Source organism: Hyaena hyaena, unplaced genomic scaffold, assembly GCF_003009895.1.
Source record: "Hyaena hyaena isolate Hyena2069 unplaced genomic scaffold, ASM300989v1 scaffold_978, whole genome shotgun sequence".
Taxonomy (NCBI): domain Eukaryota; kingdom Metazoa; phylum Chordata; class Mammalia; order Carnivora; family Hyaenidae; genus Hyaena; species Hyaena hyaena.
In genome coordinates, this window is record NW_024081612.1 from 613,013 (window position 1) to 684,610 (window position 71,598).

General features: G+C 39.2%; 2 protein-coding genes across 5 annotated transcripts; one reads left to right on the forward strand and one right to left on the reverse strand.

Annotated features, from left to right (window-relative positions):
* The first annotated feature begins 6,305 nt into the window (after window positions 1-6,305).
* Window positions 6,306-50,487, forward strand: KIF3A (kinesin family member 3A). Of its 4 annotated transcripts, XM_039221377.1 has the most exons (19): window positions 6,306-6,519; window positions 9,705-9,978; window positions 18,910-19,054; window positions 19,203-19,287; window positions 26,093-26,198; window positions 30,996-31,135; window positions 31,770-31,967; window positions 32,259-32,433; window positions 36,427-36,525; window positions 38,651-38,722; window positions 40,869-40,877; window positions 43,970-44,126; window positions 44,508-44,688; window positions 45,325-45,435; window positions 46,285-46,410; window positions 47,571-47,624; window positions 47,977-48,045; window positions 48,614-48,738; window positions 50,395-50,487. In XM_039221377.1, the coding sequence occupies exons 1-19, from the start codon at window positions 6,514-6,516 to the stop codon at window positions 50,441-50,443; spliced, it is 2,181 nt and encodes a 726-aa protein (XP_039077308.1). In that variant the 5' UTR covers window positions 6,306-6,513; the 3' UTR covers window positions 50,444-50,487. The 4 variants fall into 4 exon arrangements, with proteins under 4 accessions (XP_039077308.1, XP_039077305.1, XP_039077306.1 ...); XM_039221374.1 differs by lacking the exon at window positions 38,651-38,722 and having other exon boundaries at window positions 6,307-6,519; XM_039221376.1 differs by lacking the exons at window positions 6,306-6,519; window positions 38,651-38,722 and adding an exon at window positions 6,705-7,012.
* Window positions 50,488-60,764: 10,277 nt separating this feature from the next.
* On the reverse strand, window positions 60,765-69,353 carry IL4 (interleukin 4). Its single transcript, XM_039221385.1, has 4 exons — window positions 69,191-69,353; window positions 68,869-68,916; window positions 63,186-63,311; window positions 60,765-60,949 (listed from the first exon to the last, which is right to left on the reverse strand). The coding sequence occupies exons 1-4, from the start codon at window positions 69,323-69,325 to the stop codon at window positions 60,857-60,859; spliced, it is 402 nt and encodes a 133-aa protein (XP_039077316.1). The 5' UTR covers window positions 69,326-69,353; the 3' UTR covers window positions 60,765-60,856.
* Between the last annotated feature and the right edge of the window lie 2,245 nt (window positions 69,354-71,598).

The window sequence follows — 71,598 nt, forward strand, 5'->3', positions numbered from 1 at the left end:
AGCCAGATAGGCAGGGTCATGGGATGTAACCCTCAGTTTATGAGCCTCTGAGCATCTGGGACAGCGCACCTCTCAGACAGCAATCGGGAGCAGAGGTCAGTTTCCTCTCCCACCCTCTGTTACCATCCCCAGAGGTCCCCTACCTTTACTGAAACCAGTAGGCGGCTGAAGGTAGTGAGAGCCAGGTTAAAAGTAGTTTGGGAGAAGTTAAAAATGTTCTGAAGCCCCAGGAGGGAGAAGTTAAAAATGTTCTGAAGCCCCAGGAGCGAAGACACGACTTCCTGGACCCTGTGGCAGATCTCAGCCTGTTGGAAAGAGGGGATAGGGGAGGGCAGGGAAGGTCGTTGGTGGGCAGTGTCGGTCCGCCTGGGTGGGCACAAACCTCCTGAAGGTCACGAGAGGGGATGTGAGAAGCCCCTGCACCTTAAACCGCGATGGGACTAAGTGCCTGTTGCTCAGTGGCTCACGGATTGAGATGGTCCTCGCGCCCGTGTTGGTCCCAGGAGGTTTTCCAACTCAGGCCCTCTTTCGAAGCACCTACCAGAGAGGCGCACTCTCTGCGAGAGGGGCTCCGCGACTGCCGCCTCGTGCCTCGTGCATGGCACGCACCTGGTGAAGGTCCCCGCCTCCAGGGTGCTGCTCACCTGGGTGCGGGCGCAGGTGGAACCCGGCCGCGTCCCGTGCGCGCGCGCGGGGAAGTGGGTGAACGTGGTCCCGGGAGGCCCCGGCTGTGGGGCCCGCTACCTGGGGTTGGCCGCCACGCCAGAGGCGCGCCTCGCGGCCCAGAGCCAGCTGCAGGTGGGCGACCAGCCGGCGCTCATCCAAAGGGCCTCTCCAGTCGCACGGCACCCGCGGGGTTGAGGCCTGGAGGGGTGGCCGCGGGAGCTGCGGACCTGGCGCGGCGCCGAGAGAGGGACAGGCAGCTCGGGGTCCTCCCGGTGACGGCCCGGAGAGCCACGGGTTCCACCAAGGTTGCGGGAGAGGAACGCCGAGGGCCGCTTCGCCCAAACGCGGCTCTGATCTCACCCCTGGAGCCGAGGGTTGGGAGGGGAGCCGCCCGCCGGAGGCCATGGCGAGCGCCGACTCCTGGGTCTGAGTCCAGGCATAGCCGGCCTTTTATAAGCCGGCGCGGGGGCTTGCAGCTGGGGCCCCGCGGGGGCTGGGCGGGCTGGGCGGGCCCACCACCAGCCCGGGCGTGCAGCAGCTCCTGGCACGCCCAGCCCGCTGGGCTGTCACACTCGCTCCCACCGCGTGCAGGTGTGTGAGGGATCCTCTCTCCTCTCACTCCCCCCTTCCCCGCCCCCCCCAACTCCGGCTGAGCGCTTCTTTCCCCACCCGAAACCTCAGGACCGGAGTCCCGAACCCAGGATGGGGCAGCTGGTGAGCATGCTGGCCCTGGAGAAGTGCACCGGACCGCAGACCCTGCGTCTTATCTCACAGGAGGGCTTTGGAGCACACAAGACGACGTTGAGAAGCGTCCAGAGCGCTCCTCAGTCAGACAAGCTTGAGATGGAATTCTGACTCTGTGTGATCTCGTATATGGGACTTGGGCTTTCAGTCCTGTTTACTTGTCTAGTAAAAAAGGGCAAAATCTGCCTCACAGAGTAGTTCCCTCATGCATACATTTTTCCGATCAGCAGTTATTCAGTGAAGGCCTACAATGTGTTAGGACATAACAGTGACTAACAGCAGACATGGAATTTACATTCTGGCCAAGAAAGAGATAATAAACATGAACAGAATATACAGAAGTCCCAGCGATTTCACTTTTAAGTATATGCTCAACAGAAATTCATACATGTGCACTAAAAAGACACATAATGTTTACGGTCAGCAGTATTTGTAATAGCTTCAAATGTCCATCAGCAATTGAATGCAATAAACACATTTTTGTATGTTCACACTACGGAATACTACACCACTTGAAAAAGAATGGACTAACGCTACACCCATCAGGAAAAAAAATGTCACAAACATAATACTGAATGTCGAGGGACAGAGACAAAAGACGTCATACTGTATAATTCCATTAATGTAAAGTATAAGAACAAGAAAAACGAAATCTGTAACGTTGAGAGTTAATATAGTGGTTATTGTTAGAGGGCAGTGGATAGTGACTGGGAAGGAACACAAGGAATTTCCAGGGAGCGGGTAATGTTCTGTTTCTTGATTTAAATGCTGATTACACAGATGTGTTGGCCCTGTGAAAACTGATCAAGCCATGCATTTTTGATTTGTGCACTTTTCTTTATGTGAGATATATTTTTTATTAAAGTTTACATTACAATAATTTACATTAAAATATATGGGAATGTCAGAAGGAGAAGAAAGAAAAAGGAATAGGAGAAATATTTGAAGTGATGATGACTTAAACTTTCCTTAGGTAATATGAGACACCAAACCACGGAAGCAGGAATCTCAAAGAAGAGCAGGCAGGATAAATGCCCCCCAAGTATAGGCATATCATTTGAAAGAAGCTGGGGGGAGAGTGGGGAGATACTTACTATAAAAGAGCAAAGATGTAAGAATTACATTGCAGTTCTCTTCAGAGCTTGGCAAGCAAGAAGTGGACCGAAATATTTAAAGTGTTGAGAGAAGAATGCTACAAACTTCGAATTGTGTGTCTAATGAAATTATCTTTCAGATGAAGAAATAAAGATCTTTTATATAGAAGATCCTAAGGAATCCACTAAAAAATTATTAGAAGTGAAAAGTTCGTGAAAATTCAGAGTACAAGGTCAGTGTACTAGAAAGAAAATCAATTTTTTATACACTATCAATGAACAATCTAAAAATAAAATTAAGAAAATAATTCCAGGGACACCTGGATGGCTCAGTCAGTTAAGATTCCAACTCTTGATTTTGGCTCAGGACATGATCTTATAGTTGGTTGGATAAAGCCCCGCAATGGGCTCTAGTCTAACAGCATGGAGCCTGCTTGAGATTCTCCCTCTTTCTCTACCCCTCCCCTGCTCACACTCTCTGTCTCTCTCAAAATAAATAAACTTAAAAAAAAAAAAAAGAAAATCCATTTTCAATAGCATAAAAAAGAATATACATTGAAAACTATAAAATATCACTGAAAGAAATTAAAGAAGACCTAACTAAATGGAAAGGCATTCCATGTTCATAGATTAAAAGACTTGCATCATTAAAATGGCAATACTGCCCAAATAATTAATCGGTAGATTGAGTGTAATCCCTGTTAAGTTTCCAGGTGCCTTTTTGCAGAAATTTACAAGGTGTTTCTAAAGTGTCTATGGAAATGGAAGGGATTCAGAATAGCCAAAACAATCCTGATAAAGCAGAACGAAGATGGAGGGAGGTCTCATACTACATGACTTCAAAACCTACTACAAACCTATAGCAATCAAGGTGTATCAGCACTTAGCCATATAGATCAATGGAATTGAATGGAGAGTCTGGAAATCAACTGTCACATTCATGATGAATTGATTTTTGGCAAGGGTGCTACAAGTAAGTAGTTCAGTGGAGGGAAGAATAGTTTTTTCAGCAAATGGTGATAGGACAGCTGGATATTCATATGCAAACAATGAGGCTGTATCCCTGTATCATACCATATACAAAAATAATTCAAAATACAGCATAGATCTAAATGTATGAGCTAAAACTATAAAATTCTTAGAAGAGTAAGTCTGCATGACCTTGGGTTAGGAAATGGTTTGTTAGATATGTCACACAAGTACAATGAAAGAAACAGCAAAATAAAAAATATATAAATTGCATTTGATCTCAATTAAAAACTTTAGAGCAACCCACAGAGAAAAAATTATGCATATTGTGTATCCCAAAAGGGACTTCTCTTTACGATGTAGAAGGAATTCTTCCAACCTTATAATGAAAAGAAAAATAAAATGGGCAAAGGGTTTGCATGGATGTTTCTGCAAAGAAGACATTGAATGGTCAATAAGCAGGTGAAAAGAGGTGCATCATTAGTTATCGAGGAATTGTAAATCAAAACCGCAATAGGGTCCTATTTTACACCAGTAGTATGGCTATTAAAACACACACACACACACACACACACACACACACACACACACACACAAAACAAAACAAGAAAGTAGCAAGTGCTGGTGAGGATGTGGTGGAATTGTAAACCTCATACATTGCTGGTGAGAATGTAAAATTGCTGGTGGTGTGGCCACTGTAGAGAACTGTTCAGTAGTTCCTCAAAATGTTAAGCGGTACAGTTACTGAATGACTCAGCAATTCCACTTGTAGGCATATTAGATATAAGAGAAATGAATCATGTTCACACAGAAACTTGTAGCGGCAATATTCGTAATGTCCAAAACGTAGAAATATCCCAAATGTCCATCAACTGACACATGTATAAAAATGTGGTATATCCACACAATGGAATATTACTCAGCTTTAAAAGTAAAGAATTACTGATATATGCCATAACAGGGCTGAAGCTTGAAAACATTAAGTGATAGAAGTCATTCACAAAAGGGCACATATTAAATAATTCAATTTATATGAAATGTCCCAAATAGGCAAATCTATAGAGACAGAAAGTAGATTGGTGATTGCCTAGGGCTGGGATGTTGGCAAGGTTGGAAGTCTCTTTTTGGGGTGATGAAAATGTTTAAAATTGATTATGGTTATGGTCTGTGTATATAATAGAAACCATTTAAGTTCACGATTTAAATTGGTGACTTGTATGATATGTGATTTTATCTCAAGAAAGCTATGTATATGTATTTACATAATACATATTATATATACAGTATATCAGATGGTGATAAGTACTACAGAGAAATATGAAATAGGGAGAAGAGATAAGAAGATGGGTGTGAAAGCGGAAGTTTTAAGTAGAACGATCATGGTAGGGGTCATTGAGAAGGTGATATGTGAACAAAGACATTCTGAAATTGGTGATGAAGTCACGAGGATATTTAGGGGGAGAGCTTTCGAGGGCTTAGGCTTGGATATGAGCTTTGTCACTGCCCATACGTTTGACCTTGGACAGGTTACTTAATGGCTCTGTGCCTGAGTTTCTTTATCTGTAAAATAGTTGTTCCTATTTTCTATTAAAATGACTAATAGTACCTATTTCAAAAGGTTTTCCTATAGATTAAATTAATAATAAAAAAGAAAGTAAAGCACTTAGAATAGTACACTGGCACTAAGTAAAATGCCTTATAGATGTTTTTATTATCTCTTACTGCAAGTGCAAAAGCTCTTTCGTTCTAAGATGGAACCATGCCCGGAATGTCCACTGAACCAAGGAGGCCAAGTGTGGCTAGTGCAGAATAATGAACAAGAGGGAAGATTGTAGGAAATGGGGAGAGGGCCTGTGACTTTCAGTTTGTGAGACAGGAAATCATTGGCAGGTATTGAATAGAGAAAAGACATTATCTGATTCATGTTTAAACACCATCTTTCTGGCTCCTGTACTGAAAATATACTAAAAGAGGACAAGGATGCACTCAAGGAAACCACTTTTGAGCTGTTGTAGTAATACAGATGACAGGTGATGATGGTAATGAGAAGGGGTTAGATTATGGTTTTGCTTTGAAGACAGTAACACAAGCTCTACCGAAAGATTGGATGTTGGATATGAGAGAAAGAGACTGGTTTGACCTGAGCAATTGTCAGGATTCAGTTTAGATTTATTATACGGAGGCAAGTCTGAGAGGGCACCTTTTTTTTTTTTTTTTTTTTTAACCTTTAGCTAAGGGTTTGGGGTGGGGATGGGCAGTAGTAGCGTGTGTGTGGGCAGGGGCGGGAATCAATCTTTCAATTCTGGAGAATGATGATCTTGAAAAGCCTATCGCATATCCAAGTGCAGTAGTTGGTGTTCAGAGCAGAGTTTCGGACTGGAAAGAAGATAGATCAAGATAGATCATTCGTTCTTTCACAAATAGTTATTGAAAACCTACTCTGTGCCAGATCCTATTTTAAGTCCTATTCTAGGCTCTGGAGACATTTGTGAAAATACCTACAAAGCCACTCCTGTCCTCATCTGTAAGAGAGACAGGTGATAAACAAGTCAGCAATCATGAGTGCGAAGTCTTTAGCTCTCCAGATGGACACAGTGTACAACTGCTTTTTTTTTCTTCTTAGGTTGTTTTTAATATTGGGAATATTGCAAAAGCCAGAAAGGTAGTCGGGGGATTTAGGAGCTCCTCCTCCTCCTTACTGGTAGCAGTCAGGTACCCCCTTCCCTATGCGGGCCAGAATTCCAGCGCAACCAAATGGTAGCATTGCGCAGGCGCAGACTGATTCCGGCGTCCTAGGAGACGGACTCGGAAAGCCTCTGCGCAGGCGTAATTCAGGAGGCCGAGGGAGCTTGAGGCCCGGGGATGGGGCGGGGCGATCCCACAGTGCGCTTGCGCACAGCCTGTCCTCGCTCGAGGAGCCGCAGTCTCGAGAGCGCCAAGGCGGTATTTCGGTAATCTCTGACAGACCTCTCCCGCGAACCCGGCGCCGTTGGACTGCGCCCAGGGCGGGGACGTCGGCCGGGCACAGGAGGCAGACACGATGCCGGTGAGGAGACTCGCTCGGCCGCTGGGATTCCTCATCCCAGCGGCCTGGCTCGGGGGCGCGGCTGTTGCCATGGAGGCGCGGAACAGGCAGGCGGCTGGGGTGGGGCGGGGCAGGGTCCGGCTCCGCGGGCCCGAGCGGTTGGGGAGCCAGGCGGTGGGCTCCGGGCCCGAGAGGCTGTTGCCGGTCCTGGGAGGGGCCCCGGGCAGGCCCTGCAGCCTTCGCGTGCGCTGCATCCCGCAGGGCCTGCGCTGCTTGACATAAAGGCACAGCGCCTGAGGATGCGCTCTCGCTCCCAGCCCTGCAAAACTGAGTAGGGCGCCTGGGAGCGGCCGCGGGGGGTCGGCTTTGGATGCTCCACACCTGGTGGGCTCTGGACGCCTAGGAGCCCAGCTCAGGAAGGGAGCGAAACGAGAGCTGCCTGCTCTTACTCCAGCCCTTGACTCGAGCTGTCAACCCTGTCGTCGTGCTTTAGCTTACAGTCCAGAATGTAACCGTAGGTGTCTTTGTGTGTGAGGCCGAGGGTGGGTTGTGGTATGTTTGTCTTGTAGGATTTCACAGAAGGTTATCGTACATTAAATAGGGGGCGTCCTAAGTCCAATATAGGGTCGGGGAGAACACATACAGCTTTGGTTGCTTTTCTTCTGGTTTCGAGGCCTCGGACAATTACTTAATATTTCTGGGTTTTAATTACGACATAATTAAACTTTTCCTCATGGGGTTTTAGCAGGATGAAATGAGGTGATGCACAACGGAATTGAAGGACAGTGCTTGACATTTAGCATTAAATGCTCATTATTTGTTCCGTGGTGTTGCTTTCAAGTTACTTATCAGTTCATTCAGTAAATACTGGGTATCAATCACATGTTAGGCACTGGAGGTAAAATATTGAGCAAAACCCGCCAGGTTCTTGAGCTTGGGAAGATAGAAGCTTGCCTTAATGGGCAGAGGTGAAAATCATGTTGGTAGAGACAAGACGCTTAACAATAATGAAGCGTCTTCATTATTAATGGGTGGCATATAATAGAAAGTAGCTTCTGGTGAATTGTCCAGTGTTCCCATGTAGAAACGCTGGCCTAAAGATGTCAGATCACCTTTTTTTCTTTAAAAAAATTTTTAAAAACGTTTGTTTATTTTTGAGAAAGAAAGAGGAAAAGAGCAGGAGCCGGGGAGAAGCAGAGAGAGAGGGAGACACAGAATCCAAAGCAGGCTCCAGGCTCCGAGCTGTCAGCTCCGAGCAGGTCGCAGGGCTCAAACCCAGGAACCACGATATCATGACCTGAGTCAAAGTCGAAAACTTAACTGACTGAGCCACCCAAATCATCTTTTTTTTTTTCCCCCCAAGAGAATCTAGAAATTGTTCCTTTTGTGAAATTTCTCCATTTTTGAATTTTAGCAACTAATTAAAAAATATCTTTAAATGCTGAGCCAAACAAAAAGTATTTGTGGGCTGAATTTAGTCCCTTGAGTCCCAGTTTGCAACCTCTGGTGTAGACAAACAGGACAATCAAACATGAAGCAAAGCAAAGCAGAGTTGAAACTGGTTGTAGAAGAGGGAGAGAGTAGGGTGCTCTCAGGGCCTGTACCAGGATTTGACCTAGTTAGGGAAGTCTTTCCAAGTGAAGTGGCTGTTTTGCTGAGATCGGAGACTAAGTGGAGGTGAGAGTGAGGAATGTTCTAGGCAGAAGGAACAGCACATGGAAACGTTTGTGGTAAGAAGGAGCGTGGTGACAGAAAAGGCTTAAAAAAAACCCAGCGTGTGGCTGTGGTTAAGAAAGCCAAGCAGGGTAACTTGTGAAAAGAGTCTAGACCAGTAGACACGGGCCAGAGCCATGGCTTACAGATCTTACAGGCCACCTTAAGGATTGTAATTTTCATGCTGATGTCGGTGGGAACCATTGCAGAGTTTTCACTAAGGGAGTGACGTGATTAACTTTGTGTTGAAGCTGACTGCCCTGTAGGGAACAGACTGTAGGAGAACCTCACTAGATGCAGGTGTACGGTTTTGGAGCCTTATAATGCAGGGTAGGATACTGGTGACCTAGACTAACGAGGTGAAAGTGGAGAAGGGGAGAAGTATATTGCCTTGATACTGTTCAACTAAACGATTGAACTTTACTTTTTCTAATTGAAGAATAAATGACATAGAATAATTTCACCTCTACCACATGATTTACTATTTGTTTCCTTGTGAAATAATCCCCCCAGTAAGTGTAGTTACCACCCATTGCTGTATAGAGTTACATTTTTTTTCCTTAGGAGACATGTCAAGATACAGTCTTTTAGCAACTTTCAAATGTGTATTTTCAAATATGTATTATTGACTATTGTCACCATGCCATATATTATTTATGCATGACTCATGTATTTTATAACTGAAAGTTTGTACCTTTTGATCCCTTTTACCATTTTGTCCACCTCAGTCTGTACCCTGCTCCCCTCTGGCAATTACTATTTTCCGTATCTGTGAGTTTTGTTTTGTTTGTTCATTTGTTTTGATTTGTTTTTCTTAGATTCCATGTATAAGTGAAATCATACAATATTTGTCTATGTTAAGGATTATATTTTAACATAGAGTCTTAATCATAAAAGTTCAAAAATTGGAACTTTACAGGTACAGATGTTCATAAGGTCAGAGGCATACTAAAACATTTCTCTGCCATTGGATTTTCTTTTTTGTGTTTTATTTAATGTTTTCTTCTATAGAGAAGATAGACTACATATAGTCACATGATGAAAAAAATTTTTTACTAATGCATTGTAGAAAATAAAAGTGTCAGGGGAACACGGAACCTACTACTATACTCTTGATTAAAGTTGTTAACCAGGTTCACATGTATTTTCCTACAGGCAGGAAACTCAGAGGAAGTCAGGGACTTTTATGGAGAAAGACAGTCCATAATATACTGGTTCATTTTCTGCTTGAATAGCATTTTTTTACTATAAATGTTAATTAGATTTTCTCTCCCTTCATTTGTATTGTAAAAAAAGATTTGTCTTTTATATTTTTTAATAAGTTTTTTCTTTATATCTGTAAGGTCTTTAGTTGCATTTAACACATACTTGTGGAGTGCTTGATATGTGGAAGGTACTAAGATGCCAAGTAGCCTTTTTAAAATTTTAAATTTAATTTGCTGAAGGTAAAGGTAAATATTCATTTCATTATTTGTGAATATTTTCTCTACTAGATCAATAAATCAGAGAAGCCTGAAAGCTGTGATAATGTGAAGGTGGTGGTTAGGTGCCGGCCCCTCAACGAGAGAGAGAAATCAATGTGCTATAAACAAGCTGTCAGTGTGGATGAGATGAGGGGAACTATTACTGTACATAAGACTGATTCTTCCAATGAACCTCCAAAGACATTTACTTTTGATACTGTGTTTGGACCAGAGAGTAAACAACTCGATGTTTATAACTTAACTGCAAGACCTATTATTGATTCTGTTCTTGAAGGCTACAATGGTGAGTATAGAGTTTACTTTTTTTTGAACAACTTTATTGACATATTAATACCCTATAAATCCACCCCTTGTAATCCTACAGTTTGATGAGTTACAGTAAATACATACCGTTGTGAAACTATCACCACAATCCAGTTTTATGTCCCCCCCAAATTTCCTCATGTGCCTTTGCAGTTTCCCCTCCAGGCAGCCATTCACCTGCTTTTGTCTATAGTTCTGTCCTTCCTTGAAATTTCATACAAATCAAATCATACACTATCTCACCTTTATTATCTGTTTTCTTTCACTTGTATAGTGTTGTATATATCAGTACTTTGTTCCTTTTCAGTGCTGAATTGTATTCCATTTTATGAACGTACCTCCTTATATGATCTTTGACGGAAACCTGGATTGTTCCAGTGTTTTGGCTATTATAAATAGTCCTGCTATGAACGTTGTTTATTAAGTCTTTGTGCAGACAAATTTTAAAATTTCTCTTGGGTGGATACCTTGAAGTGGAATTTCTGGGTCACATGGTTAATGTATATTTGTTTTTGAAGAAATTGCCAAACTGTGTTCCAGAGTAGTGACTATTAATTTTTTTTTCCTCATGAGCATGGTATGAGGGTTCTAGTTTCTTCACAATCTCACCAACATTTAGATTATCAGTCTTTTTAATTATAGCTGTTGTAGAGAATCTGTGGTGGTATCTCATTGTTTTAACTTGTATTTCTCTGTAACTAACAGTGTTGAGCATCTATTCATATACTTATTTTTTAAATGTTTATTTTTGAGGGGGTGGAGCAGAGGGAGAGGGGGAATCCCAAGCAAGCTCCATGCTGTCAGTGCTGGGCTGGATCTCATGAACCGTGGGATCATGACCTGAGTTGAAATCAAGAGTCAGATGCTTAACTGACTGAGTCACCCGGGGAACCCTGTGGGAAGGTTTTTAATGATTATGTAATAATATATGCATATTCAAGTTACCTATTTTCTTGTAGTGAGCTCTGGTAGTTTATCTTTCGTAGAATTTGTTGGCAACAAGTTGTTTATGGCAATCCTCTATTCTTTTTTTAAATGTTTTTTTATTTCTGAGAGAGAGAAATAGCATGAGCAGGGGAGGAGCAGAGAGAGAGGGAGACACAGAATCTGAAAGTCTCCACGCTTTCGGCTAGCTGTCAGCACAGAGCCTGATGTGGGGCTCCAACCCACAAACCGTGAGATCATGACCTGAGCTGATGTCGGACGCTTAACTGACTGAGCCACCCAGGCACCCCACTCTATTATTCTTATGTTAGAATGTGGTGTGATCTTTGTCATAAGTGATATTTGTATATGGTATATGATACATTGTAATTTGTGTCTTCTCTTTTTCCTGTGATTAGTCTGGGGGGAGGTTTAACAATTTTATTGATTTTATCAAAGAACTGGCTTTTGGTTTTATTAATTTTCCTTTATTTTTTTTTACATTTTCTATCTTGTGAATTTCTGCTTTGATCTTTATTTTTTTCTCCTACTTTATTCCTTTTTTCTGCTTCGTTATGGTGGAAGTTAAGGTCATTGTTTTGAGACCTGTGTTCATTTCTAATATAGAGGATTAAATGCTATGAATTACCCCCTAACTACTGCTTTATTAGCTTTGTATATATTTTGACAAACTGTGTTTTCATTTTCATGCAGTGCAAGAACTTTCTTCCTTCCCTTTGATTTCTTCTTTGATCCTTGGGTTATTTAGAAATGTGTTAAGGGGCGCCTGGGTGGCTCAGTCGGTTAAGTGTCTGACTTCGGCTCAGGGCATGATCTCATGGTTCATGGGTTCGAGCCCCATGTTGGTCTCTGTTCTGCCAACTGGGAGCCTGGAGCCTTTGAACTCTGTGTCTCCCTCTCTCTCTCTGTCCTACCCTGTTTGTGCTCTGTCTCTGTCTCTCAAAAATAAATAAATATTAAAAATACTTTAAAAAGTTAAAAAATGTTAATTTCCAGATATTTTGAGATTTTCCAGAGATCTGTTACTGGTGTCTAGTTTGATTCCATTTTAGTCAGAGAACATACTATGTAAAACTTGAATCTTTTGAAATTAGAGACATGTAGTATAACCCTGAATGAAGTTTATTATTAAATGTTCGTATAGTCTTGAAAAGAATGTGTATTTTGCTGCTGTTGGGTGGAGTATTCTATAAATGTTCATTTCATTACATCTGTTTGTTTGATAGTGTCATTCAGATTTTCTATATACATAATTATTTTCTACTTGGTGTGTCAGTTATTGAGAGAGAGGTATCGAATTCTCTTACTTTGTTTTTGTATTTACCTTTTCCTTTGAGTTCTGTCACTTTTTACTTAATGAATTTTGAAACGCTCTGAGTAGGTGCATATATGCTTAGGAACTTTACATTCTTGTGGTGAATTAATCTCTTTTTCATGATGAAATTACTCTTTTTATCCCTGGTAATATTCCTTACTCTGAAACCTACTTTGTCTGATATTGATATAGACCTTCTAATTTTCTTTTGATACTGTGTTAACATAGTATATCTTCTTTCATTCTGCTTTTAACCTATTTGTATTTTTTTATTGAAAGTACATTTCTAGTAGGTAGCTATACTGGAAGTCACTAAGATTACAACATGTTTGCAGATTGCTAGGAGAAGTCAAGGGACTCAGCATATGGTTGTACTTACAGCTTTAGCTTATTAGAGCAAAACAGACACACATACGTGAGAAAGAAGGAAACAAAAGGAAAGGAAAAAAGGAAGAAAGAAAAGAAAGTAAGGAAGAAAGAAAGCAAAAAAACAGCAAAGGGAAAAGGTGTCTGGGTTGATGTATGGAAGAAACCAGGTACAGACTTCCAAGAGTCCTCTCCTAATAGGCACACAAGATGTGCTTAATTGTTCTACCATTGAATGTGACAGTACTTGTGAAGTGTTGCCTGTCAGGAAAGCTCTGTAAGAGACACAGTGCCCAAAGTTTGTATTGGAGCCTACTCATGTGGGCACCCTCAGCCAAGCACTTGCCAAGCTCCCAGGCTCTGAGGAGAAGGAAAGCAGGTGTTTAGCACAAACCACCTTGTTTATACAAACAGGTTAGGCACAGTGAGCTACTCTTACCAGATGAGGTGATGAGAACCCTTCTTAAATCCAAATTCCCCAATTCCCAGAGGCCAACGTTGAAAGCAGGCCTCTCAAAGGATAGCAGTCCCAGATCTGTTGTTAGTCTTTTCTGCCCAGCACGTATAGTTGGTAGTGTTTGTTTTTTTGTTTGTTTTTTTAAACTCAGTCTTCCTAACTCTCCTTCTTCATTGGGGGTATTGAGACCATTTATATCTTTTTGTTTTCTCTTTGTACTCTTTTCATTTGTTAATACATTCCTTTGTATTATTTTTATTATTCCATTCTTCTCTTTTGGCATATAGCAATACGTCTTTGCTTTATTTTAGTGGTTGCATTAAACTTTATAGTATAAATCTTTAATATATCCCACTTTACCTTCAAGTGATATTATGCTACTTTATAGTAAGAAATTTTGTAGCACTGTACTTCCAGTTGTCTCCCAAGTATTGTGCTCTTGTTTACTTCTACATGTTATACACTCCAAACCACCTTATTATTTTTGCCTAAACCATCAGTTATTTTTTTAAAGAGATTTAAATAATAGGAAAAAAATGTATATTTATTTATGTAGTTACTATTTTTGGTACTCTTTATTCCTTTAGGTAGCCCTATATTTCCATCTAGTCATTCTTTCTGCATTGAAAAACTTCCTTAAATATTTCTTAGAGTGCAAGTCTACTGGTGATGAATACTTTCAGATTTTGTAGTCTAAAAAGTATTTATTTTGCCTTTGTTTTTGAAAGAAATTTTCACTGAGTATAGGATTCTAGGTTGATAGTTTCTTCTTTTAATGCTTGAAAAATACTCCTCTCCCTGTCCTCTCTTTTGCATTTTTACCTCCTGGAATTCTGCTTTCCTTCTTATCTTGGTTCTTCTTTACGTAACATGTTTCTCTGGGTGCTTTTAAGATCTTCTCTATCATTGATTTTGAGGAATTTGATTATAATGTGCCTTGTTGTATTTTTCTTTATGTTCCTGTGCTTACTACTCATCAAGCTTTTTGGATCTGTGAATTTGTAGTTTTTGTCAAATTTGGAAAAATTTCAGTCATTGTTTCTAAAAATATTTTTCTTGTCCCCACCCTCTTCTTCAGGGTCTGCAGTGACATGTATATAAGGCTGCTTGAAATTGTCCCATAGCTCAATGATGCTGGTTTTCTTTTTTCTGTTTTTTTTCCCTCTTTGTTATATTTTTTATGGTTTCTGTTGATAAGTCTTCAGGTTTTATTCTGCAGTGTTGAATCTACTGTTAACCTTATCTCTTGCATTTTGCATCTCACACGTTGTAGTTTTCATTTCTAGAAGTTTGATTTGGGTCTTTGTTGTATCTTTGATCCATGTTCTTTCAAATTTCCATCCAAGATTTCCACCTAACTTTTTAACATATAGGATATAGCGTTGACTGATTGATGGATTTCTTCATTATGGGTTGTATCTTTTTTGCAAGCTTGGCAAATTTTGGTTGGATGCCAGGATACTGCGAGTTTTACCTTGACTCTTGAATGTTTTTATTTTTATAAATATTGATGAGCTTTGTTCTGAGTTGTAGTTATTTGAAAATGGTTTGATTGTTTCAGATCTTTTAAGATCTTTAGTTAGGCCTGGAACAGCGCTCAGTCTAAGATTATTTGTCTAAGAGTGAGGCAAGACCTTTTTGTACCTAATGTCCTGTGAATCACGAAGCGTTCCTGTCTGGCTGGTGTAAACAGGTACTGTTTCTGGCCTGTGTAAATGCCAGGGACTCTTCCTTCCAAATGATTTCTCATCCCCCACATTTCGATAGTTTCCTCATGCTCAGCTGAGTACTTAAGGAAGACCTGCAGACACCTGGAATCTGCAGTTTTGTGTGCAGTGTTGTCCTGTCTGCCACTGAGTCCTACAGACTATAGCTGTGTTGGGCTCTCTTGACTCTGGGTCCTTCTGGACTCAGGGAATCTGCTCATCACTTCTTGGGTTCCCCGTCCTGGTCTGTGGCTCTGATTCTCTCACAAGGCAGGAAGCTGGGCAGTCATAGGGCCCACCTTACCTGTTTGTCAGTTTTCAGGGGTCACGGCCTTTTCTTGACCGAGGTCCATTGTCTTGAAAACTGTTGTTTTGTATATTTTGTCTGCTTTTTGTTTCAGTTGGGAGGATGAATCTGGTCCTTCTTACTCTGTCTTTGTTGGAAGCCGAAGTGTCACAAGTTTAATTTTGAAAAAATAGAACTGTGTGTTTTAAAAAAATAAACTTTGTATTTTTTGTAGTCTGTAAATGTCAGGGGACTTTTCACCAGTTTTTCACCTATAATGATGCTGACTGAAAATTGTTGATAGTAACATAGAAAAACATTTGGAAGAAGGACCAAAATCAGGAATGCTGTAACATAGAATGTTACATTATTCAAATGTGGAAAGGTAAATACATAATTTCGACCATTTAAAACTTTAAAAAAATTAATAAACTTTGTTTTTTAAACAATTTTAGTTTAAAGCAAAATTGAAAAAGAGTACAGAGATTTCCCATATATTCTTTGTCCTCAAACGTATACAAAGTCCCCCACTCTCAACATCCTACACTACAGCGGTACATTTGTTACAGTTGATGAACATACACTGACTCGTCATTGTCATTTAAAGTCCATAGTTTATGGGGCGCCTGGGTGGCTTAGTCGGTTAAGCGTCCGACTTTCGCTTAGGTCATGATCTCGCGGTTCGTGGGTTCGAGCCCCGCGTCGGGCTCTGTGCTGACTGCCAGCTCAGAGCCTGGAGCCTGTTTCAGAGTCTGTGTCTCCCTCTCTCTCTGACCCTCCCCTGCTCACGCTGTCTCTCTCTCTCTCTCCTAGAAATAAATTAAAAATTTAAAAAAAAATAAAGTCCATAGTTTACATTAGGGTTCACTCTTGTTGTACATTGTTTGGGCTTTGACAAAAATATAATGACATGTGCCTGCTATTATAATATCATAAATCATAGTTTCATTCTGTGCTCTGCTTGTTTATCCTTCCTTCCCCTACTAAGCCTGGCAAACACTAATCTTTTCACTGTCTCCTTTTAGTTTCACCTTTTCTAAAACGTCATATGGTTAGAGTCATGTAGTATGTAACCTTTCAGTTTGGCTTCTTTCACTTAGTTAATAGGCTCTGAAGTTTTGCCCAGGTCTTTCCATGGCTTGATGGCTTATATCTTTTTTTGTGCTGGTAATAGATAATACTCTGTTGTGTGGATGTACCACATTTTATTTATCTCCTCACCTACCTACTGAGGGACATCTTAGTTGCGTCCCAGTTTTTGCCAGTTAGGATTATGCACGGATATAAACATCCATGTGCAGATTTTTTGTAGGCCTTCTGTTTTTAAGATGTAGTCAGGAAATAGGGAGATTAGGTAAAATTTCAGGTCATTTTTAGTTTTTAAAAAGTAGGGTTTTAAGAGAAGTTCATATGAAGGAAATGCTAGCATTAGGTTTCTTAAGTTGGGTATAAAAAACTAGGAATTTGCAGTCTCTCCTCTGAAAATGAGATGTGACTCTTTTATTCTAAGGCATTTCTGGTCCTCCTTTGTCAGCTCTAAAATTATAGATTAATATCCTTTTTAAATTAGTAATCTTCATATATTTAATGCATTCACAGAAGTTGCATTAGGAATTAATTTTGAATTCAAAACATTTCTGGCCCTTACATACTTCTTAAAAATATGAGTTCTGGAGCCAAATGGACTGTGTTCAGATCTTCTTTCTGCCACTTACTATGACATTGAACAAATAATTCAACCTCTGTAAGCCTTTGATTCCTCGACTAAAGCGTGGGAATAGAAACAGTGCCCAGCTTTTAGGATTGGGGGAAAATTCAGTAAGGATGCATGTAAAGTCCATGCTGAGCTCGTAGCAGATGATCTGTAAATGATAACAGTTGTGTCAGTTATCAAGTGCAGTTTGTAAGTTCATAATATTTTTAGCTTTTTTGAATGCAATAATGCATTCTTTATGGCAGAGTTTGCAATATTCAGTGAGTTAGAAAAAATTAAGACTTTTCTGATGTGTAAAAGATGGCTTCTGTTGTGATTAATTATTACGATCATTGTCACAGAAAGTCTGGAAATGATGATGACATAAGAGGTTAACTGCATAAAGTGGTAGTTGAAAAGCCTTTGTCATTTAGGCTGTGACTTCAAGTGCTGTGTTCTCACACTGAGCTGTCTACTGTGGAAATCGCACACATTCCTAGGGCTTCACTGAGCAAATACATCTCATCCCTCCACTTTCCTGCTTGACATATGCATTTATTTGGGTGTGTCACGGGCACTTAAAGCTCAGTGTGCCCCGAAATGAATTCATGGTCTTTCCATTCAAACTGTCATTTTTTCTAGTGGTGTTTACTATCTCAGTGTACATCATAGCCATACATTCCTTTGTTCAAGCCAGAAATTTGAAAGTTGTCCTGGCTTCCTTGCCTGGTTAGTTACTTCCCAGGTGCTCTTGATTCTGTTACATGTCTGTGAAATCCTTCCACCTTTCTCATTCCCTCCTGTCATCAGCTCCAGCTCTCTGGTTTCTTCACAAATCTCCCTTTGCCTTCTTCCAATTCTGTGTACACGGTGTAGCTGTAGTGATCCTGATTCACTCCTAATTGCAAAATCGTTCTTAGGCTTCACCTTGGTTTTATGCTCCATTTTAATATCCTTAGTATAGTCTTTGTGGCCCTATGTGATTAGTCTCCTGCTGATGCCTTTAGCTCTGTCTACATCCGTCTTCATTTTCCATCACTGTTTCCTTCATTTTAATCTCATTTCATTTCCTCAAAACCTCTCTTTTCTTTCTTGCCTCTCCCTATCCACTGTGTTGCTGTCTCTTACTCCTATTTCACATTGCATCTTCAACCTTAGATTTTCTGGAATGCCTTTCCTGACCCCCCATCTCCCCACATTTCCTCTTGCATCAGTTCTCCTGCCTACACTGTGTCCCTTTACTCTCATCTAGAGTTCTGTTTCTCAGTCCTAGCACTCATCCTCCTATAAATATTTGACCAAAATCTCCTTCCCAAGATTATATACACTGTAAGATGAAGGATTGTGTTTGTCAATGTGTCCCTGGTGCCTAGCACAATACCACACTCTGGTGTGTGGTGAGTAGTTGTTGAATGAATGAATTTAGGTGTTTAGAAAGTTTAAATTGTATCTATAATTACCTATAGTAATTGTATTGTCACCTTTTTTTTTGGCTGCCCTATTCCTTACAGCTTTTACTTAAAAAATACATATTTTTAAAGTAATGAATTTACTTTAGGATTAAGAAGAAAGAAAATACCATTTACTTTTACTCTGCCAGACATCATGCTGGTTTCTTGGAGTAGATTGTTTCATTTGGTTCTTACTATTAATGTCAGGGGTAATTATCCTCGTTTTACCAATGAGGAGACAGTCTCTTGGTAGATTGCTGTGTAAGGTCAGATGGCTACCCACTGGCAGATAGGCGAATTCACACTAAGGTCTCTCCATTCTAGAACCTGTATTCTTTTGTTCCTGCAATTGTACTGCCTTCTCCAACTTAATGTTTACATTAAGTAATTAACGTACACATTATAATAAATTTCTTATGCTTAGCCATGATGTAAGATTTCACATGTAGGGTTTGAAATACTTTTTATTAATAATTAGGAATATATCTTTGACTTTAGGGCTGTAACAGTGCTTGGCTTCTGTGGCTCAGAGTACATATTGTAATTGTTGATGATAAAAGTGAAATTTGTACTTGAGTAAATTTTAAATCCAAGGAAGAAATTGCATCACAGTGTCAAAGGAATTATTTTTAAGAGCTATTTTTCTGTAGCATTAGACTCTAAAAGTGATTGATTCTCTTCATCATTTTCAGGGACTATTTTTGCATATGGACAAACGGGAACAGGCAAAACTTTTACCATGGAAGGCGTTCGAGCTGTTCCTGAACTTAGAGGAATCATTCCAAATTCATTTGCTCACATATTTGGTCATATTGCAAAAGCAGAGGGTGATACAAGGTAAAAGAGAATTCTTTTATTTTCTAATATTCGGAAGTACAAACACAGGAAAGGCATATAGGCACATATCTTATAAACACATATGAAAACAGTTCTTAGAAATATTTTCCTGTTTTTTATGTTTTTTAAAATGATGTTTTATTTATAGATTTTTGGTTCGAGTGTCTTACTTGGAAATATATAATGAAGAAGTTCGTGACCTTTTGGGCAAGGACCAGACACAGAGGTTAGAGGTAAGGATAACTGGAATTGAAGTGCTTTCTAAAGCAGTAGATTGTTTACTAAATTAAAATTCCTTTTGTACAAAAGATACTTTTAATAGTTTACTTATTTTTTGACCTGGTAATATCACAATTCAAAATTTTAAATGTTGTGAAAATTTACGGATTGAAAATTTGTTGCTACTCCATTTTCTCCCCACCCTAAGATAACCACTGTCAGTATTTCTTCATTGTTCCTTTATGTAAATGCAAACACAGTTTTACTTCTGCTCTGTAAGTACCTCTACCCATGCATTGATCTGCACTTTTTTTTTAAAAATAAAAATCCTTATTCAGGTAAGTGTAGAGTCACATGCGTTTTTAAGAAGGAATATGGAAAGATTACCCATTACTTAGAAGTACCTTTCACACCGTTTTCCACAGTGGTCATATTTTACAGAGCTGTAGTACGGTTTCACAGCCATGATATTCACGTTGCTACAATCTACAGATTTTACTCAAGTGCTCCAGTTTTTCTTGTACTCATTTGTACTTTGTATTATTTTATCACATGTTTATGTGATCTATCCACTACCACTGTCAAGGTACTAAGTAGTTGTATCATAAAGATGCCCTCATATTGCCCTTTTATGACCATATCCACTTCTCTCCTGACTACATTCCTCTGTCCCCTTCCCTAACCCCTGACAATCCCTAATCTGCTTTCCAATTCTAAAATTTTATCTTTTCAAAAATGTTATATAAATAGAGCCATGTAATATGTAACTTTTGTGTTTGGCGTTTTTCACTTGGCATAACTCCTCTAAGGTTTATCCAAGTTGTTTCATGTATTGATAGTTTATTACTTTTTATGGCTGAGTAGTAATGTACAATGTATATATGTAAAGTTTAGCCATTCACCTGTTGAAGAACATCTAGGCAGTTTATAGTTTCTGGCTGTTATTAATAAAGCATCGATGAACATTTGTACACAGATTTTTTTAAGTTTATTTATTTTGAGAAAAGAGAATATGTGTGTGAGCATGGGAGAGGCAGAGAGAGAGCGAGAGAGAGAGAATCCTAAACAGGCCCTGAGCCATTAGCCTAGAGCCCAATGTGAAGTTCAGATCCACATACTGCGAGATCATGACCTGAGCCTAAACCAAGAGTTGGATGCTTAACTTCCTAGGCCACCCAGGTGCCCCTTCACACAGATTTTTATGTGAATGTAAGTTTTCATTTTCTGGTATGAATGCTAAGAGTACTTCACAATTTACTTTAAGTCAGAAATTTTTAAAGTGTCAAAAAAGAAGAAAAAGAAGGAGCACTTGGGTGGCTTAGTTGGTTTGAATGTCCGACTCTTGATTTCAGCTCAGGTCGTGATCTCACAGTTTGTGAGATCAAGCCCTGTGTCTGGGTATGTGCTGAGAACATGGAGCCTGTTTGAGAGTCTCTCTCTCCCCCTCTCTTTGCCCCTCCTTTGCTCGCCCTCTCTGTCTCTCTGTTTGTCTCAATAAAAATAAATGAACCTAAAAAGGAAAAAAAGGTCAACAGTAATGTGACTTTAAAAAAAAGGAAAAAGGAAAGAATAGAGGGGAAGGGAGGGAAAGAATAAAGTATTAAAAGTGTCAAAAATAAAGATATTAATTGTAGATGTAATAAAAAAAGTACTAGTAGTTTTAAGTGTTTCTTTTACCTAAAGGAAAAAGTAAAATATCTGATTGAGACCTAGTTTGTGCATGTTGGGATAATAGATTGTCATGAAAGACTATGTTCATGATGAATTTCAGAAAAGGGAAGTGTGAAATTACATGCATAAATATTAGAGAATCACAAAATTTGTGAATAGGTACATAATAAGGTTCTTAAGAGTTTAGCTGGTTCATATTCATTGTTTTTTTTTAGTGGAGATATAATTCAAAGAGGATAATATTCACCCTTTTAAATGATACATTTTAGCAGTTCTTAGGATATTCACAAAATTAAACAACACTCATTACCTAATTGTGGAACGTTTTCCTTACCCCCAAAAGAAATGCCGTACCTCTTAGATGTCACTCCCAATCCCCTCCCCAATTCCCTGTCCCAGGCACCCACTAATCTACTTTCTGTCTCTATAGATTTGCTTGTGCAGGATATATAATATAAAAGAATAATACAATATGTGGTCTTTTGTGACTAGCTTCTTTCATTCAGAATCATTTTTCATGGTTCATCCATGTTGTAGCATGTGTCAGTACTTAATTTTTTTGTCTTTGCTGAATAGCACTCCATTGTATGGATATACTGCATTTTGTTGACCTCTTCATCAGTTGATCATTTGGGTTGTTTCTACTTTTGTCTATGATGAATAATGCTGTTATAAACATATCTACACTTGTACAAGTTTTTGTGTGAATATGTGTTTTAGGTTCTCTTGGCTGTGTACCTTTGAGTACAGTTGCTGGGTCCTGTGGTAACTGTATCTTTAACCATCTGAGGAACTGCCAGACTGTTATCCACAGTGGCTGTACTATTTTACATTCTCACCACCAGTGGGTGAAGCTTCTAATCTGTCCGTATCCTTGTCAGTGCTTGTCTCTTCATTTAGCCATCTTAGTGGGTATAAAGTGGTATCTCCTGTGGGCATGATTTCTATGTCTGTGGTGGCCAGTGATGTTGAACATCTTTTCCCATGCTTATTAGCCATTTGAGTACCTTCTTTGGAGAAATGTCTGTTCATGTCCTTTGCCTGCTTTTAATTGGGTTATTTGTCCTTTGTTATTCGGTTATAATATTTCTTCATATATTCTAGATAGAAGTCCCTTAACAGTATATGATTTATACAACTTCCCCCCCATTTATGGGTCATCTTTTCATTTTCTTGATGGTTTCCTTTGAAACGTATAAATTTTTAATTTTGATCATATTTTGATTTATCCATATTTAGTTTTGTTGCTTGTACTTTTGATATTATATCTAAGAAGCCATTGTTTTATCCAAGGTCATGAAGATGTATGCCTTTGTTTTCTTCTAAGAGTTGTATAGTTGTAGCTCTTATATTTAGGTCTTTGATCCATTTTCAGTTAATTTTTGTATATGGTGTGAGGAAGAGGGCCAACTTCATTACTGTGCATGTGGACAGCCACTTGTTGCGACACTGTTTATTGAAAAGCCTATTTTTATTCCTCATTGCATTTTGTATTGACTGAACCAATGGATTGTGACAGTCTTTGCATATCAGTACAGGAAAGCCTCCTTATTCTTCTTTTTTCTTTTGTCCTTTTTAAAAGCTGCATACTATTCTTTTTCTTTTCTTCTTTTTTCTTTTGTCCTTTTTAAAAGCTGCATACTATTCTTTTTCTTTTCTTTTTTCTTTTGTCCCTTTATTTTTATTTTTTTAAATAAAATTTTTTTAAATTTATTTCTGAGAGAGAGAGGCAGTGTGAGCACAGGAGGGTCAGAGAGAGAGGGAGATACAGCATCTGAAACAGGCTCCAGGCTCTGAGCTGGCTGTCATCGCAGAGCCCAACATGGGGCTCGAACCCATGAGCCGTGAGATCATGACCTGAGCGAAGTCGGACACTTAACCCACTTTAAGTGGTTAACCATCCAGGCACCCCTCTTTTATCCATTTATCTGTTGATAAATGCCCAGTTATAATATAAATGAGAATAAAAGTACTGAAATAATAAAATGATAATATTTCATTATATAAATGCTTAGATGTGACCACACTCAATAACATAATGAAATAGAGGCATACGTAAACGTCATGAATGCAATCGCTACAAATGCACACTGTTATAAGCATGTTATATTGGTGACCTAAACACCTTGATGGGAGGGCCTTGGTGGTTCCATCAGTTAAGTGTCCAACTCTTGATCTCAGCTCCGGTCTTGATATCAGGGTCATGAGTTCAGGTCCTTTGTCAGGCCCTGTGTCGGACTCCCACTGAGTGTGAAGCCTTCTAAAAACAACAACAACAACGGGGCGCCTGGGTGGCTTAGTCAGTTAAGCGTCCGACTTTCGCTTAGGTCATGATCTCGCGGTTTGTGGGTTCGAGCCCCGCGTCGGGCTCTGTGCTGACTGCCAGCTCAGAGCCTGGAGTCTGTTTCAGTCTGTGACTCCCTCTCTCTCTGACCCTCCCCTGCTCACGCTGTCTCTCTCTCTTCTCTCCTAGAAATAAATAAAACATTAAAAAAATTAAAAAAAAAATAAAATAAAAAAATAAAAACAACAACAACAAACAAGAACAAAAATCAACAGGGATGTCTGGGTGGCTCAGTTGGTTAAGTGTCCTTAGTGTCTGACTCTTGTAAGATCAGATCCTGATCTTACAGTTTGTGGGATTGAGCCCCACATTGGGCTCTGCACTGACTGTGGAACCTGTTTGGGATTCCTTTTCTCTCTGTCTCTGTCTCCCAAAATAAAAAAACTTAAAAAAAATTTTTTTAACTCCCCCTCCAAGTAACAAAAACATGTGTCTCTATGTCACATTTTGGTAATTACTACAATATCTCAGAGCTTTTCATTATTATCATATTTGTTATGATAACCTTTGATCAGTGATTTTTGAATTTACTATTATAATTCTTTTGGTGTGCCATGAACCATGCCCACATAAAACAGCAAACTGAATAAATGTTGTATGTGTTCTGACTCCTCCACTGGCCATTCCCCATCTCTTTTCCTCTCCTTCTGGGCTCTCTATTCTCTGACACATACCAGTATTGAAATTAGGCTAAGTTACCGTATAGCAGCCTTTTAAGTGTTCAGGTGAAAGGAAGAGTCACACATCTCTTTAAATCAAAAGCTAGAAATGATTAAGCTTAGTGAGGAAAATCTGTCGAAAGCCAAGATGAGGTGGAGAATCAGGCTTCCTGAGCCGAACAGCAAATTTCGTCTGTAAAAAGAAAGTTCTTGAAGGAAGTCAAAGTGCTACTCTGGTGAACACATGAATAAGAAAGCACACAGCCTTATTGCTGAAGTTTTAGTGGTTTGGATACAAGATCATAGTAGCCATATCATTCTCTTAAACCAAAGCCTAATCTGGGGAAAGCCCTAACTTTCTTTAATTCTTTGAAGGCTGAGAGAGGTCAGGAGGCTGTAGAAGAAGTCTGAAGATAGCAGAGAGAGCAGAAGTTGGTTTGTGAGGTTTAAGGAAGGAAGCCATTTCCATAACATGAAAGTGCTAGCTGAAGTAGCATGTGCTAATAGAGAAGCTATAGCAGGTTATCCAGGAGACTTTGCTAAGATAATTCATGAAGGTGGCTACCATAAACAACAGATTTCAGTGTAGATGACAACTTCTGTTTGAAGAAGAGGCTATCTAGGACTTTCATAGATAGAGAGGTGAAGTCAGTGCCTGGTATCAAAGCTTCGAAAGACACACTGACTCTCTTGTTAGGGGCTAATGCAACTGATACTCTTAAGTTGAAGCCACTGCTCATTTAAAATTCTGAAGACTCCTAGGGCCCTGAAGAATTATGCTAAATATACTCTATCTTTCCTTTATAAACAGAATGACAAGGCCTGGATGACAGCATGTCTGTTTTATAACATGATTTACTGAATATATCTTTTTTAAATGTTTATTTTGCAAGATGGAGAGTATGAGTGGGGGTGGGAGCAGAGGGGGAGAGAGAGAGAGAGAAAGAATATATCCCAAGTAGGCTCCATGCTGTCCATGCAGAGCCTGACATGGGGCTTGATCTCACAAACTTTAAGATCATGACGTGAGCTGAAATCTAGAGTCGGATGCTCAACCAACTGAGCCACCTAGTTGCCCCAGTTTACTGAATATTTTAAGTCCACTGTTGAGACATGCTGAGAAACCTCAGCATCATGACCTCAGCTGAGAGTTGGACTAACTAATGTTCAACCAACTGAGCCACCCAGGCATCCCATGAAATTTTTCTTAATTAAGGTTTATACACACTTTTTTTAGGCATAATGTTATTGCACACTTAATAAATTATAGTATAAATATAATTTTATATATACTAGGAAACCAAAAAATTCATTTGACCTGGTTTGTTTCAGTATTGGCTTTATTGTGGTCTGCAGCCCAACCCGTAGTAGCTGTGAAGTGTGCCTGTGTTTTGTTCACTTGCGGAGGTCACTTCTAGGGCCTAACAAAGTGAGTTTCAGCTTTCTAACGCTGTATTTTAGGTAAACCTGTCCTAAAAAGGCCTTCAGATTTGATGAAAGTTCTCATAAGATTACTCATAGAAAGGTAATGTTTTTATATAGATGCTATAGATCTGATTATTTCACTCCATTGTTTGCAATCCTCCAGTGGCTTCAAGTTGCTGTTAAGATAAAGACCAATAATTGTGCTCTGTCTTATCTCCGCCTACTTCTGTAGCCAGGTATCCCGCCTGTTTCTCCCCGGCTTCCTACTCTTTTCAGCCAGTCTGGCTTTTTTGTTTTTCTTACTTATCCTGAGTGCTTACTTTTTTCCCATTTCAGGATCCCATCACATACTGTTTTCTTGCTACCCTAACCTGGATTGGCTGCCTCTTATTTCATCAAGTTTTAACTTAAATGTCATCTTGGGGAAACTCTCTGTTTTAGTTTTGCTATAATGCATTCTCATACTATCTTGTACTTTTTTGCTTCATGACATTATACCAATGGTTATACCAAGTGTTATTTTTCATTTGTATGTTTTTTCCATAGGTTGTCACCTGTGCAAGTGTAGATAGAGATTATGATTACCTTGTCCATGACTATATCATCACTGTTTAGCAGAGTGCCCACTGCATTGTAGATGTTTGATAAATAACTGTGGAAGATTATGGATATGTGCACAAAATCTTATGGTCATTTCTTTCTTTTGTTTATTTTTTTTAGGTTAAAGAAAGACCTGATGTGGGGGTTTATATCAAAGATTTATCAGCTTATGTGGTAAATAATGCTGACGATATGGATAGAATTATGACTCTAGGCCACAAAAATCGTAAGTGATAGTGTATAATTGTGATTGAACATTTATGTGTTGAGTAGACTTTTATTTATAAGAATGATTTTTTAAAAATCCTCACAGTGGACTCTGAAGGTTCTAAATTCCTGTTTTATGATTGAGGAAACAGACTTAGTAAGTAATTTGTCTAAGGTTATATACTACTCAGTAAGTGGCAGAGTGAGTATTTGAACCTAGACTGTTAATCAGCATTAACCAAGTTCTTTTAAAAAAATTTTTTTTTTATAGTTTATTTATTTTTAAGACAGAGACAGAGTATAATTGGGGGAAGGGCAGAGAGAGAGGGATACGTAGAAGCCAAAACAGGCTCCAGGCTCTGAGCTGCCAGAACAGAACCCGATGCGGGGCTCAAGCCCAAAAATCGCAAGATCATGACCTGAGCCGAAGCTGGATGCTTAACCCACTGAGCCCCCCAGGCACCTCTAACCAAGCTCGTTACTGCCTCCCTTTTCTTGTCTAAAGAATAAAAAACTTCAGCACTGTTTAAGCACACACTGCCTCAGGCCTAGAACTGGTAGTGCTGCTAGCAGCAATTAGACATCAGAGATTAAAAAAGTAAGAACATAGGAAGTAAACATGTTTTTACAGGTTTTTTTGACTAGACTATAAATCTAGCAAGCTCAAAGAAATTGAAGAAGATTTAAAAAATCAGTTGTGTTCTTATAAACCATGTAATAGAAACAGACCAAATGATAACAGGAAAATGAGCAAAGAATATATATGAATATGTTATTCACAGAAGAACTATACATAGCAACCAGCATATGAAAGTATGTTCACCATGACAAGTAATCAGGAAAATGTGTATTAGATCAGCAGAAGGAGATATTTTACCCGTTCTTTTGGATGAAGGATCTCCAGGTTCATGAAGCTCTGAAGATATGGGCACTGGTGATGGGAGTGTAAAGTGCTCCAGCCTTTCTGAAGGGCAGTGTAACAGTATCTGTTGATATTTTTAGAGTACATTCCTTTTGACCCAGAGTTTCTAACACTTATCTATCTACCTACCTACCTACCTACCACCTACCACCTACCTGCCTACCTATGTTGATACATAGGTAGAAAAATATTTTTTTTAATATTTAAGTAATTTCTATACTCAGAAGGAAGCTCGAACTCACAGCCCTGAGATTGAGTTGTATGCTCTTCTAGGCACGTGTAGAGGTCCAGGCACCTCTAGAAAAATACTTTTAGACATAAACAAAATGCTGTATTGCAAATTATTTGTAATAGCACAAGTTTGATGTAGTCCAGATAGCTATCAGTAAAACATTGGCTGTATAAATTATGGTACAGAATGACTATGGACCATAATGAAGTTATAAACAAAAAAAAAAAAAAAAAAAAAGTTAAATCTACATGTAGAGACCTGAAAGATTTTCAAGGTATATCATTAAGTGAAAAGAAAGCAAATCACAGAATAGTATGTGCTACATCATCCCATTTATAAATGTAAAAAAGCCAAATTGTTAAACAGCTGTGTATTTGGGCTGTGTGTGTGTGTGTGTGTGTGTGTATATGTGTGTGTGTATCGACTTGTGTGTGTGTTAAATACAAAACGAAAGAATGTTTAATAGTGGTTCCCTTTAGGGGAGAGGAAGTAAGATTGGACAAAAGGGATATACGGAGCCTTTACTTTATGTTTTTGGTTGTCTCTGTTTTCAAAATTTTTTATACCAGGAATATGATCATGTATTGCTTATTCTGTAAAAAAAATTTTTTGACTTAAGGTTCCATTCGCAGTAGTGATCAAAACTACCCACTAAGAATTGAGAATTGGGGTGCCTGGGTGGCTCAGTGATTAAACATCTGACTCTTCATTTTGGATCTGGTCATGATCTTGCAGTTTGTGAGTTCAAACGCCATGCCGGGCTCTGTACTGATGGTGTGGAGCCTGTTTGGGATTCTTTGTCTCCCTCTCCTACTGCCCCTCCCCAGCTCATACTTTCTCCCTGTCTCTCTCAAAAATAAATCATCTTTTAAAAAACAAAAACAGAGGGGCACCTGGGTGGCTTAGTCGCTTAAGCGTCTGACTTCAGCTAAGGTCATGATCTCACGGTTCGTGGGTTCAAGCCCCACGTCGGGCTCTGTGCTGACTGCCAGCTCAGAGCCTGGAACCTGTTTCAGGTTCTGTGACTCCCTCTCTCTCTGACCCTCCCCTGTTCATGCTGTCTCTCTCTCTCTCTCAGAAATAAAACATAAAAAAAAAATTAAAAACAAAACAAAACAGAAACAAAACAAAACAAAACAAAGAACTGGGAATTAATTTAATTTGGTATGTGAGTTCTAATGGGAGAAATAAAATGAAATGAAGACATTTTAACACCTAAGATAGCAGAGAGGAAAATACTCATAATTAATAGATTGAATCCAAGAATTAGATATTTAGTATACATATCCAAATAGAAAAGTTGTAACATAAAAATAGTAATTTTATCATACTGAAATAGTGTAAAATATCCAGAGGGCAATAGCAGAGGGAGGAAATGTGACAGTAAAAGCTGTTATTCTAAATAGATGAAAAATTGATAAAAGTATAAAATTAGTTCCCATTTTGTGTAGGAGGTCATAGTCCAGAAATAGTTAATTTTACACGTAAGAAAATAAGTCCTTTCATTTCATGAATGCGTGACCTGCTTAGCAACTAAAATGCACATTTAAGATAGTCTGTTACATTTGCATTGCGGACACTCTTGTGAATTGGCTGATATTTCTGTTGAGCAGTGTTTTTCAGCCATTAAACAATAAACAATAATCATTTTCCTTAAAAATATTTCTTTTTGAATAGTTAATCCATACATATGTTCTAAAATTCAAAAGGCACAAAAGTAAACATGGAAAAACAAGTCTTTCTTGTGCCTTTCTCATACCTAGTTCCCGCCCCTGGTGGCAACCTCCATTACTTTTCCTTTGTACCCTTCCTGATAGTCTCTGAATGCCCATGTGCAGTTTTACAGAAAGTGCTTGTTCTTTTCTGTAAAGTGCTTCTCCTTTTCTCAGGAGTCAAATAATTGTAGTATTTATTCACTTAAGGGTGTTATTTCAGAAATCATTATCACACGGTAGACCTTTTAAAATAAAGTATTTCACTGGATGGATCTACATAATGTATTTACCCAATATTTTATTTATGGATTTTTGTGTTGTTTTTACTCTTGCTGTTATGAGCAAAAGTATAGTAAATATTCTTATATATGTGAGTTTATATATACATACAGTCATATTTATAGGAGAAGTTTTCCTTGCCATCTTGAAAAACATAAATATTTAATTTTTTTCTTTTTTTACAAAGTTTATTTATTTTGAGAGAGACCAAGACAGCAATGGGGGGGGGGGGGGGGGGGGGGCAGGCAGTGCGCAGAGAGAGGGGGAGAGAAAGAGAGAATTCCAAGTATTCCAAGTAGGTTCCATATTGCCAGCTGTGAGTGCACATGGGGCTCTAAGTCACAAAACTGAGATCATGATCTGAGCCAAAACCAAGAGTTGGACACTTAACTGACTAAACCAGCTGGGCGCCCCTAATTTTTTCCTTATTCTAAAATAAATATTTTGACAAAAATTAAAGGTATGGAATTTTCTTTGTTTTATTTTCATATGTGATATGTCAGTAGGTTGGAGCATTGAGTCAACTTGACTGCTGCAAGCAGTTTTCTCCTTACGGATTATAACAGTGTAGCTTATCTTTTGCATTGCTTTGTTTTCATAACTGGACATAAAGAAAAGTCACAGTCATAAATAACATGCTGTACTTAGGTTGCAAAAAAAAATAGATACCAAAAATTTAATACCAGTTTTTTACATTACATGTTTCCTCTCACCCAAATTGAAAAATACTGGAAAGTGTGCTTTGATAATCGCATAGCTATAAAACTCTTCCAACCCTTTGATCCAGTAGTTCCAGTTTGAAAAATAAATCCCATAGACATAATCCTTAAGAGAAAGAAAGGTATGTGATCAAAGATGCTCATATTGGTGTTCTTTATGAGGACCTAAAATGGGAAACAATCCAAATATCTCTCAGGGAATAGCAAAGTTAAATTTAGTAAAATTGGCAGGTTGTTTTTGCATAGAAACATAGGAGATAATGTTAAGTGGAAAAAACCAGAAGATAAAATAATACTCTGGAAAGATGTATGTATATTACTACTTATCAGATGCTATGAAGTGGTGTCAGATCAGTTTTTTAAAGATTAAAAAAAAGGTTTTAATAGTGGTGTTACTCTTTTTTTAATATTTATTTTATTTATTTTGAGAGAAAGCACGCAAGCGAGCAGGGAATGGGCAGAGAGAGAGGGAATCCCATGCTGTCAATGCAGAGCCCAGAATGGGGCTCAAACTCATGAACTGCAAGATCATGACCAGAGCTGAAATCCAGAGCCGGACGCTTAAAGTGACTGAGCCACCCAGAGTACAGGGTGGATCAAAGGGTCAGAAGAGTTTTATAGCTACGTGATTAACAAGGCACGTTGCAGCAGTATTTACTTTTTAAAAATATTTAATACGCGGGGCGCCTGGGTGGCTTGGTCGGTTAAGCGTCCGGCTTTCGCTTAGGTCATGATCTCGCGGTTCGTGGGTTCAAGCCCCGCGTCGGGCTCTGTGCTGACTGCTAGCTCAGAGCCTGCAGCCTGTTTCAGAGTCTGTATCTCCCTCTTTCTCTGACCCTCCCCTGCTCACGCTGTCTCTCTCTCTCCTAGAAATAAATAAAAATATTAAAAAAAAAATTTAATACTCCCTGGTGCTAAACTTTTTAAGAATTTCCTTCCTTTCTTCAAGGTTCTGTTGGCGCTACTAACATGAATGAACACAGTTCCCGTTCCCATGCCATCTTTACAATTACTATAGAATGCAGCGAAAAAGGCGTTGATGGTAACATGCATGTCAGAATGGGGAAGCTCCACCTTGTAGACCTTGCTGTAAGTAACAGGATACTACTTAAGGAGTAACCCTTGTAGTTTTACATTTTATAAGTGAATAAAAATTCAGGAGAAAAATGTGTGATTTACATAGAGTTTTTAAGTTGTTTACTTGTGTATGTGTTTAACTTATTATTTATTATGGAATATTTCAAATGTATACAGAAGTAGTTAGAATAGTAGAATGACCTCCCTTGTACCCATGACCCAACTTCAGCTGTTACCAGTTCATGGTCAGTTGTGTTTCATTTTTGCCTTTAGCCACGTTTTCCCTTCCTGTATTATTATTATTATTTTTAAATGTTTTATTTATTTCTGAGAGAGAGAGACAGCGTGAACAAGGGAGGGTCAGAGAGAGAGGGAGACACAGAATCCAAAACAGGCTCCAGGCTCTGAGCTGGCAGCACAGGGCCCGACATGGGGCTCGAACCCACAAACCGTGAGATCATGACCTGAGCCGAAGTCGGACACTTAACCGACTGAGCCACCCAGGCGCCCCGCCTTCCTGTATTATTTTGAAGCAAATTCCAGATATCATATCAGATTTTTTCAGTGTCAGATTTTGTTTTAAATTGTCAGAGGCATATTCTGTATTTTTAATTTTTGCTTTATTTCTATCTTTGTTTGTTGCTAGGGTTCAGAGAGGCAGGCAAAAACTGGAGCTACTGGACAGCGCCTAAAGGAAGCCACAAAAATCAATCTTTCGCTTTCCACCCTTGGTAATGTAATTTCTGCCTTGGTTGATGGAAAAAGCACTCATGTTCCTTATCGCAACTCTAAATTGACTCGTCTTCTTCAAGATTCCTTAGGAGGAAATTCAAAAACCATGATGGTAAGACTTCATTGTGGAATAGTTAACGTCAGCCAAATTTCAGATTCCTATTTATGTATTGGCATGACTTTTTAAAAACTATTGATATTTCACTTTTTTGATTGTGGAAGAACACCTTGTATGCTAACCCATTTAATGGTGTTTGGAAATCGGTGTGGTTGATGCTTTCTTGTTCCAGAAGGCCAGAGAGGAACTATCTATGTTTCAGAAATTCTTTCTGATATATTTGTAATAGTAGTATTAATTTTGACTGCATCAGGGGTAAAATGTTTTGTATTCCTGATTCAACAGTGTGCAAATATTGGGCCAGCAGACTACAATTATGATGAAACTATTAGTACATTACGGTATGCTAACCGTGCTAAGAATATTAAAAATAAAGCTAGAATCAATGAAGATCCAAAGGATGCTTTGCTTCGTCAGTTTCAGAAAGAAATAGAAGAACTGAAAAAAAAGCTTGAAGAAGGTAACTTTTTCTTAAAATATTAATGTTAATGTTGGCTAAAAATATGTTGTTTAACCACTAAGTGTTCTAATAAAAAATCACTTATTATGTAATATCTGTGCATGTAATTTTTAAAAATTGATTTAATTTAAACCTCCATCTCAGTCCCCATGACCTTTTTACAGATTTTGTTTGACCACTTACTCCATAATGAATTTTTTTGTCTCCATATAAGAGTGAGTTACTATATATGTATTTAGGTGAAAATGAGCCAGAGTTGTTGTGAAAGGTATTGGGCACTATTGTTGAAAGTAAAGAAAGCTATGAGAGAGTCATGGGTAAACCAACTTTAAGTAAAAATTCATTGTTTGGCTTTGAAAATGCTTTCATGCTTAATTTGAACATGAGATTCTATTTGAGGAATCCTTTTCTAACAAGGTGTTAAAAAGTTAGAAAGTTTGAAGGCCTTGTTCATGAGAGTGAGAAATTTACCAGGTGTCATCAAGTGCTCAGTGACTCTATACTTCATGCTAAGAACAGATGGTGAAGGGCTGCTTTGCATAGCAGATAAACAGAGGGCTTTAGAATAGCTTTTTTATAGTTTATGGGGAAACTGGATACGTCAGATGTGAATTCCAACATCACAGATGTTTGGAAAGGGTACTGATTCAATAAATTTGAGTAAGATTATTGAGGAAAAGAAGTAATTGAGTTGCCTCTTAGATAATGAAATTTGGAATTTTAAATATGACCACTAGGTGGTATTTATAGTCAATATGTTTTAAAGATTTAAGTTTCTTAGATTTGTTAATGTTCATTTCATTCTTTATTTTGCCGCCTTTATTTTTTTACATTTTTTCAATGTGGCAAAATTCACATCGTGTAGTAATTACCATTTTAACTGTTTTTATTATGTTAGCCTTGTTCTGCAACCATTACTACTGTCCATCCCTAAAACTTTTTTTAAAATGTTTTTGAAATCTATTTCTGAGAGAGAGAGTATGAGCAGGGGAGGGTCAGAGAGAGAGGGAGACACAGAATCTGAAGCAGTCTCCAGGCTCTGAGCTAGAAATCGGACACTTAACCGACTGAGCCACCCAGGCACCTCTTAATCATCCCCAAATGAAACTCTGTACCATTAAACATTTACTGTCCATCCCCCTTCTGCCTCAGCCCCTGGTAACCCCTATTCTCTCTAGGAATTTGACTATTCTAGATAAGTCAAATAAGTAGAATCATATAATATATGTGCTTTTGTGTCTGGCTTATTTTACTTAGCATGAAGTCCTCAAGGTTCAATGATGTCACAGCATGTGTCAGAATTCCCTTCCTGTTTAAGGCTGAATGATATTCATTCTTTGTATATGCCACATTTTGTTTCTTCGTGCATCTGTTGAACTGCACTTGGGTTGCTTCTGTTCTGTGACCACTGTGAATAATCGTACTATGAATGTGGGGGTACAGATACATGTTTGAGTTCTTGCATTCACTTCTTTTGGGTATATACCCAGAAGTGGAATTGTTGGATCATGTGATAATGCTGACTTTATTTTATTATTATTATTATTTTTAATGTTTTATTTATTCCTAGGAGAGAGAGAGAGAGAGAGCGTGAGCAGGGGAAGGTCAGAGAGAGAGGGAGTCACGACTGAAACAGGTTCCAGGCTCTGAGCTGGCAGTCAGCACAGAGCCCGACGCGGGCCCGAACCCACGAACCACGAGATCATGACCTAAGCGAAAGTAGGACGCTTAATCGACTAAGCCACCCAGGCGCCCCAATGCTGACTTATTTTTAAAACGTTTCATTTCATTGATGCTTATGACATTTGTTTTTATAATCCAGTTAAGAGTGTTATGGTTAATACAGTTGGTCATATAGATCATAAAAAGGTAGGGGAAAACATTAAAAGAATGATTTTTTGAAATTTTATAGACTTATGGAAAATTTAGATGTATAGTGAGTTACTATATAGCTATTATACAACTTCCTCTAATGTTAACATACTATATGTTTATAGTACAGTTGTTGGAACCAGGAAACTTACAATGATACAGACTTAGTAACTTATCTGTGGATCTGATTCAGATGTTGAGATTTTCCTCACAAAATGCCGTTTTTCTTCAGTTCATAATGTAGTCTAGGATCACATGTTGCATTTAGTTGTCAGGACTTTTTATTCTCCTCCTGTATCTAGTTCCTCATCTTTCTTTGTCTTTCATGGTCTTCACACTGTAAAGGTCATTACATTTGTAGAATGTTCTGCAGTTTGGGTTGTCTGTAGTTCTCTCATAACTATTCTGCAAGGATTCTTCACTATAAATTTTATCATTTAATTTTTTCCTTTGGTCTTAAGGTATGTCTTGTGGGAACGTACTCTGAAAAATTATGACGAGATTTTGTTTCTCATCATACTTTTCTGCACTAATTTTAATACCCATCAGGGGTTCTTGCTTGTAGCAATAACTCTGTGGCATTTGCTCAGTGGTGACTTTCTCTTCTCCTCATTCCTTCGAACATTTAATGTTTGGCGTTCTCCTCTGAGGGGGAATAGTCCTTCTCCCCCACTGGTTTATGTATTCAATTATTTATTTATGTCAGTATGACTCAATGGATAGTTTGTCTGTTATAATACAATAATATCATTATTTGTTTTATTGCTCAAATTACTTGAACTTCAGCCATAACCATCCCTTTAGGGTAGTTACTACATCCTTTCAACATGCTCCCATCACTTTTTTGGTTTTTGGTTTTGAGCAGTTACTTATTTCTGGCACCACACGTGTTTTCGGCTCATTTTATGTTTTCCCTACCCTGGCCTTAAAACCATCTGTTTGTTCCTGGTTCCTGTCACTGGAGAATGGTATTTAGAAATCGAGATTTGGATGTTAGGTGCCCTCACTGCTACAAGGTTGTCATTGTTACTAGGCCTAAAGAAAATGTTTTTAGTGAATTCTTTCTCCCAGTACACTGACTTCCATTATTTACTCTTGTTCAGGTATTACCATTTGTGATTAGTGTGTATTTTTCTCCCCAAATTACCTTTGTTTTTTTAGACATTTCTTACATGGACAGTGTTATTTTTAAATAACTACTGTGGAGGTAATGTAGTACTGCTCTGACTTAATATTAGTTTATTCCCTTTTAGTTGATTTTTTTGTTTTTCATGTTAAGTCATACTTGGGCTGCCTGGCTGCCTTATTTGGAAGAGGATGTGACTCTTGATTTCAGGGTTGTGAGTTAGAGGCCCACGTGGGGTGTAGAGATTACTTAAAAAATACAGCCTTAAAAAAAAGTTATTATACTTTCTGTACAAATACCCCCTTCTTCTTTTGAAATATTTCTTATGGTATATTCCTAAAAGTGGAATCACTGTGTTAGATGACAGTTTTATGGTTCTTAAAAAAATATGCAGTTGAATGAATTATTTAACACCTTAAACAGAAAACCGATGAGAATATGGTCTCCCAAAGTGATCACTTTTTTAAAAAAACAGAAATAATAACTTTAATGTAAAATTTTTATGTATACTTAGAAAATAGTTTGTAAGCTAATCATTTGACATTTTAAGTAGATCAGAATTTAACTTCTCTTTAGGAACTTTAAAATAAAGCCGCTAGGGGAGCCTGGGTGGCTCAGTCAGTTTTAAGCATCCGACTTCAGCTCAGGTCATGATCTCACGGTTCGTGGGTTCGAGCCCCGCGTTGGGGTCTTTGCTGACAGCTAGCTCAGAGCCTGAAGCCTGTTTCAGATTCCGTGTCTCCCTGTCTCTCTGACCCTCCCCTGCTCACGCTGTCTCTCTCTCTCTCAGAAAAAAATGTTTAAATACTAATAAAATAAAATAAAATAAAGCCTTTATGTACATTATATCTATTCCTGAGGTTAGCATATGTGATATACTGTTGAGGAATATTAAATTACAATTTTTGTTTAGGGCAACAAAAACTTAAGAAAATGATACAGGTCATAGCCTACCTAGTATAGAATATAAATCATTTTGTAAAATTTCTGTTCAGGGGAAGAAATATCAGGCTCTGATATCAGTGGATCAGAGGAAGAGGATGATGAAGAGGGTGAGGTTGGAGAAGATGGAGAGAAGAGGAAAAAAAGAAGGGGTAAGTTCTTTTTAGTGTTCTAAAAATTAACTGAGATTGCCACCTACATATGATTTCACATTCCTAATGCAATTGAGTGGATGCCTTTTCTTTTGCCATTTTTAGTTATGGTAGCAATTCAAACAAGAAATATGCCATATACGTGGTTAACTTTGCCTTATTTTTTTTATCTAGTGCTGATCTATTTACAGCTGAATCAGAATACCATATGTTCTGTCTTTTTACAATCTAGAATTGTAAAAATCTGTGATAGTGGTTATACCATGTTAGGATTTCATTCAGGGTTTTGATTTTATGTGGGAACTTTGATCTTTGTTAGGAACCTAAATTTTTTTTTTTTTTTTTTTAAGGAAGTCAGGATAATGTGGAGTTTTTCTCAAGCATGATTAGGCTTTAAAAATCACTGAATTTTTTTTTTTTAGATTTATGATCTGTACATTTAATAAAAACACAAAAAATATATGGGCCAATTATTAGTTATTCATAGTCCAATAAAATTGATGAATATGAAAGTAACATGCAAAATTCAATTATATTTCCCTCCAGCAACAATAGTTAGAAAATGAAGTTCTCAAAAAGAGATGATATATTTAAGGCAGGAAAAAAATCACAAAAAGAGAGTTATAATATGTGTTAGAATTAAGAATCTGACTTCAGACACATTGAAAGACTTAGAAATCCATGTGGAAAGATTTGGTAACATAGAGATGTTATCCTCATACAATATATGGATATAATGTAAATCCGATAATACTTCCTACTTGGTTTTGTTTATATACAAGCTAACTCTAGAATTTATACAGAAAAAAAAGTCTTGATAAAAATCACTGAATTTTTTAAATGATAACTTTGTATGAGGATTTTATGTTTTAATTTAATACTTTGTATAATGTACTTTCATTCTTACGCTTTTTTGGGGGTATTTGTTGCCAAGGGTGAAGTAAACTTGTGTTTATTGTGATAAAGATAAAGATAACAGGCAAAAGAGAGAGAGGTATTATAATGACAGACTTTTCAAGCCTTTGTGCTCTGAGTGTTTGAGAACTCTCTTCCATTAATGTGGACCATTAATGTGTGGATCATTGTTTTCAAGCTGGTGCATATTTTGCTTGTCTTATTAAAATGATCTTGCTGAAAATAAACCCAGAAGTCCCAAATTTTAAAACGAAAGGTCCTATAACTTCCAAAGACAGGAAGAACATGATTTAGAGCAAGAGTTGACCAATGATAAGTCTTCTGGCCAAATCTGGCCTGCCACCTGTTTTTGTAAGTAAAATTTTATTAAACAGCCATGCTCATTTGTTTACATATGGTATGGCTGCTTTCACATGATTCTGGATTGCCCACAAAGCCTCAGGCATTTGTCTTTCCCTTAAGAAAATATGTTTGCCCACCCTTGATTTACATAAATGGTTTTGTGTTCTTACCTATTTTTTCACAGACTTTTCATAGCTAATGCAGATAATAGATCCGTTAATAGTAAAATTAAAAAATAGAAATAGAAAGAAATGCCATTGCTTAATAAGTTAAAATATTTACTATAAGATAGTTTATTACCTTGTAAGTTAGGCTTCCAAATTTTAAAAATTTCAGTGAGCCTTTCACAGTTTTGCCATGGAACCTTAAACATACATAATTATATCCAATTACTTGATGTTTTAGTGGAGAAAGAGTGCAGTTAGAGACAAAGCTGTCTATAATGAAAGATAACTGATCATTTCTGTAGTTTTAATTGTGCACAACTTTAAATTTAGAGTTTTCAAACTCACTTCTGGTAATTTATCAGCTAAATAGTTTAAAAAGACTTCAGTGTCACCAACCGACTTACTTTTTATTCATGTCATTCCAACCCATTGAATTGCTGTTTTCAGTGGATAGTGGGATTTGCCCAGAGTAGGTGCTAAAAGAAATAGTTTCTAATTGCCCCGTCTGGCTTTGTAATTAGAGAATATTGGATAATCTACCAAGACTGGTTTTAAGGGAAAGTAAGTTTTGGTTCTTTAATACAAAGCTTGATCGTTCTTTAAAATTCTGTCTCTGGAACTGAATTTTCCTCTGTGTATGTGTTCATTTTCTTGTTTGCTCTTTCTTTGGTTCCCGTTGGGCTCATTTCTTTGTCTTCCAGGCAGTAGCAGCAGCAGTAGTTCAGACTCCACATGTTCTGTCATAGAGAAACCTCTGGATAAGTCCTTGCCTAGTGAGTGGTAGCTCTTAAATTACGTCACAGAGCTTTGGCTTTTCCATAACCCGTGGGCTTCATTTGAGAAATGCTGCACTGCTCCCCGTCATTACTTAAAGAATACGTGTTGGACTTCTCAGTAGAACAAAGCATGTGATGATTTTTCCCCTTCGCCATTGCTTCCAGTTACCCCTAATTGTTAAAACATGTGCTGACGCTTATGTTTGAGACAATGGAAGAGAGATTCATGCTTTTGCTATTGAGATAATGTAAAGAGAGCTAGTAAGCTGTATAAAAGAACAATTCTTAAAAGGTTCCTTTTTAGGCTTCATCATCAATTTCTACTCCTAGTCGGTATCAGGGACATGCAGTAACAAATCTTGAATTTCTTAAAGTACAAATTTTATTTGGCAATACGCCAGCGCCCATTATAACATGTCTTATAGGTATAAAGATTTATGCTTTGGTGTCCTATTCTTAAGGGTAGCTTAAGATTGAAAGCTCCCAAACAAAGAAAACTATACTGTTTGAAGCAAGTAAAGATATATTGGGTAGTATTTCAAATGGCCACTTTTCTCTGTTTCTAAACTACCTGATTGATTTTAAGAAATTTTCTAAGGTATGGTTAGAGACTTCAGATCCACAAGAAATTGTTTCTGCAGGATCTGTCTAGACTTCTTTTCAATTCTAAAGGCTTTTTCTTAAACCTTAATTTCTTAAGTTGAAAAGTATTGTCACTTTTATTTATATTTTTAGACGAAAAGGGAATTGATATTTTCTTGTACTAGATTGCAGCTTACTGCCTTTTAAAGCATTATCTGTATACTCACCTTTCCAGAACTAATAACAAAAACATTTGGTTATTCTTAGGCATTTAGCTTTCTAGAGGAAGAATTCCAAGAATATTAAGAATTGTTTTCTCTCTTAAAAAAAAAAAAAAAAAGAATTGTTTTCTCTCTTGATAACTCTTACATTTTAACAAAACAATTAACTTCATAGGATAATTTATAGAATATAAGAAATTGCTTTAGAAACCATACAGAGGTATTATTTCTTATTATAAACTGTCAGGTCTGAAAAAATATCTGAGTGGAGCAAATTTAATTTTCTGTTTTAAAATTTTTCTTAATCTTTAAAGAGAAGTTACATGAAATTATGTTATGAATGAGTTGTACTTTGTTCAGAGTTCATGCAGTTTTAGTTACTACTTGTGTACCTAGCACGTAACATTAAGTTTTTTGTTGTGATGTGGGTGTGTTGGTGCATTGGAAAAATGATTTTCCCAGCATGCGGTTGCTGTGTGTAACCTGTACGTACCTTTCCTTTTAAAGATATGAATGGCCTTTTTTTAAGGTGTTCTTTGCTTGAATCATCAATTGATCATTTATTTCAACGGAATCATAATTGCCCTTAACAATCTACTAATGGATTGAATGCAAGTTTGTTATTATACAGGTGTACTTCACTTTATGCAATTAATGTGTTTTTCTTCTGAAAAATTTGCTTATAAATCAAATTGGAAAATCACATCCATTGGGAGAACTTACTGTCCTTAACATTTCTCCGTTAAATCCTTCTGTTAATTGAACTATCACTACAAATTACTATAATCCAATTCATCTCTTAGTTAATTGGGGTTTTTGTGTTGGATTTTCTTAAAGGGGAGACACACCTGTATTGGATCTTTATATTAGAACATTGAATTGGGAAATTTTGGAAACGGACAATGCAAATTTTGCTACTTTCAACTAATTTTTTAAATTGGCATAGTTTTCTCTTTTGTCCTTTTAGATTACTTCCTAGATCTTAGCAGGTTCCCAATTCCATGTGTATCGCTGGTGTAACCACATGGTGCTGAACTCTTATATTTTCAGGAGTGTGGGAGTCATTGTGTGAGCTCTTGAGATTGATTTGTAGTGTAATCTTAGTCTAAATCTTATTTGCTTAAATTATATCTCCGATTGTGTTGAATATACTTTTCTTTTTACATAAAGTTGCTCTCTTTAAGTTTTGATAATGATTTATTTCTGTATTTATACCATAAATAAATGCTATTGTGCATTTTTCTTTGTTTTACAAAGGAAATAATGTTTTTCTTTTTTTCCTCTTCATCTCTGTGCATATGCTTCCTGTCTACGATTTGCTTACTACTTCTTACTGAAAGATCAAGCAGGTTGGTGTGATTGATTTGCACTCCACAAATGGTACAATTCTTTAAACTATAAAGAACTTTGTTATTTAACTACATTACATTTTTAAAATTTAATACTTTTTTTCCCAAGGTAAGTATCTGTCTTTTGTATTAAGAAAAATCTTTCAAATTTAGTTTTCAACTTTTAGTTTTTTTAAAAAAAACTTAATTTTTCCTAAATTAAAAAAATTATTTCAGTTTTTATTCAGGAAGATATTAGGACCAGTCTTGTTTCTGAATGATCTTTTCAGAGGAATAATTCAGAAGTGTTAGCTAGACAGTCACACACACTGGATGCTCTAGACCTCATCACCACAATAGACAAAAGTCAATATAACACCAGAACCAGATAACAGAATATTTTTTCCTAAGTTTTTAAAGACCCCTTAAGCCAAACTTCGGTAATGCAAATATAAATGATTTTCATATTCAAGTATTTACTTAAAGTAAGAAATCCCACATCTGGTTACTTACATCCATCGATGCTTATGTAATGAGAATGAAATTAATTCAGCTGACTCTTCCTGAAATTCTTCCCTTTAATTTCATCTTGACAGTTTTGGTTAGAACACATGGCAAAGGGCAATTAAAAATATTATTCCCTGTTTAGCTTAATTATATATTATATGACATCACCAAGTTTTTAAGATGTATTTACCTGAAATTTTGTGCTGGAATCTATCATGCAGTATTAGAAGAAGGGTTTTTGGGTGGTTTAGTTAAGATTTTTTAAAATTCTTTTTAAAAAATCAGCATAAGAGTGACTTTTAGTGATGTCACGATTTTAAAAGTGCTTTGTTAGGAGAGTTGGAACATACTCACTTTTAGCCTAAAATATTATTTGGAGAGAAATACAGTGATTTATCTGAATAATCCTGGCTAGAATATTATTTAACTTAAATGTTAGACTTTTGAAACTGAACTGAATTCTATATGCGTGGTCATCTTTAATGAAGATGTTGTAAGAGCACAGTAAGATTTTTGCTGAGAAAGCATCAGTTTGAAAAATCCTACCTGAATGGTTTTGAATAACCAATACAATTCAGGCCTGGTAGTAATTCATCAATAGGTTGTGTTTTTGCATTTCTACATGTATCTTTTTATTTTACTGCCTCTTAATGGGGTTGGAAACTAGATGTTTTTAATTGTTAACCAAACAGAACCCTGAAACCTAAAAATCAATGTGCATATGTTTATCAGATTATTTCCATTATACTGTTAGTATCCATGTCTTCATACAGTTGTGTTTTTTTTTTTTTTTTTTTGTCTTAACATAGTGGCCATTTTTTCTTTAAATATTTGTAATTCTGAGATGGAAAGTAAGTTATAATTTCTTAATGTGTGCCCTTGTTTTATTTTTTTAAAAGATTTTATTTTTAAATAACCTCTACGCCTGATGTGGGGCTTGAACCGAAAACCCCAAGGTAAAGAGTTTTATGCTTTACCCACTGAGCCAACCAGGCACCCTCTGTATGAAATTACTTTATACCTGAACTTCAGCCTTTCCCCTCACATTTCTAAGAAATAGTACTACCGATTAGAAATCCTGTCTAGGAGTTCATTGAGAGTAGGAATTAGATGGCTTTTTAAAATTATTTTTTTAACAGCATAATTCAGAACATTTAGTACTGTTCTTTGGCTGTGCCAAAGAAGCCAGCCTACTTAGGTCTACATCCTGACTTTTGGAATGCAATGAATCACACCACACCAAAGCATGAATTTGGATCAGTACTCTTATTTTTACTCTTTTATTTAACTTACTTGTTTTATGGCTTAAGTTTGCTTTAGACTTTTATTTCTATAGAAATAGAGGGAAATATATTTTCAACCCTTGGGTTTTTAATATAATTTTATCTTAAAGATTTAATGTCTATGAATGATTTTCTCATCTCATGTTTCCTGAAAATGTATATTCAGATAAATATCTGCATTATCATTACTTTTCAGTTCTCTTTCCTTGTTAGCAGGAGGGGTTAGCTTTTGGGTGGAGACATTAACAATTTATAAACTCTTCTGGTTTACAATCTTCTGTGGTCCTTTGGTAAGGAAGTTAAGAGTGACAAAAGCTTTCAGGAGAGCCTCTCACCAATTCTACGAAAAGTATGATCGTTTTTCCAAAGGAAAGTATGTTTCAAAGAAATTGTATTACCAGAAATGAATTTGATTCAGTTTCATAACCAGTTTGATAACCTGGTTTTTTATTTGTTCTTTTTGATGTTTCATTTTAATTTCATCATTTTGAAATTCATTCGATAAACTTTCATCGAACACCTATTATATGTATGTGAAATGCTCTAGTTGGGCATTGTAGTCAAAATAATCAACTGGAAGCTGCATTTCCAGCTTTATTATTTGATAGTATTTCTATTTCTAATTGATACTTGACATATTTAAACTGGCTCTGAGAGATTTAGGCTCCTGAGTTTGACATAATAATGAGCTATTTTAATTGTTCATTTAACATGATGATAGATCATGGTAGCTCAACAACTGTAAAATGCCTAGTTAATTATAATGTAACCATTAAATAATTAGTATAGGATTTCTTCCTTTAAGGTGTACTATGAAATGAAATAGTTTCAAGTAATTTTATTAAACATAAATTTTAGAAAAATTTTATGACTATATGTGACTTTTATTTATTCATTGATTTTAATCAATTTTGGGAAGCCACTTTATTTTGTACCTTGTTATCAGAGAAAAGTAACTAAATAACCCTGCTGCTTTTTTAAACATATATCTTATTTGAGGACACATAGATCTTTGAGTTTTTGGTTTTTTTTGGCTTTCCTGTTAATCTTTCTTTTTTCCTACTTACCTGTTTTGCTTCTCTTTTGCACACTTTTGTTCTTAGTTATCATCGCACAATTACACAGCAATTTGTTTAGCAGTTAGTTAAAAAGTTATTCCCAGAACATCATAAATAGAAATAAAATATATTAATTATTTGATTTCCTCAAAATTGTATTTGATTTTGTATTATTGAGGAATGTGTCTTTTGTAATTGAAGAGAATTTATACAAGCCTGAAAAATTGGCCCTACAGTGATTGTTGCAAATAAATGACTCATATAGGTAAAAAGAAAGTGTCCCCAGATAAGATGGTTGAAATGCAAGCAAAAATTGATGAGGAGAGAAAAGCACTTGAAACAAAGCTTGACATGGAAGAAGAAGAAAGAAACAAAGCTAGAGCTGAATTAGAGAAACGGGAAAAAGATCTACTTAAGGCCCAGTGAGTATTACTGAATTGAGAGAGACTCGTGATTTAAATTTCTGGTATTTTTCATAGCATATATAAGCAAGAAAATTGAATAGTAATTAAAAGCTTGATTTTTGTCTCCAGAATAGCTTTTTAAGATAGAAGGTTTTGTTTTATTTCCAAAAATTGCATCTGTTTTTCTTATTTCATCTTTGTGTAGGAGGAAAAATTAGCAGTGAAGTTGGATGTTATAGATTAAATCATAAGTTAATTAATACTACACTGTGATATGATTTGCTAGATGTGTTATATAATTATATCCCTATTTTGAAATTTTGTATCCAACTACTTGTTAAATTTTGGCAATAGTAGATAATTGATAGATAATTAAGTATTCTCCTTTTTAATCAACAGACAAGAACATCAGTCTTTGCTGGAGAAATTATCTGCACTGGAGAAGAAGGTAATTGTTGGTGGCGTTGATTTGTTGGCAAAAGCTGAAGAACAAGAGAAACTTCTTGAAGAATCTAATATGGAACTGGAAGAACGGAGGAAAAGAGCAGAGCAACTTCGTAGAGAACTTGAGGAAAAAGAGGTGATGTAACTTTTTGTTTTGGTTGACATTTTGCCTTGGTATTTAACTCTTCTAGTGTAAAGCTATATATCCATAATCTGTCAGTAAGTAAGTATAGTGGACACACAATGTTACACTAGTTTCAGATGTACAACATAGTGATTTAGGTTCTCTCTATGTTAATCTGTACTCACCGCAAGTGTCGCTGCCATGTGTCCACATATAATTCTCTTACAGTATCATTGACTGTATGATACTGACTCCCTATGCAGTCCCCAATGATGATCATTGACTGACTCCCTATGCAGAGTCTTTCATCTCCATGACTCACTCATTCCATAAGTGATAGTCTGTACCTCCCACTCCCTGCTTCATCCTTTTTGTCTCTCTCCCCGCCCCCCCGCCCCCAAACCCAACCATCGGTTTGTTCTCTTTTTGTTTATATCTTTGTTCATTTGTTTTGTCTTTTAGATAGCACATAGGAGTGAAATCATGTGGTATTTGTCTTATATCTATAATCCTAATAAAATTTTAAAGCAGATCTGTGAATTGCTTTGAAAGATAATAGTTGCTAAACATTTTTCATTTGTTAAATAATGAAATTTGTGTTTGACGAAGAAAATGATTCTGTCTGAAGTTTATCAGTTTTTGTCGTAGCAAGAACGCTTGGATATTGAAGAAAAATACACCAGCTTGCAAGAGGAAGCCCAGGGAAAAACCAAGAAATTAAAGAAAGTGTGGACTATGCTGATGGCTGCCAAATCAGAGGTTGGTCTCCTAGCAATTACCTACAAATGTAGCTCTGAATTTTAAAAAAAGTTCTTTGAGGAAGTATGATTAAAAATCCTAAAGAGGTTATAATGTATGCTTACAGTTTTAAAGAAATGACATTTTCTCCTTTGTGTGCAGGTTCACATTTTAGCTGTTAAGCTGCATTGTGTATTTCTAACATTAACTATTAATATGGAAATAGGGGCACCTGGGTGACTCAGTTGGTTAATAAGCATCTTACTTCAGCTGAGGTCATGATCTAGCTGTTCCTTAGTTCAAGCCCCGCATGGGGCTCTATGCTGACAGCTCAGAGCCTGGAGCCTGCTTCAGATTCTGTGTCTCCTTTACTCTCTCTGCCTCTCCCCCATTCACACTCTGTCTTGATCTCTCTCTCTCTCTCTCTCTCTCTCTCAAAAATAAACAAACATTAGAAAAGAAAAAAGAATAAGGTAGAAATAGATAGTGAGGGGTAGTGTCATTCTGTGAATTATTTTTGTGAAAGAACTGATTAAGCTTTTACAAGGTTTCTTAGACCAGTGCCTGAATCAGATAAAATTCTTTTTTGGGGGGCGCGGGTCGCCTGGGCGGTTCAGTCAGTTAAGCGTCAGACTTCGGCTCAGGTCATGATCTCATGGTTTGTGGGTTCGAGGCCCACGTCGGGCTCTGTGCTGACAGCTCAGAGCCTGGAGCCTGCTTCAGATTCTGTGTCTCCCTCTCTCTCTGACCCTTCCTGCTCACACTCACTTTCCCTCTCTCTCACTAATAAATAAAAACATTAAAAATTTTTTAAAAAACTTTTTTTTAAAACCTTGTTTGCCCTTCATATTTTTATTGATTTTCTGGTAGATGGCTGATCTCCAACAGGAGCATCAGAGGGAAATTGAAGGCCTCCTGGAAAATATTCGACAACTTAGCCGGGAGCTTCGACTTCAGATGCTTATTATTGATAATTTTATACCTCAAGATTATCAGGTAAGAGGGAAGTTCTCTGACTAGATATTATATCACTTGGCTGGGGTGCAGAAATAGGACTATAATTCTAATTTAATTGATGGTAAATATTTCAGTTGTTGACGGTAAAATTTACTTGAACTAATGCCATCACATTTCACTCCAGCTGTTATCTTTTCTCTATACATAAAGTCTCTGAGTATGTTAGTACCTATCTAAGAATGTCTCAGCCCTTTGGAGGAACCCAGGCTTATGGAATTGCATTTCTGTTTATTCATTCAATATATTTGATCCTGTAAGTAGAATAAATGGAACTCCTTTGCTAATTTTTCTCCCTGCTTATGGATACTAATTGTGTGCATGTGTGTGCACGTGTGTGGGGGGGGGAGGCATAATGTGTATATGGTAAAATACACATAACATGAAATTTACCTTTTTAGACTATTTTTAGGAATACAGTTCGGTGACATTAAGTACATTTACAGTGTTTTGCACTCATCACTGCCATCCATTGCCAGGTGTATGCTGATTCTTAATTCTAGTATAATTTTAAAATGTCAGCCTCTCTGTACCCAAAATTTCCATTTTTCTGATACATTTTAGTGTACCTTAACATACTGATTTTTCAAAAATCTATTTTGAGTCTTTGTATAGCTTAAATAACTCTTTCTGAAGATAAGCCTTAATATGTTTTTCCTTTGGACCTCAGGTTGACAAAATTTTTGGTTCATGGTACATTCTCCTTATATTGGTCCTTGGTTGACCTGCTTTTATTTAGTTGGTTAGTTTTGTTTGTTTGTTTGTTTTGGCTTTTTTTGATTATTTATTTTGTAGTGAACTTGACATGCATAACAAAAGCTGTTATCAGGACAGTAACCTACTTCTGACCAAATAGTTTCCCTCTCCCCTCTGCCATCCCTTTGGCTCTTCCAACTCAAAGTAGTCATCATCCTGAATCCCATGTTCTTCATTTCCTTGCTTTTTATTTTTATATGGTTTAATTGTATTTACATATATTCCTTCAAAGTATGTATTTTCAAATTTATCAAAAAGTTACGCAGTATATAATGTTTTGAGGCAACTTTTTACTTAATATATTAAGATTTTAGTCTTGTGAGCTTTTTTCCAGTATTTCAAATGTTATTAAATATTAAAAGTAGACCATCTTTGGCTCTTAAAAGGAAATGATTGAAAACTATGTCCATTGGAATGAAGACATTGGAGAATGGCAGCTGGTGAGTATTACCTTCATTCCCTCATGAAGTACTTAAGGGAGTTCATCCTGTGGCTTGGGGACTGCGCTGGCTCTGAGGAGACCACGATGGTCCAGGGAATGAATCAGATGAGAATCCACTAGAGTGGATAATTTTCTCATTAACTGTATTATAACATTCAGACTGTTCAGTGGAAGTGGTGTCATTTGGGGCTTCATAGGACTGTCTGACTTCTAGATTCCTTTCTTTTCCAGTATTCAAATTACATTTTACAATTGTAACATCAGTATATCTCATAGTAATTTGCATTATTCCCAATATTAATTGCTAATTAAGATAATTTTCCTCCCTCCTCTTTTTTTTCTTTTTTGAGAAATGTGTTGCCTATACAGGAAATAACATGAGGAAGCAGACTCCAGCTCCTGATAAAAAAGAGAAAGACGTAAGAGTGCTTTTTTGTTGTTGTAACTGCAGTTTCTTTATAGGATCTGGGTCACTCATCTTTGTTATCAATATGATATAAAGAAATCAGCTCTGCTGAAAAATAGGCCTGTCTCTTGGGAAGAGAAGCCCTAGGAGGGGCGATAGAGGACATTTCTGCTCCCCTCAGTCGTGAGGGCAGGCTTTCCCTTTGCACCACCCAAGAGGCATGGCGGCTTCTTCAGAGCCTCTTCCCCACCTCTCCAGGCCTTGTGGGGATAGTTGGAGACCAGAGTGCCTCTGTCTCCTTCTCAGAGCTGGTCCTGGACTTAGGCCAACAAGAGGAAGTAGCAGCTGTAGGGAAAACAATAATGATTTTCCTTTCCTCTGAAGATAATTTATAGGGTCCTTATTTACCACCAGTGGGGAATATGTTTGAGATGAGTGGCATTCAAAGAGGATACCCTTAGACATTTATTTGCTCTTCTGCAGTTTTTTTCTAGGAGTTTATTCAGCATTTTAAATCTTCTCCCCACATATGGTTTAAATCCTTCCTATAAGAGTGTCTTGTGTTTGCTCCCTTTACTTAGCCCTTTGAAGTGGACCTTTCCCACGTGTACCTTGCCTACACTGAGGAGAGCCTCCGGCAGTCCCTGATGAAGTTAGAGAGGCCGCGGACGTCGAAGGGGAAAGCAAGGCCAAAGACGGGGCGAAGGTAAGGACTTCTCTTTCAGTACTGTAAGACAAAAGCACTGAGATATTCTAAGTAGATACGTTTAGAGGAGATTTAGTTAACATAATAAATGTTTTAGCTATATTAAAAAGCTGAATTTTAGATGTATTTATATAAATATTAGAGTCCTTATGTAGTTATGATTTGAGTAAGTTAAAAACTAAAGAATCAAATCAAGTCTTCCAACTTCTTTGGCCCTTCTAAGTACTAGAGTTTATTTTTTAACACACGTTCTATCCAAATGTATTAGAAGTCATCTGCTACCTATTTTAATTCCTTAATTCTTATAATAATTCTTCTAGTCAGATGCTAATTAATTTGCCTGATTCAACTCCAAGGTCTTATATTTGCTGGCTTGCTTTTCTGTTATAAATGTTACCCCAAGAACCTTGATCTTCTCAGTTGCTAGTTAAAGAAAACTTTTCTGACCATTTTTCCTTCTCCTTTGAGTTTTGGCTTTGACTGTTGAGTAGTCTATATGTATCATAACATAACCCCCCAGGGAGATCAGGGCTGGCACTTCTTTCTTCTCTCCCTTCCCTTCATCAGGTACTATTCAGCTTATTTAAACTGATTGTAACACTTGGAGTTCCTGAAATGATAGGAAATAATAAGCTTATTTTCCCCCTACTTTGAGTATGTAGACTTTTGAGTTTTAAGTCAGATGAAGTTGTAAGGTTTTAATATTTTTGTGTTATATAACATCATAGACATAACTTAATATCTATAAATTTGGTATATGTGACTCGAGGAGGAATCAAGGAGGAATTTTTACATTTCTTAGCATTCAGGTGCCGGTTGTTAAAAACTTTTCATATATCAACAGAAGCCATGTATGTAATATTCGTAGTGAATGAAGAAAGATCCCATTACATGTTTTCATTTTTCCGTTTTTAATAGAGATGTTTTCCTCTTGACTCTGCAGAGAATAAGAAAAATTACAACACAGGTGTGATGATAAATGATTTAATGTATAAAAAATTAATTTGAGCCAACATTAGATGACCCAAACCTATCATTCTCTGTGTATCAGAATTAGCCTTTTGTATTAAGAAAACAATAGATGACCCCAAACATAGACAAATATACACAGTAAATGGTTTGTTGATACTGTATTATATTACCTGATAATGTTCAATGTGATGTTCCTCTAAATTAGAAATGCATAGTTCAGTGTGCTAAGCAAAATTCCAGTGAACACCATACATTACTGTAGTATTTCTATCAGTCTGTACACATGCTTCTCTAAGGTGTTTCATATGATTTGTGTCTCTTTTTTTCACTGAATGAACCTGTACCAGAACAGGTAATCAAGGGGCTCAGGTCTGGCAAACATACAGCCCACTTGGCCCTGGCCTATCTAGTCCTATTTCAGAAGTTTTCATCGACTCAATTCCTTACATTCTGATTGGTAGGGTGGAGTGCCAGGCTCTTGTACCTACTTCAGGTGATCTTCCTCTGGCCTAAAATGGTGGGCATTAATTGATCTCTTAACATGTCAAACATGTCAAACCTTGGCTTGTTTCTAGACCACTCTGTATTACCTGCTATATAATGTATAATGCTATATAATGTAAAGTGTTTGCATTCAGTCTTTTAGGAAAACATTCATTTTTTCTTTTTCTCTTCTCCAAACAGAAAGCGTTCTGCAAAACCTGAAACTGTAATTGATTCTTTACTTCAGTAAACATTACAGACTTAAAGTCACAATAAAAATTAGTGATATTCTCATGCCTGGACAAAATCTTTAATTAAAACACTGAAGACTGTTGTGTAATTTCAAATAACGGAAACTGTAAATTATGGAGTAAGACTGGAACTAATAACTTGCCTCATAAGTCTTAGTCAATATATATATTAATGTCATATTAAAATTGTACAACTGGTAATTGTTCAGATTCTCATATTACACTCTAGTTTATACTGTGCAGGGAACTCGAGGGAGCAGCTCATTCTCTAGAGAGTTGCAGTTTAAATGTATACATAAATCTGTTCGTGATTTAACTACTGTATAATTAGGTGACTGGATAGGCAAGATAGAAAAAAATATATACGTCCTGTTTTGCACACAGAAAGTAGCGTATCTCGTTGTCCTACGTTGTGCTGTCCTATGTGAATGTATGGGCTGCATATCTAAGAAATTATTTGATCCTAACACCCACCTAGCCTAATTAAAAATCTTCTAATTTTTATACTAAAATTCATTGCATTTTAAGTATGAGACAACTTACGTTTTTGATCTTTGGAAAATTTTGTAATTCATCAGTCACACTTGAGAAGTATACATGTTTAAAACGCAAACGTTGGAAATACGTTTCTTCTGGACCTCTCTTGACCTTTTTATGCCACTCTGACTTCAATTGAAATACACTTTTTTTGTTCTAGTTTCATGTTCTCTTGAAGCATTGAGTTTGTACGTAGATATAAAAGAGTCACAGTTGCCGAAAATTAAGAAGCTAAATACTGATCATTCATCTTTGCCCATATATGTGTATTTTCTAAAATTCACTTTGAAATATAAGTAATGGATGCTTTTCTGCATCTCAGGTCTAAATTGTGGTAGGAATTGCTCTGTATCTCCCAAATGAGAAAGCTCTCCATTTTCCACAAAATGCAATCAAAGCAAGATATATGTATATCTTTTAATTCTTTGACTTTAAAACATTTGTTTTGCTTTTATTCATATTTTATAAAAAGGAAATATTTCTCCCTGAATTTCTTTTATTCACAAATCCCACTTAAACCATGTTCCTCTAAAAATAAAAAGTTTTTACTTTTATAGTAAAATAAGTTATAATAGAATTGTTCTCATGGTGACTGCTTACAAACTTTTAATTTTTTTGTAAGTTATGCTACTCCTAAGCCACTTAATACATCTTTTATGAGTTTTAAAATTATATGACCAGCCCTAAAGTCCATTGGTTGCAAGTTTGAGACTTCATAAATTAGTATTTATTAAGTCAACAGTATTTTAGTAAGTTTGGTTAAATATTGGTTTGTAGTTAAAAAGCTGCCTATAGATTGGGGTGAGTGTATAGGTGGCATGATTGTGAGGTGGTAGTAAAAATGCATCCCTAAATTTAAAGTTCATTCCAAAGGTGGTGTACCAAATGTCCTGTGTATGGTGACTATTTTGTAGGTAATAAGAACTGCATATAACTGGCAGCATTTTGTTTGTAACGTGTAAGATAGTTAGGAGGTTATGACTTTACGCTCTGTGGGGCATCGTCCAGGTACTGTGAAGACTAGAGGTGAATGTATGTCTTGTAAAAACTCTGTGTGCGCAGAATGTCTTGGCAGTTGTAGATGCACATTTCATGGTTAGTAAATACTCCAGAGAAATCTTAATTTTACCAGTAGGATCAAAAAGATGCATACTTCTTTCTAAAAGTCCACGTTTCTAGCCTTTAACCATCCAGTTAATTTTTTATTGTTTTTATTTGAGTAGCATTGACACACAGTGTTACCTTAGTTTCACGTGTGCAGCATAGTGATTCCGCCGCTTGGTTATGCTGTGCTCACAGCAAGCATAGCTCCCATCTGTCATCATAAGACTCTGTGACAGGCTATTACAGTATCGTTCACTATATTCCCTTTGGTGTGGGGAAGGAACAACTTTTGCATTAAGCTTTAAAACATAGAAAATGGAAGCCAGTGTGTTAGATTTATTTTTCTATTCCACTTCTGCTGCAATATCAAAAATCTGTAAAAAGTCAAAACATTGAGGAATTTACAAAACAGGCCATGTTAGCAGTTTGTTTTTTTTTAAACATTAACATCAGAACTGATTATACCAGATGTACCTTATATAATTACTCTATGAAATACCAAAATAAGATATTCAAGTCAGGCTTGAATATCCATATGAAAACATAGGATACTGACTTTAGAGCTATTCATTTAGCTCTGATCATAGCAATTCTGTGGTTTCTTCACATGTACTGTGTCTTTGTCCATAAAATGAAATATTTTGTAACTTCAGTGTTAATTTCGTGAAAGGATATAGATGAAGATACTTCCTCATTATTTGAAACAAATAGCCAATTTTATGAGTGTCACATATAAATAGGTTATTGAAGGGGTATTTTTTCTTTAATTTAAAAAAGTAATATTTATTTATTAAAAGGAGCCTTGATAGAATGTTAATTGCAATATGTTCTTTAATAAACCCTGTTTTAAAAGCTTAATTATATATACTCATTATTAGGATATTAAAATATAATAATATCCCCCCATTTTTGTTTAGATTCTTATAAAATATAAGATTAATGAAGATATGGGGGGTGGCCTGCATCTGTGTGTAAAATCTATTTGACAAGGTATATCATCTTGGAAAAGGGGACCTTTTTTCGCAGCAAGAAATTTAAGATTACTTTGGGGGAGGGGAGTGGTTCTACTTGATCTGTAACATGTTTTTAAATTTATGATTATGGTTTTTGGGTTGTTGTCATTTTTAGTCTTTTAAAAATATCTTCCCCCTTAACTCTTACATAAAGGGAAGTCCCTCTCTTTCCTACAAGGCTGTGAATTAAGGAATGGGTAGAGTTTACATTTAAGCATGCCAGTGCCTGCCCGATTTCTTAATGTATACATTTGTTTCCTTTTTAGTTATTTTTTGTTTTTAAATGCTAGAAGAAAATATAGATCTTCCTAGTGCCTTTGAACTTACACTGTAGTTTGATTAATTTTAAACCATTTAATAACTTCAGTAGCACTACTACAATACCGTATACTCGCCAAAATTGCAAAATCTTCCAGTGAGTTTGTTGCATTAATTTCAAAAGCCACACTTTAATTGTATTTTATGTATAAATTGTATTTGTTGAAGTTGTATATATTGATATTGTATGTATACATGCAGCATGGTTAAGTTAGAAATAAAACTCTTGACCTAATACTCATAGTTGTGGTCTGCTTTTTTCCTCAACTACCTTTGTGGGTCTTTGTGCTTGGCTTCTCAATTTTATACAGTTTACAGAGGCCTGTGTCATTTCACACCCAAATATTTTTTTACTGTTTGTTTATGTATTTAGAGACAGCAAAAGATTTGTGTGAGTAGGGTAGGGGCAGAGAGAGAGAGAATCCCAGGCAGGCTCTATGCTGTCATCAGAGCCCAATGAGGGGCGCTGTTGTGAGATTGTTATGTGAGCTGAAATCACTACTCGGAGGCTAAACTGACTGAGCCACACAAGCCCCCTTCACACCCAAAATGGTTAAAAAAAATTTTTTTTAATGTTTATTTATTTACTTAAAAATAGAGGTGCCTGGGTGGCTCAGTCGGTTGGGTGTCCGACTTTGGTTCATATCTGATCTCACTGTTGGTGAGTTCAAGCCCCGCATCAGGCTCTGTGCTGACAGCTCAGAGCCTGGAGCCTTGCTTCGGATTCTGTGTCTCTCCATCTCTGTGACCCTCTTCCCGCTCACACTCTGTGTGTCTCTCTCTCTCTCAAAAATAAACATTAAAAAAAATTTAAAAAAAATTTTAATGTTTATTTTTGGAAGAGAGAGAGCGTAAGCAGGGAAGGGACAGAGAGAGAGGGAGACAAAGAATCCGAAGCAGGCTCCAGGCTCCGAGCTGTCAGCACAGAGCCCGACATGGGGCTCAAACTCACAAACTGTGAGATCATGACCTGAGCTGAAGTTGGACACTCAACTGACTGAGCCACCCAGGTTACCCAAATGTTTATTTTTTTTGAGAGAGAGAAAGAGCACAATCAGGGAAGAGCAGAGAGAGAGAGAGGCAGAGAATATGAAGCAGGCTCCAGGCTCTGAGCTGTCAGCGCAGACCTCAGTGTGGGGCTCGAACCCACGAACTGTGAGATCATGACCTGAACCAAAGTCTGACGCTTAACTTACTGAGCCACCCAGGCGCCCCACCAAAGGAATTTTTAGACAATGATGGAAATGCATCACACTCCAAGACCTAGGTGCCACCTTACATACCGAAAACTTGTAATGTTGTGAGCCTTTAAACAGAAATCCTCATGAAACAGAAACCTGGGGGAGAGGTTTTAAAATGTTTCTTCTAATTGATAAAATTTATTTTCACCAAAAATAGTTTTATCTAAATTTTGTTACCCTTCTCACTAGATATTTGAGAATAGAAACTTAAAAAAGCAAGTATGAAAAATGTATCTCACTAAAAGGTAAAAGACATTTCTTAGTGGTAAGGTATCATGATTTCTTTCAATATCTTTTAATGAGCTTTATATATGTGCAAAACAAAACATTGCTTGGATTATTGTTAATTGTGTGTTCTTTTAACAAACAGTTATTGATTACCGGGCACCGTGCAAAGCAGCTCAGGCAGCAGGCCTGAGAAGTTTGGATTTGTCAGCCAGTCTCAGAGGACTTGATGTGCTTTTGCATAGGAAAGGAGAGTCCTCTGACCCTTTGAGGCTTGCTCTCTTCCTTTTCCTAGCTGCTAACTTAGTTCAAACGTGAGAATAAGATTAAAGGCCCATGTTGACCTAAGCAAAGTAATAAATAGTGCCGCCTTCGCATCCTCTGCCCAACCTCCCCAGTTGAGTTTCCGAGCCAAGCAATACCACTCTGACCAAGCAATACCACTACAGTGTGCCCTCACAAAACCTTTTACTGCATATATTGTCAGGATGCTGCTGAGGACATTACCCTCCTGAAGACCCTTGAGAAATCTCTTTTCAAAGCCAAGTACAAAAACAAAACAAAAAAAAATTGAGCCAACGACCAGCCTAGGGGACCATAGTTACCCTGTGCCTGCGGGAAGAGTTCACAGAGTTCGGAAGCCACAGCCCAAACCTACAGCAAGCTGGAGGAGCCTCTAAGCATATTGGTTACAACAGGAGCTGAGTGTCTCATTCTTAGGCTCTTTCATTTGCAAAGCAAATCAGGTCTTCAGTCCTCCTTCGGAAGTTGAACAAATGTGTGGGAAAATGATTATGAAGAGGCTACTTCAAAAAGAACCTGTTTCCTCTCAGCATTTATCTTGGGCTTCCTGTGACCCAATCTTCAATGTACTTTTATCAATGTTATCAGAACATCACTTTGTCTTACCCAAACACGTTTATGGGTCTGACTAAAGAATATGACAGATCACACGTTCTTCCACACCTGCTCCCCTCCCCCTCCCCTTTTCAGAGGGCTGGGGAAATTTTAGTTTTTAATCAAAGGCTTTATTTCTCCAGTGGTACAAAGGAATTGAACTGGGACTTTACAACTGAATAAAATACTTCTCGGAGTTGATACGAATCTCAGTGAGAGGATATTGCCCAACCCAACCTAAAAGTACCAGAGTCATTACAGAAATACTATGGTGGCCTTGATTTCTACTCCAGCATGAATTGTGCCACTGCGTCACTGGTGTCTTCTGTATTTACTGTGTGCCTACGCTGTACTGAGCAGAAGGTCTTTGTGATGCTCACAGCCTCCCTCCGGAGGGACAGGTGACCATGGAAATGAGAAGGAGCGTGCGGCACGTTGAGTGCTGTAGTTACGGAGCGTGACTGGCTAGGTGCCAGGCCCTGTGTTCTTCCCTGGCAACCAGGATGGTACCTAGTACCAAACAGTCAGAAAAGCCGTCTTCCCCGAGAAAGTGCTATTGGAGATGTTGTAACACATAGGGAAAGGCATCCGGGGCAGCAGGAGTGACACATGGATCTGGATGCCACGTGTGCTGGTAGGGTGTTTGATCAGAAGGCCAAAGGCACAGGGACAGAAGAGCCTGAAAAGGGAAGCGATAGGTCAGGCAGGACTCTATTGTGAAGGAGTTGTCTGTAAGGAATGAGAAGCCACACGGGGATTTTAAGTGGGTCACTCCAATCATTTGTGTCTTAGAGACACAACTTCTGGAAAGATTGTGAAGGATTAGATAAACGGGAGCTGGGAGAGCCGATGGGACGCATGCCCGGGCCCTGAAGGCCGACCTGGTCCTGAGCCACAGGAGCCGAGCCCTCCATCTTCTCTGCTGGCTCCCTGGGTCTCTTTATTCACATTGCCTGGCAGGTACCCAGGCGAGCAGCCAGCACACACACGAAATAAGTAAATGATTGTGTTTGGCTTAACACTGGCTAAGAGGAAATGAGGAACAGACAGGTGCACCTAAGACGAAGTTGGCAGGAAGGATGGATCAGAAGAGCTGCACTGTGGAGCGCTGAGTGCTCAGGGCAAACCCAGTTTGGGAAATGCTGGGCCTGACAGCTAACTAGATTTTAGTTCTCCACTTGAGCTTAAAAATTGAACCAAGAAATCAGCTCCAGGACCAGACAAAGCCCTTGCTTTCAGTGGAAGCTGGTAGGAACAGAGAGGCTAACCTCACGTGCTGATAGGCCAGCTCTACTCCATGAGAAAGCCACGCACCCCGCCGTGCACTGAAATTCCCCGTTCTCGTTCAAGGTCTCGGATGATTTGGGCACCCTGAGAGCCCCCTCCCCCATGACCTGCGGAGGAGGGGGAGAAAGTCAGGGCAGGCTTACTGGCATGGACAAGCCAATAAGGAACAAGAGAGCTCCTAGTTCATTTCTAACTGTGGTTGGTTCAAGGATGTTTCTTTTCTTTCATTCATTTATTCACTAAGTATTTCTTACCTACTAATGCCAGCTAGAGATATATAATATATACATAGGCAACAAGCGGAGGTGGGTGCTGGCAGGGAGGGAGAGGTGCAGACTTTGTTGTCAGAGTTGCACAGTCCACATAGACAGGCACGTCCCCTGAAGCCTGGGCTGTGGCAAAGTTTCTAAATGAATGTGTTTAAATGACAGCCACCTCACCTTTCACTTCATCCTCATTTCTTCACTCATTCTTTTTATGTGTGTCCTCCTCAGTTCATGTTCTCTTGCTCTCCTGGTAAACTCACCGGCTGAGTATTGGGTATTTCCATCCAGAGCCCAGAACCACCCGTAAATAAAAATGTTAGTTACCTCTTAACCATCAAAACTCCGCTTCTGACAGACCTGAGTGGAGCCTGCCTGTCCTTCATTTGGCCCCGTCTAAGTCTTTCTTCCCAACAGCCTTTCCTTTCACCGTCCTGGCCTCATACACAAATACAACCCACAACTCATATCCTGTGGCAGACTACAGCTCACATTAGCCATTGAATGCAAATGAGTCTCAATCAAAGAAGAAAGGAAACTAGTTTTCAGCGTGGCCTTAGAAGGCTCCATGACTCTCTTAGTTACTTGTTGCCCTTGGCATGCTGGTATTTTATGTGGGCAGGGTGAAACTGGCTGTGGTCAGGGTGAGACTTCAAGCTTTTGATTTGTTCCCTTATTTTGAAAGGGTTAAAAAGATGTTGCATGTTTGGGTATAATTTTAGTACTAGTATTAATTTTTGTCACATACGTGCAAGCCAGGATGACACGAGAGCGCTCATTCACTGCTACTTAGATCCATATTCTTGCAGACAGCATGTCTTCAAAAGGCAAGTTTCAACACCTTGCCACTGCTTTTGTCTGTCTTTCCTTTTAATTAAAAAATTAAAAAAATTTTTTTGATGTTTATTTATCTATTTAGAGAGGGAGAGCACCTGAGTACGGAGGGGCAGAGAGAGAGAGAGAGAGAGAGAGAGAGAGAGAGGGTAAGAGAAAATCCCAAGCAGGCTCCATGCTGTCAGTGCAGAGCCTGATGCAGGGCTTGAACTCGCAGACTGAGATCATGACCTGAGCTGAAAACAGGAGTCATGTTCAATTGACTGAGCCACCCAGGCACCCTTTCCCTTTTAATTTTTTAAAAAGTAACTGCTGTATTAAGATATACTCATATGCTAGAAGTATACTCATATACTATAAAATTCATTTTTTTAAAGTATACCACTTGAGTGGTTTTTAGTATTTTCACAGTTATGCAACTGTCAGCACTCTCTGAGAACATTTTCATCTCCTGTAAGAGAAGCCTGTGTCTGTTAACACTCACTCTCTTCTTCCATCCCCCCAGTGCCTGGAAACCAGTCTTCTGCTTTTTGCCTCTGTCGATTTGCCTCTTACTTGACTGAGCTACCCAGGCACCCCTCTGTGGATTTGCCTCTTCTGGATGTTTCATATAAATGGAATTATAACTTACGTTGCTTTTTGTGTCTGGCTTCTTTGACTCAGCCTAGTGTTTGCAAGGTTCTTTCATACTGTAGCATGTATCAGTGCTTCATTTCTGTGTAATGCCAAGTAATATTTTGTTGCAGAGGTATACCACACTTTGGCTATTCTCTCCTCAGTTAACTGACATTTGGGTTATTTGTGTTTTCTTGCTGTTATGAATAATGCTGTTATGAACATGGATGTAGAGGTTTTTGTGTGGACCTAAGTTTTCACTTCTCTCGGGTAGATAGACAGCTAGGATGAAAATTGCTGGGGCATATAGGAACTGCATATACTTTTGAGAAACCGTCACACTGTTTTCCAAAGTGGCTGCACCACGTCCCACTCAACGCTGGTAATAATGAGGGTTCCAACTCTTCCATGTCTTTGCCAACATTTGTCTTTGTCTTTTAATTTTAGTTCTTTAATTTTTAAAAAACATTTTATTGGGGTGCCTGAGTGCCTCAGTTGGTTAAGCATCCGACTTTGGCTGTGAGTTCAAACCCCCTCCCTGCTGACAATGCGGAGCCTGCTTGGGATTCTCAGTCTTTGTTTCTCTCCCTGCCCCTTACGTGTGTGTGCGCTCTCTCTCTCTCTCTCTCTCTCTCTCTCTCTCAAATTTAATGAATGAATAAGTTTGGGAAGATCAAAAAATAAAATAAAACCATAAAAACATTGTATCATTTATGCACATGATCATGGCCTTAACACGGAAAGCCAGCAGTCTTGTGTCTTGCGTTCACTGACCTTTATTCCAAGCCCCATTGCCAGCAAACCACCTTCCTTTATTGGTTTTTAGTTTTTATTGTGGCTACTAGCATAATTCCGAAGATTTTCACTCACTGTGGGCTTTTCCCCACTTTTTAGTACAAAACCTTTCAAACATGCATAAGGGCAGAGTAGCATAGTCACCTCCCCTGTCCCCACCTCCAGCCACACCAGTCATCAGCTAATGACCACTCTTGCCAACTATTTTTTAATTTTCCAATGTTAGATATTCTGTGTTGATTTCCGTATTGAAAAGTAAGGGTTTACTGCATTTACACTGCCTCTTCCAGTTGTTTATAATTTTTAGAAAAATGTATTTATTTTTGAGAGAGAGGGAGCAAGTGAGCAGGGGAGAGGCAGAGAGAGGGAGACACAAATCTGAAGCAGGTCCCAGGCCCCGAGCTGTCAGCACAGAACCCGACACGGGGCTTGAACCCACAAACTGTGAGATCATGACTTGAGCCAAAGTCGATACTTAACCGACTGAGCCACCCAGGCGCCCCCCTACATTTTTGATAGTAAATAATTTTTAAATCTTATGTTACCTTTGCAGTTTTGAATACTTAAATCTCTTGTTTTTGTTCCATCCTTCTCAGTGCTGTTCAACTGATCCCTTCCACCAGTGAGCTGGGGTTGCTAGTGCCTCATCTCTCTTTCCTTCTGCTTTTACCCCTCAACCATTTTCAGCTGTTCCTTTTACATTGTCAGGTTGATAGCATTCACAGCTTGCTGTAAAATTACAATTAATTCGGCTGTTCTTTGTCTCTTGGTTGGACCTAAGATTTGAAAGCCTTACATTATCAAAGGGGTTTATATTGTCAGGACTTTATATATCGTCCCGCTGCAGATCCGTGTGTTGTGCTAGAGTTCCAGCATAGACTCAGAGTGCCAGCCATGTGCAGGTAGGAGACAAACGTTCTAAACATCCAGTTAACACTTTTTCAATTCAGAATTAGTTGCTAGTTAGTAAGACTCAGGGACCCACTCTGCAAGCTCTCTTACTTGTCCTTTACATCTTCTGGGGCCTTGAATTCTTTAATGCTTTTGTGCATTACATCCCCATCTGGAGAGGGAAACAAATGGTGTTTCCACTTTGATGCCCACACCAATTTTAGACTCTTGGTGAATTGGTTTCCCCAAAAGTTGTCAAGTAAATATAGCCGGTGCCATTAAAGTGACACCATGCTGTCGGGTTCTACATATACTTTATTTTATGAATTATAAATATATAAATATTTTAAAAATAAAGCAGTTAAAAAACTCATAAATTAAAATATTCGGCCTCAGTGCTTTGAGTATATCTTTTGCACGATCGCTTTTAGCCTTTCCAACAGGTCTTTCAGTGTACACTTCTTGACTTCATTCACAGCACAGGTCTGCAAAAGAAACATTTCATTAGCTTGTAACTTCATTAGCTAAGTAATTGAGTCTCTCTTTCCTGCCTGTCTGCTGCGACAGCCTGCTGTGGCCTGGCCACTCGAACAATCGTTTCTAACCAGGACCTCCCCGCCCCTCAGTCTTGTTTCACGGGGAGTCTCTCTCTGCCACTAGGCCAGCACGAGCTTCTGCGCATGCTGATAAACTAGCAGGGTTGCTGTACTGTCACTCACTGTCTGCCTCTGAGGGGTGCCGCAGGCCCTGCGGAGGTGTGTGTCCCAGCTCCGCGCTGCTTCGGGGCGTAACGTGAGGTCGAGCCTCAGACCTGCCTTCCTGGGCCTGTGCACGGCCACCTGGCCTGCTGAGACAGAGAGCCACTCCGTTCTGTCTCCTGCCCGCAAACAGCCCCCCTCCAGCTGGGCAGCACCGCTGGTGGAGAGGACCCCGGTCCGCTCCCCAGGCCGCCGCTCCAGTTTGGATCCCAGCTCCACTCTACCAGTGTATTAATTACATTGCTTAGGACGAACTACTTCATTTATAAAAACTTCAGTGTTTTCCCTTATTAAAATGGGGACAATTGTGCCTATTTCATGAGATAATTCAGAGGACCAAGAGAGAGAATGAGTGTAGTGTCAGCTCCCTATTCCTTTACCTTAGCTTAAAACTCAGGGGACAGACCCAGTAAGGGGATGAATGTCCCCAGTTCCTCCATTTGGCCCTAGTTGACACCTACTCTTGACTCTTCCTCTTTTGCACACCATCAGTTCTCTCCCCCCCCCCCCGCCCCATCATGCCCCCTGGTGTATTAACATGCTGCATATATGCCCCACCTCAAAAGAATTTGCCTGAATCCATGCCTGCCCTTCAGCTCTTGTTCCACTTCTCTGCAGTCTAATAGCAAAACACCTCAAAAGAGTTTTCTGTCCTCAGTGCCCCTTGCTTTCCACTCCTGCCCACCACCGTTCTCCATGGAGCCCGCTCTCATCAGGCTTTCACTGCTGAATCTCCATTGATATCAGCATCCCCACAGCCCTCCATCAGGCCAGATCCACTGGCCATTCTCCTCTTCGTCTGACTTGGCCTTCTGGTACATTTAACACACTTGATCCCTCCCTTCTCATTAAAAGAGTTTATTCGCTTGCTGTCTGGGACAGCACGCAGTCTTTGATTTCACTCTTAATTCACTGGCCTCTTCTCAGCCCCTTCTGTGGAACCTCTTCCTCCTGATGTCTATATGTGAGAGTGCTTCTGGGCTCAGTCCAACAGTCTCGGCATCTCCGCTTAGTTATCCAGGTGGTGCCTCACACTTAGTATTTAGAAATTGAATTCCTGATCTTGCATTCAGCCCCCAGCCCTGCTGCACTCAGTCTTCAAAATCTGTAAACAACAGCAGCTATCTGCCAAAGGGCTCAGGCCAGGAACTAAGAGGCCAGCTTTTAGTCATTCCTTCACCCCTCACGATGGGTCTCCTTGCTCTCTTTTTAGCTGTATTCCAAAGCTCACAATCTGTATGACTCTCACCCAGTCGAAACCACTGTTCCCTCCAACCTGGATTAGTGGGATGGCCTCCTGGTAGGCCTCCTGCTTCTGTGCTTAGTCCTGTTCAGTTTATTTACCACACAGCAGTCAGAGTGATCATTTAAATCACATAAATTACACTGGAGTCTCTGCTCAAAACCCTGTGAGTATGTCCTGCCATACGTGGGGTAGAACCCAAAGGCCATGTGTGATCTATTGAAATCCCACTTGCTCAGTGTGATCCAGCCACACTGGCTTTCCTGCTGATCTTTGAACATGCGAACCTCATTTCTATCTCAGGAGCTTTGCACAACTATTTCCTCTGCCTGGAATGTTCTATCCCCGGTTAGTCATGTGGCCTGCTCCCTCACTTAATTTAAATATTCAGATGATGTCATCAGCTGTTAAATCAGCCCTCTTTCTCGTGACCCTTCTACTCTTTATGCCTACGTTTTTCTTCATAGCACATATCACTACTGGACATAGTATTATATGTTAGTTTGCTTTTTTGACTCGCCCACTAGAACATTCTGTGAGAGCAGGCACTGTATCCCGAGTGCCTAGAACAGCCTCTTGCACTCACAGAGCCTCCAGAAATACTTGCTGAGTGAATCAGTGGGTTGATTAATCAAGGTTACTACAACTGTGAGGGAGGAACATTTAGAAGTGAGACTGCCATCCATCAGGAGCTAAGCGGTTGGGCCCCCTGCAGCTCACCCTGTTTGCCATGCTCCAGAGGTTCTTGTCGAGTCCTCTGAGGAATCTGGTCGAGCAGTTGGGGTGTGTATAGGTCTGCCGGAGCACAGTTGTGGCTCTGCAGAAGATTTCCTGATCACTTGTGTTCTAGAAGGATAAATGCCACAGTTAGCCATGTGCTAGCTCTGTTTTGACCATGGGGGATCGAGTTTTCCTTGTGTTTGCTTCTTTCCAGGAGGACAAGTGGAGAAAGTGAGTTATCAGGTACTCAAGAATTCCTACCATGTGACTGAAGGCAGCCAGTCACAGCAAACATCCTCTCCCACTTACCTACAAATGCAGCAACCTTCTCTTTTCCCTCAGATGCTTTTGCCGAGAAGGTCCCTGAGTAAAGTCACCCAGCTAAGTAGATGACAGAGGAGGGATTTGAATGCAGGGCCATCTGTCTATAGCCCACATCTCTTTCTCTCTCCCATGTGCGCTGGTCTGTAGGTGCCTACGTGAGCCTGTAGTCAGATTCTGCTCTGTCTCATTGCTCTGTGGTTTTAAAGTCCAGGCTTCCTTCCCCGGAGATCCTACATGCTTGTTGAATAAATGAGTGCCTGTCCCGTGGCCTGGTGCTTTGGGTAGCACTCTCCACTTAACTCTCCCCACAGGAGATGGCAGTGTGTGCAAAGCTTGGGGTCCATGTGAGGACAGCAGCCATTTGTCCATACAGCTAGAGGGGTGTGCCAGGGTTGGGGTAGGTGTGAGATCAGCGGAAACTTCTGGGAGAGGGTGCCATTGAGCTGGGCTGTGGACACAGCTTCTGTAAGAGGCCTTTGGCCTGGGATGTGCAGTGTGAGAACCTCAGTGGGATGCTGGCAGCCCTAACGTTTGTCTGGTTATATGGCTCCTCCTAGGGATGTTGGGGCCTTAGAAGAGGGAATGTCCAGGTGGGAAAACAGTTCATTTTGGGAACCTGGGAAAGAGATTGTGAGTCAGTCTGAATCAGGCCCCGTGTGTCCTCCCACTTTGCTTTGAAGAACAAAAGCGCAGAGCGTGGAGAGCGGTCTTAGCTTGGGCCTGATCCAGCTCAGATAAAGCTATCTCTAGCCTCTGCGAGGACATGCTTTGTTGGGCCCTTGCCACGCAAAGTGTGGCCCATGAAACAGCGGCATGGGCGTTGCCTCGGAGCTTGTTAGAAATGCAGAATCTCAAGCCCGCCCTGTAGACCCACTGGATCACAAGGTCCATTGACAAAATCTCCAGGGGATTTATATGACAAGTTCTGTCTGGGCAGTTTTTTAATAAGTTCTGCATATTTTTTTCTGATTATTAGGGTAATAATATGTGTCTACGATAAGGGTAATATATACTCAGCAAAATTAAATTCGCTCATTATCCTACCAGCCAGAGAGAGGTAACTGTTGATGATTTGATAAATATCTTACCGTATTAAAAAAATTTTTTAATGTTCGTTTTTGAGGGAGAGAGAGAGAGTGAGTGTGCACACATGCAAGCAGGGGAGGGGCAGAGAGAGGGAGACAGAGGATCCAAAGTGGGCTCTGAGCTGACAGCAGAGAGCCTGATGTAGGATTTGAACCTGCAAACCATGAGATTATGACCTGAGCTGAAGCTGGACTCTTAGCCAACTGAATCACCTAAGTGCCCCTAAATTCTTTTTGAAGTTTATTTATTCGAGAGAGGGGGAGGGAGAGAGGAAGGGAGAGAAAGAGAGTGCAAGCAGGGAAGGGGCAGAGAAAGGGAGAGACAGAATCCCAAGGAGGCTCTGCGTGCAGAGTCTGATGTGGGGCTCGATCCCACAAACCATGAGATCATGACCCAAGCCTAAATCAAGAACTGGAGGCTTAACCGATTGAGGTGCCCAGGTGCCCCTTTAAAAATATTTTTTTGAAAAATGGGGACCAAATATTGATACTGTTTTGTAGCCTTTTTACACACTAGATGGTATAAACCTGAAGTCATTCAGTAGTGTGCAAGTCCTTGGGGTTGAGAACTAACTGCATGGAGCCCCTGGCAACTTTGTGCCATAATTGGCTAATACCCTGTCATTGCAGCCTTTTGCTTCCATAAAATTAAGTGGCAGTGAGTCATTTGTGTAAATATTTATGTTCATCTCTTATTTCTTTAGGCCAAATTCTAGAAGTGTATTTCATAATTTAGGGTTTTTCTGAGAAGACCCAGACCCGGTCTGAGGCACTAGAATCCCAGGCTACAGAAGCTTCCCCTTTGCCCCGTGGGCCTTCATGGCCTGTAGGCAAGGCCTTTGGAAGGACACGTACTTAATGAACCAGACAGGAGCCCTCCTGGTCTCTGATTGTAGGTGGAAATTTAAGAGCAGTACCAGTGTCTCTGGGCTCTGAGAGTCAAGAAACATCCCCTACACCTCCATGTCTTTGGAGGCTTAGTGGGTGAGCAGACGTGGTGAAGGCACGGGAAAGGCAGACCCCGGCTGTGCTGCTGGAGAGACCAGTGAGGTTCAGGAAGACCAAGAAGACAATAGCCCCTTTGCTTATTCTTTCATCAAAACGGGGTGAAAACTTGTCTGAAACTTTGGCTTGGAGCCTAGAAATTAAGCTCTCTCGGGGTGCCTGGGTGACAGTCAGTTAAGCATCTGACTTTGGTTCAGGCCTATGAGTTGGAGCCCCGCATCAGCCTCTCTGTTGACAGCCCAGAGCCTGGAGCCTGCTTCAGATTCTGTGTCTCCCTCCCTCTCTCTGCCCCTCCCCTGTTGTGCTCTCTCCCTCTATCTCCAAAAATAAACATTAAAAAAATTTTTAAAAAAACTTAAAAAAAATTAACCCCCTCAGTTTTGAGTATATGGCCTTATATATAACTCCCTCTACACACATTCTTCAAAGGACTTTCTAAAGGTCACTAGGACAAAATAGGAATTGAGAAGAGTTTGAATCTCATGGAAAAACTTTAAGAGCACTAATTCTAAAGGTTGCAGTTGCACCGGTATCGCAGCTATAGGATGCTCTCCCTGCTTGTCTAGCTTTTGCTGCCTGTGCGTGTCCCGCTGAGTGCAGGGGCCGGACGTGGACAGCCTGGTGGGCTTTGCAATTTAGGGCTGCTCAAGGAAAGGAGCCTCGACAGGGGGGCCTAGGCCTGTGCTGGAAAGAAGTCCGACCCTCATGGATACTCCCTGGGAGTATCAGCAAATGGTAGAGCACGTTCCAGACTTTCTCCTGTGGCAGAGACACAGATTTCTAACGTGGTCCTTGGCCCCCTTCGTTCAGGGCTGTAAAAATCTAGTCTCCTTTGTGTTATAGTGTAATGTGTACTCATCATCTCCACTTCTGTCCAAGTGCTACATGTGAAAAGTCTTTTACTTAAAAAAAAAAAAAAAGTAGAGGGGCTGGGTTTGAGGGTTGGCATAGAGTTCTCTGAGGAATCGTGGACTTGAGTTCTCTTTGGAAAGTAGGAAGTACCTCCAACTAATGGTCCACCTAAGAAATCCATCATGGACCAGCCAGCTTGGCTTGTCCTCCATTTTGATCTATCTCAGACCAGCTTGATTTCATAGCTACCTGGGTAGGCATTGCCTGTGAAGTCCAGGATTTATAGCAGCACTCTCTCTCCATCCACTGCTGGCAGCAGGATCCCACCCACCTTGGAGATAATAGAATTCTTGAATATCCCCCAAAGAAAGAAAACTAATACACGGGATTTGGGAAGGATGTCCTTCTTTAGCAACACAAAGAAAATAACAGCCTTTCCTTATTCTGTAATGTCTTAATGAAGAAGTAAGCAGTGCTGCATTTTTGAGGAAAAGAAAAGAACGGAAAGGTGAAGATTGTTAATGCCAGAGGGGTAGAAGCACTTTGAGGAAGGCAGGTAGGAGTGAAGGCGGACAGCAGGGCCTTGTTTTAGTGGATGCGCCCCAGTGCGGTGAGGGGAGCATGTGGTAGCTGGTGGAGAGGAAGGCCAAGAACAGTAGGATAGTGGCGTGTCCTGGCCTGCGCCCCAGCTGGGGTGAGGACGGGCATGGTCTTCTAGAAATGGCCTGGAGTGGGCATGCCCATGGGCATGAGGTCAAAGAGGGTTGGATCATTTCCAGCCCCTGGCCCATCCTTAGAATTACTGCTCCTTTATAACCAGTTTTTGCCTTTAACCAAGAGTTACATCATTTTCTAGTAACATGTTCCACTAACTCAAGAATTGGATTCCAGCCAACTGTCAAAATCACTTTCATATCTTCCAGTGTGGAAACTGAGGCACAAAGAGACAGGGAGACTGGCCACAGGCCACATAGCTAGTTAATGGCAAAACTGTGGCTAAAGTGACAGGCTGTGTCACTTGCAGACCCTCAGCACTTCGGGGCCCAGCCCTTGACTTTGACGGAACCCTCAGCAGCACGCTGCCATCTGGAGAACCCAGAGCAGAGCCCAGTGGACTCTGGGCTCTTTCTATAGATATAATGTTGATAGAGGATATTTATGTATTATAGAATTCTATGTACGTGTAAACTCGCTAAGTCCTTCCAGCCTCCTTCCTGATGGAGAGTCTGAAATGGGATGAGATTCTAAAGGAAAAATTACATAATATATGTATAATATATTATGTATATATGATTACAGAATATATTATGCATATATGATTACATAATAATACATTATGCACCAATATTATATATGATTATATTATAGTATTGTATATTTTTATGTATCAGACTCTTGGACTAATGTTTAATGAAATGAGATAGTCCAGACAAAGTCTGAAGACCAGTATTCCTCACGAAGAAGGACAGGTCTTTCCTCTGCCCCGGGTGCTGGGGTGCAGCTATGCCCCGCCTGCACGGCCGCCCTCCTGGCCAACTGATCCCCTCTGGTCCGCGTGGAAAGCAGGCGGTTAGGAGACCACTGGTAACTTGAAGCTTTGGGTTTTTCATTCTCAGTCTTGTGTTTCCATGAAAACAGGAACTGATGTGCACAAAGCTATTGACATGGCTGTAGTCATATGTTTGTCAGAGAAAATGCACTATCAGCTGTCAAATCTGTCTCCTCCCACTAAAGATGAGGGGCGGGGGTGAGACGGCACAAGAGGCGGAAAGGCGAAATGCCCAGGCAGCCATCACCAGCGATGTGTGGGACCCCGTGCGGCCGGGCGGTTCTGGACTGGGCCGGAAGGGCCTTGGCAGAGGACGGAGCAGCTGAGGGGCTCCGGACAGCCACCCCCGGAGCTGGTGGGCTGCTCGGTGACCAGACTGTGGAAAAGGAGGGGCTCTGGCGATAACCTCCTCTGTTGCCATAGGAAGTCTCTTAGACAAAATGAAAGCTCCCTCAACCTGTAATCTCCATATCTCTTTTTGTGAGGGTATTTGGTTTTTCAGAAATGCATGGGCCGGAAAAACTCTCTCCTTCAACAAGCCTTTACTGAGTGCCCCCTATATTCCAGGTACTAGGCTTCAGTGTAAGAGGAAAAGAAAGAACTTGTCCTTGACCAGGATCTGACTTAGGATGACAAAAATCCAAGCTTCCTATTACATATCTTGTAAATCAAGTAAAACCAGAAACACCAAAACATGCTTGAGAGTAAAGAACAGAATTCTCATTCTTTAAAAACATCTTAACAACTTAGAGGAAATTTGGGCCGTTCACTTTCTGTGTAAGAGAAGTTTCTTGTTCAAACCAGAAACGCGCAGCCTTCCTTTCCCAAGTCACTCATCTGCCAAAGCAGACCCTGTGATATCTCTTACCTTTGGGGCAGCCAAGACGTCCATGACGGTCAGCTCCATACACGAGTCCTGGCCCCAACAGGAACGAGAGAGAGCAAGAGACAGAGTCACTTCCGACAGTACAGAGTGATCCTTACTGGGCAGCTCACCCCCCCTCCATCCAAGTAAACTTGCTACCATCCCTCAGGACCACAAAGCTCCTGCAGAGAAATCTCCGCACAACTCCCTGTCTGTCACCAAACACCGACTTCTCTGGAAGTCATGAATGTTCTTCTCATAGTCTCAGAAATACCCACGGCATCACCAGAACATCTGGAGAGATGGTGCAAGATAGCTTACTCACGTTTCTTGCTGTGAGGATGTTCAACGTTTTGATGATCTCTCTCAACCTGATATTGAAGTTCTGGCCGTGGACGAAGGTGCTGGTAAATGCTAGTAAGCAGACCAGAGTTGGAATCAGTTGGGAGGTGAGATCCATTAATAGATCTCTATTTGCAGTGACAATCTGAGACAAATTCGTTTACTAAGAGAGAGTAACAATGCAATTCTGACGAAGATATCTCTATATATAGATTTAAAATTGCTGAAACTGAGGGAAAATGAGGGAAATTGGAAATTTTCGTTACCCCAGGTTGTCATTCGTTTGGGGCCAATCAGCACCTCTCTTCCAGGAGAAAAAATACCTCACAGAAACAGGTAAAATGTTCCTGTGAAATCATACCAATAGGAAAATGAAACCTTTTTTTAAAATTAACTACAAAGTATCAGCATAGGAAATTACACCATAATTTGCTCTTTAGATTAATCTTATCAGCTTGGGGTTGCTGCTGGCTTTTTGTTTGCACAGAAGGAAGAGGCCACAGGTGTCCGAATTTGTTTTAGTGCAGTCCTCCTGGGGAAAGATAGAGTAATATCAAGAAAGTTAGACTTGAATAGTATTTCAACCTGGCTTCTTCCAAGTATGGGTGGCATCTTGGAAACTCTCCTCTTGTGGAAAAGCTGATCTGGGGTTCTTTCTCTGGGTACAAGGAAAGTAATGGGCAAAGGCTCTCTCCTGTCTCGGCACTCAGGCATGCCATTCCACCGGGTTTAGGACTTTGGCAAAAGTGAGTGACACTGGGTGGGGCTTAGTCTGGATCACATCCAGTCCAGGTCTTTAGCACTGAGGAACCCCTTCACAAAACAGGTCTTGTCTCCAGTTTCCAGGAATGACCACTTTGTAAATGGAACTTAAATACATCCTCAGCTTATCAGGAAACAGAAAGAGTGTTCCTGGGTTACAAGTTGGTTGTCTTTGTCAATACCCTACAACGTCTCCTGCTGCCTTAGTCTAATCACCCTGGCCCTGATGAGGTCCGAGCACCCCCACTGTTCACTCAGGGGGAGCAGGACTCCTGCGCCCTGGTGCGCCACTGCTCCTTCCTCCCGAGGCTTGCCTTGTCCTCCCATCCACTGCCTTTCCCTGCTGTCTGGCCTTCCTCTCCCTACTGATTTCCTCAGGTCCCACAGAAAAGAATACTGCTAAGTTGCCCCTGAGCTTTGGGTCTTTTCACAGGGCCTGGCGCTCTGTGAAGGAGAGGACCCAAACAAGTGTATGAGAAAAGTCCTTCGACCATATTTTGGACTGCAGTGGGTTTGCCACACTCCATGCAGTGACTTCTGATACCAACTACACAGAGTTGGGTTACGCTTCCCGAGTTAAGGGCATAGCCTCCACAAGGCTGCTTTCCCATCAGACCCCAGCTGCAAACTTCAAGGGTTGCCAGTCCACCATCACTTATCGCCGTTTGGCTATAAATTCAAAAGTTCCCTCTACCTTCTCAGGTTCTGTAATTTGCTAGAATGACCCACAGAGCTCAGGAAAGCACCACGTAGTAGGCGATAGCTGTGTTACAAAAAAGGGATACCAGTAACACCCAGCCAAACAAACAGACACAGAGGGTAAGTTCTAGGAAGGTTCCAAACGAAGCTTCTTTTGTTTTCTCCCCATCGGGTCCAAACGTGCCACCTCCCCAGCACCTTAGTGTATGACAGCGTGCAGATTACTGCCGACCAGGGCGATTCACCTGAACTTTGCTGTCCAGAATATAATGGCGGTGTTGTTCTGTAAGTGTGATTGATTGGATCATTGGCCCGATTCACCTGAACTTTGCTGTCCAGAATATAATGGCGGTGTTGTTCTGTAAGTGTGATTGATTGGATCATTGGCCCCTCCTCCAGCCCCTCCCTGGAGGCTTGGCCAATACCACTATGGCCTCAAGGTGCTGCTGGTCCCCACCCTAATTAGCATAAATTATTAAGGCCCCTACACTCTTATGCCTTGGGAAGTCCCAGGGATTTAGGGGCTCCCTCTCAAGAGCTGGTTACAAAGACCAACCAAATTCTTTATTTCATGGTTTTAGAAGTTACCTCCCAAGAGCTAGGACAAAGGCCAGATCTCTCTGGGTAAGTTTTTTTGTGGCTGTTGCTTTTAAATTTTTGAATAGGTTTCCCCCCACCAGTTTTATTGCGATATAATTGACATATAGCACTGTGGTAGGTCTAAGGCATACAGCATAATGATTTAACTTACATATATATTGTGAAATGATTACCATATTAAGTTTGGTTAACACCCATCATCTCATTTATGTACAACAAAAAAAGAAAAAATGTTTTTTCCATTGTGATGGGAACTCTTAGGATTTACTCTCTTAACAATTTAATGAGATTCCATACAGCAGTGTTAACTACAGTCATCATGTTGTACAT

What these genes read in the sequence shown, in the direction of transcription:
- IL4 (XM_039221385.1), bottom strand. Translation starts at nt 69,325, where the DNA reads ATGGATCTCACCTCCCAACTGATTCCAACTCTGGTCTGCTTACTAGCA. An exon ending in ACATCCTCACAGCAAGAAAC is followed by an intron (nt 68,917 to 69,190) that starts GTGAGTAAGCTA and finishes TGTTGGGGCCAG; the next exon opens with GACTCGTGTATGGAGCTGAC. An exon ending in TCTGGAGCATGGCAAACAGG is followed by an intron (nt 60,950 to 63,185) that starts GTGAGCTGCAGG and finishes TTTCTTTTGCAG; the next exon opens with ACCTGTGCTGTGAATGAAGT.
- KIF3A (XM_039221377.1), top strand. An exon ending in GAAGAGGAAAAAAAGAAGGG is followed by an intron (nt 36,526 to 38,650) that starts GTAAGTTCTTTT and finishes TTTGTCTTCCAG; the next exon opens with GCAGTAGCAGCAGCAGTAGT. An exon ending in CTGATAAAAAAGAGAAAGAC is followed by an intron (nt 48,046 to 48,613) that starts GTAAGAGTGCTT and finishes CCCTTTACTTAG; the next exon opens with CCCTTTGAAGTGGACCTTTC.